The sequence below is a fragment of the Macaca thibetana genome, chromosome 16 (genome assembly GCF_024542745.1).
Source record: "Macaca thibetana thibetana isolate TM-01 chromosome 16, ASM2454274v1, whole genome shotgun sequence".
NCBI lineage: Eukaryota > Metazoa > Chordata > Mammalia > Primates > Cercopithecidae > Macaca > Macaca thibetana.
The window spans coordinates 21711634-21783722 of record NC_065593.1 but is presented as its reverse complement, the minus strand read 5'-3'; the positions used below and the strand labels follow the sequence as shown (position 1 = coordinate 21783722).

The window sequence follows — 72089 nt, the reverse complement described above, 5'->3', positions numbered from 1 at the left end:
AACTATTTGTCGAGCTTGTTCTCTGGTAAGTTTAAACATAAGTCTTAAGGTTTGGGCGTTTAAATGATGTAAGGCATGTGCTTTTTGCGCTTGTTGCAAATTGTCTGTAGTGACTGTGGCTATGGTTTTTGTTGCCGTGTCAGCTGTTGCGTTACCTTGTGTTAAAGGTCCCGGTAATCCTGAATGTGCTCTAATATGCCCAAGAAAAAAAGGGAGTAGTCCTTTTTCGGATAAGTTCGGATAAGTTGTTGACATTGTAAAAATAGGTTAGCTGTGTCTGAAATATGTTTAATTTGAGACACGGTCTCTAAGAGGGGTATTGAATGAGCCATGTAGGCGCTGTCTGTATAAATGTTAAGTGGCTGACAAGGAAAAGCTGATAGTGCTGCAATTATAGCTTGCAATTCGACCAGCTGAGCTGATATATAAGTGGTCTGGAATTTAACGACTACATTATTGTAAGCATAAGCGGCAAGTCCTGTGGAAGATCCATCAGTGAAAATTAGTAATGCGTCATTGAGAGGTTCTTTACTGGTAATATGGGGAAATACAAACGCATGAAGTTTGCAAAATTGAATAAGTTTGTTAGGTGGGTAATGGTTGTCAATCGCGCCAGTATAAGAAGCACAAGCAATTGGCCAAGCTTCCGTATTTTGTAACAGCCAATGGATGCGTGATTGAGTGTAGGGCTGTATAATGGTAGAGGGTTCTATTCCAAAGTATTTTCTACTGTTTTCTCTTCCCAAGATAATTAGATCAGCTATGGCATCATAATAAGGCAACAAAACCTTTTTAGGGGAGGAGGGTAGGTGTACCCACATAATGGGATTGTTCTGCCAAAATAGGCCAGTAGGGATTATTGTTGTGTTAAAAATAAGGAATATTAATGGCTGAGAATAATCAATACCGGTAACAAATTGTGTTGCAATGGCATGTTCTACCTGTTGGAGTGTTATTAATGCTTCTTTAGTAATGGACCTAGGGGATTTTGGATTAGAGTCTCCTTTTAATATATCGAAAAGAGGTTTTAACTCTCCTGTGGTGAGCTTTAAGTACGGTCGAAGCCAATTTATGTCTCCCAGTAATTTTTGGAAATCATTTAAAGTTTTTAAATGATCACGACGTATAACGGCCTTTTGATTAATGATTTTGGGTCCATTAATCTGGAAACCAAGATAAGTGTATGGGTCTTGTAATTGTACTTTTTCTGGGGCTATTTGTAGTCCAGCTGCTGTTAACTCTTGTTTGAGTTGGGCGAAGCACTGTAAGACTTGTTCGCCAATTTCTCCTGCTATTAAAATATCATCCATATAATGTATAATATACATTTGTGCCCATGTTTTTCTGACTGGCTCTATAGCGGCAGCTACATATTTTTGACACAAGGTAGGACTATTGGCCATACCCTGAGGTAAGACTTTCCATTGATAGCGCTTCATTGGTTGTTTAAAATCTGTAGATGGAAGACTAAAGGCAAATCTTTTCTGGTCAGCAGGGTGAAGGGGAATTGTAAAAAAGCAATCTTTAAGGTCAATAATGATTTTAAAATATTTTTGAGGAATTGCAACCGGTGAAGGCAATCCTGGTTGTAAGGCACCCATAAGGATCATAGTGATATTTACTGCTCTTAAATCTTGTAAGAGTCTCCATTTACCAGACTTCTTTTTAATAACAAAAATAGGTGTATTCCAAGGGGAATTACTTTCTTCAATATGTCCTGCTGCTAGTTGTTCCTGCACTAACTGTTGGGCAGCATTTAGTTTATCATTGAGTAAAGGCCACTGATCAACCCAAACGGGCTCATCTGACTTCCAAGTAATGGGGTCAGCGCACCTTTGGGGTGCAGGTATGTCAGTGGCCTGAGCTAAAAATTTCCAAACCCCTTTTTATCAAGTTGTCCTGAAACCAGTATAGGCTGTGGGATACCATTTTCTCCTTTTCCAAGACCTTTACCAGGGGTGTATCCTTGAGTTAACATTTGTGCAGTAACTATATCATTTGGACTACACATTATAATTTTCATTTGAGAGAGCAGATCTCGCCCCCAAAGGTTAACAGGTAGGTAAGGGATGACAAATGGCTTAATGAGGCCTGAATTGTTTTCTTTATCTGTCCATGTTAGGTATTTAGAACTTTGTTTAGGATTACTGCTTTGTCCAATTCCTCTCAAGTGAGTTAAAGTTTCTGTAGATGGCCCCCAATGAGAGGGCCAATCTTCCTGTTTAATGATAGTTACATCAGCCCCTGTGTCTATTAGTCCAGTGAATGCCTTCCCGTCTAACCATAAGGTTAGAGAGGGTTTTTGATTTGTAATTGGTTGCACCCAATATATATCTGATGATCCGAAACCTTTTATATTTCTATTAGAGTATTGGATATTATTATCTGTTTTAACCAAAGGTAGCAGGAGTAACTGAGCTATTCTAACTCCTTGAGGGACAGTAACAATACTATCAATAGCTCTGGCCATAATTTTAATTTCTCCTTCATAATCATTATCGATAATTCCAGGGAGGACTTGTAAGCCTCTCATGGTGACACTACTTCTTCCTAAAAGTAGCCCAAAAGTGTTAGGTGGTAAGGGTCCATATATTCCGGTATTTAAGGTTTGCGGTCCCATTTCAGGTGTTAGTACTGTGTGGGAGGTGGAACTGAGGTCCAATCCTGTGCTTCCTGGGGTTGCTCTACTAAGTTTTGAAATGGATTGCTGTTGCTGGCTGGAACAAAGCTGACTGCCCCATATGCTTGTTTCGGGGCCTGAGGCTGGCCCCTCATCCCGTTTCCCTGCCTGGGGGGTAAAGGAATCCTTGACTGTCAGTTTTAGATTTACATTCGTTTGCCCAGTGCCTTCCTCTTTTACACCTTGGGCAAAGGCCTGGGATTTTTGCTTCTGGACTCTTATTTTGGTTTTCACAGCAATCTTTTGCAAAGTGTCCCCTTTTACCGCATCTAAAACATCCCCCTTTATCTTTACCTTTGTTAATGAGGAAGTCTCTTACTGTTTGGCCGCTAAAAGCGGCGGCCATTGCTAGGCCTTGTTGATATGAGGGCCCAATATCTGAACAAAGGCGAATGTATCCTGTTAAATCTGTTTTCTTTCGATAAGGTCTGATTGCCGCTTGGCAGGCGGGGTTAGCATTTTCATAAGCTAACTGTTTAACATAATCTACACCCATTTCTGCATTTCCAAAGATTCTACCTGCCGTGGTCATAAGTCTATGCACAAAGTCTGAAAATGGCTCATTGGGTCCTTGTTTAACCGCTGTGAGCGAGGCCCCTGGATCTCCTTTAACGGGAAGTTTTCTCCAGGCCTTTGTAGCAGCATCCTGGATTTGTGAGAACGGTCCAGGGTCATATTGCATTTGGGCCTGAGTGTCTGCATAATTACCTGAACCAGTTAACATATCAAAATCCCAACCGTTTCCTGCCTGTTGATTTCTTTTAGCTGTATCTCTACAATTTTCAAAGAACTCTGACTTCCAAATTAAGTGGTCTCCCCCAGAAAGAACTGCCCTGACTAAGGTATTCCAGTCTGTAGGAGTGAGCCAATTCTCAGCTACAGATTCCACTATAGCAAGAGTATATGGAGCAGTAGCCCCATACTGAGAGGCAGCAGTCTTTAACTCTTTTATAATAGTAAAATCAAATCCAGTATGATGCCTCCAAGCCTGTCCCTGTTCATCTATGGTTTCAGTGACCGGAAAAAACGTCTTTGGGGGAGGAGTCTTCTCTATGTCGGCTAGCAACTAACCCCCCTCTTGGAACATGTTGTCCAGGCCGCTGAAGTGGGCGCAAGGAACCCTCCATAGCGTCTGAGTTAGGTATTTTTTCATTTCCTGTTTTTAGCTTTTGGAGCCTAATTATCAATGATTGATGTAACTCTTCAAGTTTAATCTGTTCTTCTAGTTGAGCAATTTTTTGCTTTAATTCTTCTTTGGGATCTATTGCTGCCATAACAATGGGCGCAGAAGCCTCATTATGTGTCTTATTATATGGGGGTGGGTATGAAGTAAAGGGAGGCAAATCAGGGTTGCGATATTTAGCCACCTCTTCCTCTAAATCATCCCAACTTATATCCGATTGATTAGGCTTATTAATTTCCTCCTCCTTTTGAAGCATCTGTAAAATTGGGTATTTTTTTTGGTTTGCTTTCGCGTGGTATTTCTTTATCTGTTACAGAAGGAGACTTGATTTCCTCATGATCACTTTCGAGGGAAATGAGATCCTCCTCCGTATCTTGCGGAGGCTTTGTGAGGTTAGAGCGGGAGCTAACCTTTAAAATATGCTCTGTCTGAGCGACCGCAGCCATGACTTGCGGATCGGCCTCCTTCCTATCTATTAAATCTCTAATGAGGTTCCAATAAGAGAAGGCGGTTACAGGAATTTTTTCTGGCCCAAAAGCATTATAATAGTCCTGCAAACAATCCCCTACTCTACGCCATCTTTTAATATCAATAGTTCCTTCCTGTGGGAACCAAGGGCAAGTGTCTTTTACAAAATCAAAAAATTTAAACAAATCATTACCTTTAACCTTTACTCCTCGTATCTTTAAAGCCTCTTTTAATTGTCCTACATATATTTGATGTTGGCTTAATTCTTGTCCCATTTCGGACGCGCCACTTACCTTCGATTCTGACGCGGCAGGTTCCCGCGGTGATCGGCAGAGTTTGACTCCTTTTGTCTTCGTTAGCGGTCGACCGTCCTTTGGCGTCCTCTTCCTCACGGAGTCCCTTGTTTCCAGGTCCCTGTTCAGGCGCCACATATCCCGGCCCGCGGGATAGTCAGAACAGGCCCTGGAGGAGGGGGTGGGAATTTGGGGAACAAGAGACACGAGAAATGGAGACAAGACAGTGCTCTGATCAAGTCTCGTTTAATGGCGGTAATGCACTGCCTTATATACACTTGGAAGGGAAGGGGTTGGGCTAAGGCGGAAATGATCTCATTGCCGAGGGCGCGGCCAGGTTAGTTTCATTTTCTCCGGTCGGACGTCATGTTGCGCTTGCTTGCGCTATTAAGTAACAATTTTCCTGGGTGCGGGAAAAGTGAGTGAAGAAGAAGCAGGAAGAGCGCCATCTTTAATGAGGTATTAGTACAGGAGAAAAAAGGCAAATCTAGGGAGAAGGTGTGGGGTGGAAATGAATATAGCTCAGGCGTTTAATCCTTAATTATTATTCGCTATGGCCGGGGCGTGCAGCTCCGGACAGTCCATTTACATTTAAGGTTAATATTGTTATGTGTGAACTTGATCCTGTCATTATGATATTAGCTGATTATTTTGCTCGTTAGTTAATGCAGTTTCTTCCTAGCCTTGATAGTCTTTACATTTTGGCATGTTTTTGCAATGGCTGGTACTGGTTGTTCCTTTCCATGTTTAGTGCTTCCTTGAGGATCTCTTGTAAGGCAGGCCTGGTGCTGACATAATTAAGGCTGTTGAAAATTGGCCCCCACTCTCTTCTGGCTTTTAGAGTTTCTGCCAAGAGATCTGCTGTTAGTCTGATGGGCTTCCCTTTGTGGGTAACCTGACCTTTCTCTCTGACTGCCCTTAACATTTTTTCCTTCATTTCAACTTTGGTGAATCTGACAAGTATGTGTCTTGGAGTTGCTCTTCTCGAGGAGTACCTTTGTGGCATTCTCTGTATTTCCTGAATTTGAATGTTGGCCTGCCTTACTAGGTTGGGGAAGTTCTCCTGGATGATATCCTGCAGTGTTTTCCAACTTGGTTCCATTTTCCCTGTCACTTTCAGGCACACCAATCAGATGTAGATTTGGTTTTTACACATAATCTCATATTTCTTGGAGGCTTTGTTCATTTCTTTTTGCTCTTTTTTCTCGAAACTTCTCTTCTCACATCATTTCATTCATTTGATCTTCAATCACTGATACTCTTTCTTTCAGTTGATCGAGTTGGTTACTGAAGCTTGTGCATTTTTCACATAGTTCTCGTGTCATGGTTTTCATCTCTATCAGTTTTTTATGGTCTTCTCTGCATTGATTATTCTAGTTATCCATTCATCCATTCTTTTTTCAAGGTTTTTAGTTTCTTTGCGCTGGGTACATAGTTCCTCCTTTAGCTCTGAGAAGTTTGATCAATTGAAGTCTTCTTCTCTCAACTTGTCAATGTCATTCTCCATCCAGCTTAGTTCTGTTGCTGGCAATGAGCTACATTCCTTTGGAGGGGGAGATGTGCTCTAATTTTTTGAATTTCCAGCTTTTCTGCACTGCTTTTTCCCCATCTTTCTGGTTTTATCTGTCTTCGGTCTTTGATGATGGTGACATACTGATGTGGTTTTGGTGTGGGTATCCTTTCTGCTTGTTAGTTTTCCTTCTAACAGTCAGGACCCTCAGTTGCAGGTCTGTTGGAGATTGCTTGAGGTCCACTCCAGACCCTGTTTGCCTGGGTATCAGCAGTGGAGGCTGCAGAAGACAGAATATTGCTGAACAGTGAGTGTTGCTGTCTGATTCTTCCTCTGGAAGCTTCGTCTCAGAGGTGTACCCAGCCATGTGAGGTGTGAGGTGTGAGGTCTTGGTCTGCACCTAGTAGGGGATGTCTCCCAGTTAGGCTACTCAGGGATCATTGACCCACTTGGGCAGACAGTCTGTCCATTCTCAGATCTCAGCCTCCATGCTGGGAGAACCACTGCGCTCTTCAAAGCTGTCAGACAGGGACCTTCACATCTGCAGAGGTTTCTGCTGCTTTTTGTTTAGCTATGCCCTGTCCCCAGAGGTGGAGTCTACAGAGGCAGGCAGGCCTCCTTGAGCTGTGGTGGGCTCCACCCAATTTGAGCTTCCCAGTGGCTTTGTTTACCTACTTAAGCCTCAGCAATGGTGGGCGCCCCTCCCCCAGCCTGGCTGCCACCTTGCAGTTAGATCTCAGACTGCTGTGCTAGCAACGAGGGAGGCTCCGTGGGTGTGGGACCCTCATGGCAGGTGTGGGATATAATCTCCTAGTGTGCTGTTTGCTGAGACCCTTGGTAAAGCACAGTATTAGGGTGGGAGTTACCTGATTTTCCAGGTGTTTTGTGTCTCAGTTTCCCTTGGCTAGGAAAAGGAATTCCCTTCCCCCTTGCACTTCCAAGTGAGGCGATGCCTTGCCCTGCTACAGCTCTCACTGGTCAGGCTGCACCCACTGACCAGCACCAACTGTCCGACATGCCCCAGTGAGATGAACCTGGTACCTCAGTTGAAAATGCAGAAATCACCCATCTTCTGTGTCACTCATGCTGGGACCTGGAGGCTGGAGCTGTTCCTATTTGGCCATCTTGGGTGCTCCCCCATAATTTTTTGTAGTTTTAGTAGAGACAGGGTTTCACTGTGTTAGTCAGGATGGTCTCAATCTCCTGACCTTGTGATCTGCCCATGTTGGCCTCAGTTGCATTTCTATACATTAATAGTGAACAATCTGAAAAAGATATTAAGAAAATATCGTCATCCCATGGTATCTGCATGGCATTGGTTCCAAGACCACCTCATATACCAAAAGCATGGCATACTCAAGTTCCACAGTCAACCCTGCAGAACTTGCAACCTGTGAATGCAAAAAGTGTAAGCTACATATATGTGGGGTTTGTATCCCAACACTCAATCTGCATTTGGTCATAGATTTAGAACCCACTGATACAGAAGGTTGACTCTATTTATTTAAAAACAATCACATAGAAATGGACCTGCATAGTTCAAACCTATGTTGATCAAAAGTCAACTGTAATTCAATTTATAATAATATCAAAAAAATACTTAGGAATTAACTGAGGTGGTGAAAGATTTGTACAATGAAAAGTGAAACATTGCTGAAAGAAATTAAAGAACAAGTAATGAAATGGAAACACATGCCATGTTTATGAATTGGAAAATTTAATATTGTTAAGATGCAAACACTATCCAAAGACATCTACAGATTCATGCAATCCCTGTCAAAATCTCAGTAAAGTTAAAGCTCATGCTAAAATTCATATGAAATCATAAGGGACTCTGAGTAGCCTGAACAATTCTGAAATAGAACAAATCTAGATGACTTGTGCTTCCTTATTGCAATGTTTATTACACAGCTGAGCTGCAGTGATGGAAACAGTGTGATACTGGCATAAAGCAGGCATACATTGCAATGGAATACAATAGAGAAGACTGAAGTAAGCTATTGCAAATACGGTCAAGTGATTTGATCAAGACTATCCAATGGGAAGTAGATAGTCTTTTCAAAAATGTTGCTGGGAAAAAATGGGTGCATTTTCTTTTCCTTTTCCTTTTTCTCTTTGACATAGAGTTTTGCTCTGGTTGCCCAGGATGAAGTGCAATTGTGCTATCTTGACTCACTGCAACCTCCACCTCCTGGGTTCAAGCGATTCTCTTGCCTCAGCCTCCCATGTAGCTGGGATTACAGGTGCCCACCACCATGCCCAGCTAATTTTGTGTTTTTTTTTTTCTACTAGAGACGGGGTTTCACCATGTTGGTCTGGCTGGTCTCGAACTTCTGACCTCAAGTGGTCCACCCACCTCGGCCTCCCAAAGTGCTGGGATTACAGGCATGAGTCACCATGCTGGGTCATTGGGTGCATTTCCTGATACCATATACAAAAATTAGTTTACAATGGATCAAAGACCTAAATGTAAGATCTAAAAATATAAAACTCATAGAAGAAAACATGGCAAGTAAGCTTCACAACTTTAGATTTGGCAGTAATTCCTGGGATATGACACCAAAGTCATAGGCAACAAAAGAAAACAAAATAGACAAGTTTGATTTATGAAATTAAAAAAATGTATCAAAGGACACAATTAACAGAAAAAAGAACCCACAGAATAGAATAAAATCACAATATTTGATAATCACATATTTGATAAGGAATTAATATCCAGAATCATAGAGAAGTCCTAAAACTCAACAATAAAACGAAGAACTCAATTCAAAAATTAGCAAAGACTTGAATAGATATTTCTCAAAAAAAGAGAGATATGAATGGACAATAAGCACACAAAAAGATGCTCATTATCACTGCGCATTAGGAAATGCAAATCAAAACTACCATCAGATATGCCTTACAGTGAAATCACCTTTGCAAAAATTATGGCATTGAAAGAAATCAGACCTAACCAACTTCATCTGGTTTCTAACCTCCAAGCTGCCCTTGTTCTTTCCTGGGTTAGGCTAACCTAACTGTGGAAGCAATTTAGTTTATAGTTTAACTTGAAAACTAAGTTGATTATACGCTTTCTTTACACAAATCCCCTCCTTACTTGGGGAGAAGACCTACTTTGTAAAACTAACCAATTATTCACACAACTAGAAATTATGGCTCAGAAGTCGTGCAACCACAGGCCGCAAGATTCCTAACCTCCCCAATTGCTCCCACAAATAGCATTGCTATTGTTAAACTCAAGAATGGTGTTTGAAGTTATTCTTCAGACCTTGCATCCTGATGCACCAGCTGGTGCCACCCAAACTAATAAACTGGCTCATCTGGCCTTGCTATCCCACCCAGGAACTGACCCAGCACAAGAAAATAAGTGCTAACTCCCCAGAATTTTTATCCCAGACCCAACCAATCAGCATTCCCCATTCTCTAGCCTCCTGTCCACCAAATTATCCTTAAAAACCCCCTATGCTCTCAATTTTTGGGGGAGACTGATATGAATGATAATCCTGTCTCCTGCATGGCTGGCCTCATGTTAATTAAACTCTTTTTTTACTGCAATACTGCAGTTTTGGTGAACTGGTTCCATCTACACAGCAGGCAGAAAAAACCTGTCCAGTGATTACAACTGGATTACACTCATTAGGATGGCTACTACATAATTAAAAACAATAAAATGAAAGAAAAAATGTTGGTAATGATGTAGAGAAATTGGAATCCTTGTACACTGTTGGTAGAAATATTAAATGCTGCAACAACTATGAAAAAGAGTATGACAGTTTTCCAAAAGATTAAAGATAGAACTACCGTAGGATCCAGCAATTCCACTTCTGTGTACACTCCTAAAGGAATTGAAAGCAGGGTTTTAACAATGTTTGTGTACCCATGTTTACAGCAGCATTGTTCTCAATAGCTTAAATGTGAGAGTAACCCTAATGTCCACTGATGGATGAATAGGTAAGCAAAACATGGACTATCCTTACAGTGGGAAGTTACTCAGTCTTAATTCAAAAGGAAGGAAATTCCAACACTTGCTACAATGTGGATGAACTTGAGGACATTATGGTAAATAAAGTAAGGTCAGCCATAGAAGGACAAATCCTGTATGATTCCAATTATATGAAGTCCTTAGAGACATAAATCATAGAGAAAAAAATTAGCATGGTGGGACAAAGGAGATAGGGAAGAGGGAATGGGGAGTTAGTGTTAAATAGGGACAGAGCTTTATGATGGGAACATGAACAAGGTCTCAAAATGGATGGTGGCAATACTTGCAAAGCATGAATGTATTTCATACCACTGAATTGCACAGGTAAAATAACTAAGACAGTAAATTTTATGTTATGCATGCTTAACCACAATTAAATTGGAAAATTGAGGGCAGATGCTGTCCACCTGTGGATCACAGCAGGAATCTTTGGGATGTGCCCAGATGTGCCTGGCTCCATCCCTTCCTGTCTTCTCCTCACAGTGCTCACATTAACCTCAGTCTGAATTCAGATGGGGTGAGAGAGGAGTTGTGGCTGAAGAGTGCTCCCTGCTTCCGGATAAACAGTATGGATAGAAGGACATATTAGCCTGAGCTGACTACTCATCAGAATGCAGGGCAGGAGTGGAAAGGGTCCACTCCTAGGCACAAGGCAGGTATCAGCAGAGTGGAGACTTGTCCAGAGGCAGACACAGCCACAGTGCTCTGTGCTTTCTCATTGGAAGGTGCCAGAGATGAGGCACTTATTAGCCAAAAACAATGTTGAAATTAGCTGGCCGTCTGGGTAAAAGCACAGCTCAGAGGCAATATGTCTGCCAGGGTTCCTGATTTTCTTAAAGGCTGAAGTCACAGAAGCAAGGAAAAACAACCTCAGGGGCTACTGAGACGAGTGCCTTTAGAGATAGTGCTTGCTTTTGCAGGGCAGGGTGTCTGTGTCCCCCAAGCCTGGTGGCATGCCTGACTTCCATGCCAGCCTGGACCTAGAGGAGAAAGATGAGCCTTTGTGACTGGGAGGCAGCTATATTCCCTTCCTTGTGCTGGACAAACATCTGGTTGGCAGGGACATGCCCATTATACAGCTCTGATGCAGCCATAAGGTATCCTTGGAAACCTGCCTGCAGGTGGTCCCCAGGTGCCAGCACTTCCTCCAAGGGATACCACAGGATCCTGCCACCCTCATCCAGCTCTGCCCAGAGCCACTGGACTAGTGGCAAAGAAAGTCAGCCTGGATGTCTGAAAGCCAGGATGTGAGAGCAAGGGTGGGAGAGGCCAATGAGGTGGATCTCCTCAAATGCCCAGCTGGAAGCAGGATGGGAGGCATACTGACTGCAGCCATGGGGAGCAGGGAGGAGCATGAAACTGGGTGGGGCAGATCCTCTAGGACCCGAAGGAGAGGATGAGAGACCTGACAACAGGAAATAGGAATGATGAGAGCCAGCTCTCCCAGCTCTGTCTCTCTGCTAGGTCTCTCCAGTTAGGATGACTGCACCAACCTTGCCTTTTCTCCTTGCAGGAGGCTATTTATAACATTGCCTCTGCTCTGAAGCTAGGCCCAGGGACTGTGGTCCCTGAGAGCTGACCTCTGAAGCCCAAAGCCTAAGCCCTTATCACACAGGGCCTCTACTCCTGCTACCTGGCCCTCCTGAGCCAGCTGCTGGACATTGGGATCCCCCTCAGGCACAAGGTCACTAAGTGCCTCCTTGCCACTGGGGAAATGTTGATCAAAATCAGTGCCGAGCAGTGGAGCTGACAAGTCCCCCTCACAGACATTTTTACTGCACTGGGTAAGCATCTGCCCAGGAGTGGGGAACACAGGGGCTGGACACAGGTCCTCCTTCCTCTGACCCCGTGTATTCCTTTATGTAAAATGGGAGAAAGATATTTAGACCACAACAGCTTCTAAGGTCCCTTCCACCCCAAACTCCCTGACCTACAACCCAGTTTCCTGCATGAGCCCTGGAGTGTAAAAGGCTCCCCTCTGCTGTACCCATGTGGGTCTTTGCTTGCATAGGGGAGAAACAAAGGAATGATTTTGGTTTCACAAAATAACTTCTATACTTGGCCTCCCTTAATTCGTCCATGTCATTGGCAGTATGTTGAGCACTGATGGGACGCCAGGACCTGTTCCAGGCAGGATTGTCTTAAGTCCCTGTATGCCAAAATCTACATTTTACAGATCTTGATTACAGATTTCTATACCCTTCCAGTGATGTGAAACCGTTTCACCACTAATTTGAAAGGGGGGCTCTCTCTGCAGTCTTCGTTTGCCTACCTAGGACTTCAGGGGGCCCAGGGCTGCTTTCCCCACGCTGCTCTGCTCCAGGAGGCCCAGCCTTCCTCTAGGTGATTGAAAGAGAAAAGATTCCCTTGTGGTGACCATGGTGAGGGGGCTTAGAGCCCTGCAGCCTGGTGCCGAACCTGGTGTTAGTTCAGAACTCAAAGCCTGTGCCATACCTCCTCTCAGGGTGGAGGAACAGAGGGCAGTGAGTAGTATGGCCTCAGCCCACATACAAGACATGGAAATTCACAGGCATGACAGGGCCCCTGCTCCTACCTTCACTCCCAGATCCTGACTGTCAGACATGCAGGCTGACTTTCCCTGTCACTAGTCACATGGCTCTGGACAGAGCGGGAGGAAGGTGGCAAGAGCCAGTGTCACTGCTAGTAGGAAGTGTTGGCACCTGGGGAGCACCTGCAGGAAGGTTTCCAAGGATCCCTATGGCTGCCTCAGGGCAGTTTAATGGGTACGTCCCTGGTAACCACAGATGCTTGTCCAGCACAAGAGAAAACAGGCAGAGAGCTGGCTCTCAGCCACAAATGCACATCTTTCTCCTCGAGGATCAGCCTGGAACAGAAGTCAGGCCTGCCACCAGGCTTGGGGGACCCAGGCAGCCTTCTTGCAAAAGCAATCACTGCCTCTAGAGGTGCTCATCTCACTGGCCTTACTTGGTGTCATGGAGTATGGTTAGAAGTGAGTCTGTGTGAGCTGCCTGGAATCACAGTGGCCTCTGTTCCCAGCTTCTTCCTCCTGGGCTGAGCCTGTTCATCTGCTCCCTGTAAACCAGCACAGGGCATGGAAGGAAAGGCCAGTGATTTTCACCTCTTTTGCAAGCCCTGTGCCAGCTCTATCCACTGTTGGTCCTCCCTGAACTCTTGACAGGCAGCTGTAAGGTTGTTGGCACCTGCCTGCAGAAGACCCTGCACCCTGCCCCACCTTAAGAGGCAGCCTCCCTCCCTCCCCTGCTCCACCCTTTTCCTGCTCAAGTTCAAGAAGAAAAATGGGCCACTGCTCAGAACCCGCTGTGCCTGGCCAAGACGGACGCCCAGGACCTCAGCTTTTCCTGTTGGGTCTCATGGAGGCATTGAAGCCGCAGGGCCTCGCCCAGGTGCACACATCACCCCATGGAATCTCCAATCCCAGCCCTGCCCCAGCTCTACAGGCATGAGACCCCTGGGCCCACTGCCTGGGCAGCTCTCCACTCTCAGCGGTGAGTTGATTTCAGTTGGGTTCAGGGTAGCGCAGGGTGGGAGTAAAAGACACCCAGGTATGGCGCAGGAAGATGGTCTCTGGCAGGCTTAGCGCCAACAGCACGACCTACCCGTCAGCTTATTTGTGTGAGATGTAAAAGTCTCAGGTGACTCGGACACAGGAGAGGGAACAGCCCCACTTAGAGACGGGTAGAGACTGCCCAGGGTACCTTTTCCTCGCAGGAGGCCCACCCCATGTGAGGCGAGGAGAGGCATGGGCAGGCGGAGCCCAAGAACACAGTTGACTTTGGGGTCCAAGGGACTCAAAAGCACTCCCTGATGGGACCTGGGGCAGGATTTCACCTACCTCTGCTTCGGTGACTCCAGTGGTTTCTATCACTTGGGGCCACTTAGGAAAACAAACTGCATGAGGTAAATCAGAGGGATTTAATGCCGGGGTTGAGGCTGGACAAGTAGGAGCATAAGTTTTGTGATGCAGAGGAAGTAGCTGTGCCCAGGAGGAGGAGCAAGGGCTGAGAGGTCGTGGGGATGTGGAGCTCTGGGGAGGGGGCCCAACTGGGATCTCAGAGCTCTGAGGAAGTACTGGTGGCCGCTGAGCCACGAGGAGGGCCCAGATGCGGTCTCAGAGCTGGGAGAAGGGACCTGGCAGGGTGCACAGCCGACTGGGGCGGTTTTTTCTTAGTCCAGAGGAGGCGGCCAGATGGGGTCTCTGAGCTCAGAGGTGGGGGCTGGGCAGCGCTGTCTGGAGCCCGGTTTTGAAAGTGACAGGAAACCACGCTGGATACAAGGTAGTCACTATGCCATGCCAGCTGACCTGTAAGATAACCAGAAGTTACTGTGCCCACCTTTCTCCTTTGCACCCTGCCCACAGGCTGCCCCTCTGGGTGACAGTGTGACTGTCCTGCTGGTGGCTCCTCCCCGCGAGCAACAGGAGGGTCATCCTGAGGTTACAGGGACAGCCCTTCCCTGCGGGGCTGATAGCTGTCCAAGGCTGTGCCCTCCTGCTGCTGTGGACCTGGCCCAGATGTGCCAGGCCTGTGCTGGTCGAGACTTCACCACCACCCTGAGCTGTTATCTGTACATCAGGTGTCAGCTTGGCACAGAGAGGTTAAGCTCACACAGGGTCACACAGCAAGTTGGGGGACTGGGGTTCACTCCCCAGTCCTGCCTCTCTGCCGCTCACAGGCTGGTGGGAAGAGACAATCACTGTTCCCCGCGGGAGCCCAGCAGTAAAGCGCCAGGACCGAGGACCAAGGTGGGGTCCTGGGAACACCCCCCCCTCCCAGCAAGGACAGCGGGCCTCAGTGGTGTGGGATTTGCTCCCTGCAGCAGCACCCCTGTAGAATCCTGGGGTGCACTGTGCTTTCCTTGAGGGGAGGAGTGTTGAGGATTGCCTGGCTGCCTGGAGAAGAGGGTGAGAGGGTCAGTGAGAAAGGCAGGGTCTCCAGTGGATGTTGTTCCTCAGGCACCGGGAGGCTTTGTAGTTTTTTGAGAAGAGGAAGAACTGTGTGAGGCAAGTGGACTTACCTGTGGGGTTGTCTGGGTGATTACTGCTCATAGTCAACTCTGAAGAAATGGTCAGAGATGAAGAAATAGGGTGTTTGGACAGCTGCCTGAACCCTGATGCAAAGAGTAGGCTGCAAATGTGACTCTGAAAAGGGAAGTGCCTGTGGGACAGAGGGCAGGTGGGTAGGCATGGCTAGCAACAGCCTTTGGAGCTGGGACACCTGGACCCTCAGTCCAGCAGTTCCCAGGGAGAGAAAGGCTGGGGTGGATGGCGCTTACTAACTGCCTCCTTTGATCCCACCCCATGGGACAAACAGAGGCTGCGGGCCGAGTCCAGCACAGCCCTTCAGAAAGCACCCACTCTGCCAGTCCAACTAAGGCAAATGCCCTGACCCCTGACACCCACGACTGGTGCTGGCTACTCTGGACACAGTGCAGTGGGAGAAGGAGAAGGAAAAGGAGGTCCCCATCAGTTCATTGGTAAGCAACTGACCTTGGGGTAAGAAGGGGTGCTCAGAGACTGGGATGGGCAAAGGCCATGTTTACCACTGTCCTAAAGACTGGGGCAGCCTGTGGTATGCGGGTGGGGTGAGCTGACTACCTGCCTCTATCATAGGGCCTGTTGGAGAGAGTCCTTTGCTGAGGAGCAGAGGAAGGAGGCCATGGCAGTCACCCAGGCAAGGGAAGCTGGATCAAGTGGGTAGAGCAGTAGGGCAGCCAGGGGAGTAGCATGAGGAGGTAAATCTAGGTGCCTGATATGAGGGCCAGGCAGAGTAGCAGTGGACAAGGATGTCAGGCCCTGAGATGGACACTTACCCTCCAAGGCTATAAGTTGGGCTTTACAGCTTCCAGGGGAGTGGGAATTGCAGAGAGGGGGTCTTCTACCCTGGGCCCTCACCCGTAGCCAGGCCCTATGGAAGAAGTGGGCATCCCCTCTGCAGCCCAGGAGTTCACACTCCCCAGGGAGCCAGCAGAGTCTGGCTATAGAGAGGAGCTCTGCAAGTCGGGGATGATAGGCTTTCTGGGCAGACCCTGTGTTCCCTCCCTCCTTCTGTGTCCTCTGTGCAGGCCACTGCCCAGGAAGCCAGCACCCTCCTGGATGCAGGACATCCTGGGCAGGGTAGTGGGCTACTGACAGTTGGCCATCTTGGCTGGTGGCTACAGTGCCTGTCACCTGCATCTGCTGGCTGCCTACCCCAACCATAAAAAATGTCCTGCTTCCTGGAATTAAAAGAAAATAATTACTGAGATGATAAAGATACCTCATGACCAAGCCTCCTGGGTATAATACTCCCAGTTATAAGCTTTGCAGATATATGTATATACATATATATATATAATATTTTGCTCTTAAAGTAGTTATGTTTACCATTTATTGTAATAAAGCTCAATGAGCTGATACTAACCTACAATATGGAACAATTTCTTTGCATTATACCCTATGGTTTAATAGTTACTTGGTTTTGCCCTTACCTCACATTGCCTATCTTCTTGGTAACCACAGGACTCAGGTGTGCCCTGGTACTTAATTTTTTTCTCTTTTATCCATTTGGTGTTATATGTGTATATATATGTGTATATATATTACATATAAATAATATACATGATTTTAAAATGACAAATAGTTTTCTAACTAGGAGAAAGTTGCATTTTCTTTAGCAAAATCCACATCTTTGTGTTTTATAAACTTCACTAAAAACACATTTTACACTCCTGCTATTATAATTTTCAGTAATGAAAATTCCCAGTGTAAAAAACTGAGATTTTAATTTAACATTGACTTTAAGATTTTAAACTATTGAAGATAATTTTAAGATTAAATTTACCAGATTAACCTTACCAAAGATTACTAAAGTCATGTGAATTAAAAAGCATCTGAGCTAGTTTCTATCAGTCTGATTGGCCCTTTTCTTTAGGTCAATTTATTTACACTCTTTGATGCAGTTTAATAGTGAAATACCACTTCATGATGACACATATAACAGACAAGCAGACAAAAGAAGACAAAAAGATTTTTTATTGGCTTGTTTTCAAATATTTTCTCATTGACTTTAGACTATTAATTAAAAAGCTACAACAAATGCTAAAGGGGAGAGTTACCGTCCAAGGTCTTCTTAAAAGAGGGAAGATGAAGCAGCAGGATACAGCTTCTGAGATAACAATTTGAATGATTTCAAAAAAAAATAGATTATAGAATTTAAATTAAAAACTTCTTGTATTAACAATATTTTTAATGAAATTGTGTTTTATCCAATTATTCAGTTTTGTATGAGTGTTTTTGTAATATCAAAGTTCAATTTCTAGAAAAACTTTATTGTATATTTTCTTAGTTATAGCCAACTAATCACACAACATTTTAAAAAATTCTTTTTTTCTTGCTTTTACTAATCTTGATATAATTTAGGTCATTCAGAAAATGCTTGGATTGTCTGGCTTGTCATAAATATTTATCTTCCTTGCAAAACCAAGTCATTTTATTTTAGGGAAAAATTTATCATACGAGACTCTCACATAAATTTACTTTTGTTTATGCTTTCTTACGAAAAAAATCCTCAGTTTTTAAACTATTTTTTAACATTGACCTTGTTTCCTGGTTCCTTTTTTACCTTGTTTTATACAAAACATTTAAATAAGTTTTGAATTGGACCAAAATTTATTATTAAAAACACATTAGTAATAAGAATGTTACTTTACGTTAGTAAAACAAGAGTGTTTTACTGATACATATACATTTAAGTTAGAAAATACCTAGAAATTTCAGACATTTAATAAAACATTTAATTTAACTTTAGGTCCTAAATTAAGACAAATTTGTTTCTAAATATTTATTCCATTACATTTACCTAGTGTATTAGTCCGTTTTCACACTGCTGATAAAGACACACCCAAGGCTAGGCAATTTACAAAAGAAAGAGGGTTATTGGACTCATAATTCCACATGGCTTGGGAGGCTTCACAATCATGACAGAAGGCAAGAGCAGCAAGTCACATCTTACATTGATGGCAACAGGCAAAAAGGGCTTGTGTAAGAAAATTGTCCCTTATAATAATCATCAGATCTCATGAGACTTACTCACTATCACGAGAACAGCAGGGGAGAGACCTGCCCACATGATTCAATCATCTTTCACTGGGTCCCTCCCACAACACGTGGAAACTCAGGGTAAGATTTGGGTAGGGAGACAACCAAACCATATCACCTAGTTATTTTAATAGTCTACCTAGATTATTTATAAAACCTGTGATAGTCAACATTTAAAGTTATTTTTCTCTCAACCATTTTTATAGCCTATGAATTTCAGGTAATTACCTAAGTAAGAACCTTAAGATTAAATATAGGTCAGGTGTGGTGGCTCACACCTGTAATCCCAGCACTTTGGGAGGCTGAGGCAGATGAATCACTTGAGGCATGAGTTTGAGACCAGTCTGGCCAACATGGTGAAACCCTGTCTCTACTAAACATACAGAAATTAGCCAGGTGTGGTGGCACACACCTGTAATTTCAGCTACTTGCGAGACTGAAGAATGAGAATCACTTTAACCTGTTAGGCAGAGGTTGCAGTGAGTTGAATTCATGCTACTGCACTCCAGCCTGGACAACAGAGTGAGACTCCGTCTGAAAAAAAAAAAAGATTAATTATATGTTTACTTTACAAATTATTCAAGATTTAACTTGAATCTTTCAGTAATCTTTCAGTTTTCTGAAACTGATATCCTTCAGTTTTCAGTAATAATGATATTAATATCTTATTTATTTAAAAATTATACAAGCAAAGATCATTCTAGTTTTGGCTGGGTTTGCAGTTTTATGCCATGCCAAATTTTGATGATTTATATAGTATTTGGCAGGGATAAGTATGAAATGGTTTAATCAATAAATACAAACAAAAATGTATGCTGCCAATTCTTGACATTTCTAATCTTGATTTGCCAATAATTTTAAAGCTAGTTTATTTATTAAAGGTTGTGCATAAGTCTTGTGAACTTGAAAAGCATTTGGGCTTATTATTAAATTCATGAGTACTCTTTAAGTTTAAACCAAATTTGGTACTTTGTGGCCAGAAATACATAAACAAGTGCACATACACATAAACACACACATACACACTCATACAAACAGAGATTTGTAGCCTATAGTTTTTACTTCAGAACTCTAAAATGAGATATTAATACAAACACTTTGGTTAGCAAAAACAATAACACAAAAAGTTGGATGAAAACAGTAGATTTTATCTCAATAGTTTCCTTTCATAGTAAAGTCTAGTTTACTTCAGACTATTAGCAATCTAAAGCAAAGTCTTAAAGCAGACTATTAATATTCTAAAGTCAGTTTTAAGCAGACTTAAAGCAGGCAGAACAAAAAGCAGAGAAATAGAGAACTTAATAGTTGCAGGTCGACCTTTGAGCTCTGAATTTGTATGTAATTTGCCTGTCAGTTTAAAATGTGCATAAGATCATACCTAATGTGTAGTAAAGGCACCATAAATCCAAACGGAGTGCCCAAGAGAGGTTGTTCTGTGGCCTAGGATTTAGTGGAGTTGATCAAAATGTACTGATTGTGGATGGGACTCCACAGTATCACCACTAAGTGATTTCTGGCCTCTTATGTGCCTTAACTTCTCTCTCTGAAGGTCTATCACCTGCAAAAGAGCTCACAATGTGGAGTGACCAACTCCTATATGTGTTTCCTGGATGAAGCTTTTTAAAACTAAATTGTTGGGAGTTCCCTGTAGAGCCATGGCAACATTGCAGGGTATCAACACCCTAGACATTCCCACTCAGCTCTTCGTCACCCAAAGGTACCTTTCAGCCAGGATAATAAAAATGCCTTTTCTCTTTGGACCTCAGGAAACTCCAGTCTCTCATTTATTTATAAAAATTACACTTCAGTTTCTCACCCAAATGGACAGACAAGCCAATAAAGATTAATTAGAACAGAAAGGGCAATGGAGAAGACTCTTTAGAATTCACCTCTGAACTAGAATTAGGATCCTAAACAATTTTGTTTGTTGTTGATCCTAAACAATTTCCAATTTCCATATATATGTATATATATGGAGTTTTGCTTGCTTCTGACAGTGAAGGCAAGTTTTACTGCTTCCATCCTGATAAAATGCAGGTAACTCCTTTCTGGAGTTTCAGCTCACTTCCAATAGAAAAGGTGAGTTTTAGTTTCTTCTTGCTTCTAAAATGGCAGAGAGCAGTCTGCAGCCAGTGCCCCTTTCCTAGGTAAGTACCTAAATTGGGTTTTATTTTATATATATATATAAAATAATGTATATATATATATACACCTAAGACCACTGGGTTTCATTTGTTATATATCTATATCTATCTATATCTATATTTATATCTATATCTATATATATGAGTTACCTGCCTTTTATCAGTATGGAAGCAGTAAAACTTGCCTTCACCGTCAGAAACAAGTGAAACTCCATAAAAGAAGTTGTACAGCAAAATAAACTTTAGATGTCAACCAAATTTGGGATATTAAGGATTCTCTGGGGGGAGGGGCAGGCCTCAGCACATTTTCTCATTGGTTTGAGCCATAAGGATAGATTAAGCTGGTATCAAGCACTGACAGGAGATTTGTCAAAGATCGGGGCAGCTCCACTGAGAATCTCTCTGTGGTTACTAGTTGTGAACCCAAAATATCTAAGAGAGGTCTCAGTCCATTTAAATAGTTTATTTTGCCAAGGTTAAAGACATGCCTGTCACACAGCCTCAGGGGGTCCTGATGATATGTGCCCAAGGTGGTCGGGGCACAGCTTGTTTTTATACATTTTTATACATTTTATACATTTATACATTTGTTTTATACATGAGGTACTATACGTAGTACATCAATCAATACATGAAAGATTTACATTGGTTTGATCTGAGCGGGCAAGACAACTCTAAGTGAGGGCTTCCAAATCATAGGTAGATTTGAACATATTCTTTTTATTTTTTTGATATGAGGTCTCACTGTGTCACCCAGGCTGGAGTGCAGTGGTGTGATCTCGGCTCACTGCAACCTCTGCCCACTGAGCTCAAGTGATCCTACCTCTTCAGTGTTCCAAGTAGCTAGGACTACAGATGCATGCCACCATGCCTGGCTAAGTTTTTTGTATTTTTTTCAGTGGAGGCTGAGTTTCACCATGTTGCTCAGACTGCTCTGCAACTCCTGAGCTCAAGTGATCCACCCTCCTTGGCCTCCTAAAGTGCTGGAATTATACAGGCGTGAGTAACCACACTTGGCTAGATTTAAACATACTACGAATGGTAGTTAGTTAGAAGAGTTATTAGCAGTAGAAAGGAATGTCAGAGTCAAGATAAAGAGTTCTGGAGACCAAGGTTTTATTGTGCAGAAGAAGCCTCCAGGTAGAAGGCTTCAGAGAAAATAGATTGTAAATGTTTCTTATGACACTTAATGTTTGTGTTAATGTTAATGCTGGAGGGATATAATGAGGCATGTCTGACCCCCTCCTCCACAATGCCTGAACTAGATTTTCTGATTAACTCTGAAATGTTTTCTTGGCCAAGAGGAGGAGTTCATTCAGATGGTTTTGGGAGGGTATCTTAGAATTTCATATTTGGTTTATATTTACCAAGTTTTTTACTGAAACTGAAAGTTGCCAATAGTTAGCATTGTTCCGTGTGATTGAGACTGCTGAAGAAACAGTTTTACATCCAAGGTGTTTAGGTAAAAGATTATAGGAAGGCAAATTTGGGGGTGGGGGCAGGCTTGTTTAGAGGGTTACAGGATTGTTTTAAGTTAGAATAAAGCTGAAGGTTTGAGCAAGTTGTGGAAGGTTTGTAAAACATTTAATATTGTAAAGGAAATTCTGTGTGTTTGCATATTGGCTAAAGTTAAAAAAGTATCATTCAGATTTTTCATAAATTGAACATTAAAATAAAAGCACAACATGCTTTTCTTGGAGCATTGATCTGCTCTTTAACAGAAAATTGTAAAGAGTTATAAGAAAGTTTAATGAGACTCTTACCTCATGGTCAAACATTAAAATTGGATAGATTTGTCTATAAACTTATATTAAGAATTGAGTTTGACATTAATAGTACCATGATGCAAAGGTGAAATCTGGCTCTCTCTCTAGAACAAGATTTTCATGTGATACTAAATAATGATGAAAAGCTTCTTTTTGCCTTTTGAATAAGGTATAAGAAAAATAATAAAAAGAAAGAATTGTTTAGAAAGCTAAGTTTTCCCTCTATTAATGAGTATAGGTTTTTGCCTTTAAAAAGTTTTGAGTTATCATTTTGGCCGAATGGATGACTTATGGTAACCTAGAATTCTATTTTATAATATAAAATGATTTAAACCTTTGATATTTGACAAATGTTCCATAATCATATTAATAAATTGTGTCTTTTTCTGACCTAATTGAACTTTTAGCTATTAGGTCTCCTAAAGTACAAAAATGACATATTTGATTTATATAATATAAAAATCATATAGTAAGCATGGTCAAATATGAAATGGTGTTAGAATTTCTTTGTGCTGTATTTGTAAAAATATATTATTGTTATATATTCCAAAGTTATGGGAAACTCTTATAATTGTAATATTTTAATGTACATTTTGCATAATTATAATTGTTATGTCAAATTCTTGTGTGGAACATAATATAAATTTATATTTAATTTTGGCTTCAATAGTGGCTGTCCTAAAACTTTTTGCCATCCACAGAAAATTGTGACTTGGTAATTATGCTTTTAGCTGACTCCTAACTCTTGCCATGGAACTTTGGCTGCCAGGGAGGGATTTCAGGGAACCAAAGGGACTTCGGGGAGGCTGGCTGCACTCCAGGTTGTGGGTAGTGATCTAGTTGTGGGGACTAGGGTTGTTTTCACTTTGCAGGGTGGTCTTCAGTCTTCTGGCAAAAATCTTTGAACGTGGCTTGGACTCCAGTCCAGGCCCTCTGGTTCTCTTAGGCGAGCACTGATTCTTCTTAGCTGCTATCAGAGTTCCACGGCGACCCTCACCAGTACTCCTGGACACCCTCTTCAGCCTTGCAATCACCCAAGACTCTGAGACATTCTCTCAACTTCCTTTGCCCTTGTGGGTTGCCAGTCCAAGTTCAAAGATCATTGTTTCTGTCATAGTTCCTTCCATTCCCAGACCAGCAGGAGCATCTGGGAGGCCCAGGATGAAGGGAGGCAGTAAGCTCAACGGCCCAGCCATCTTTCACTGACATCCGCCTCAGGGGTATCAGGAGTGATTCCATTACCAAGAGACCCCTCATCAACTCAATAGACTGTATTCCCATTCCATTGGGACCGAATTCCTGCACACAGCCTCTTTTGGAAATGGAATCAGAAGAGCAGTTTCCAGAGCTCACCTCACATTCTTGAAACTCCTCCTCCTCCAGCGGGAAGCAACCACGGAGACGGCCCGAGGAGGCCCTATGGTCGAGACTTTTAGGGTCCCGAAGTGGTTGTGGCAGGCAGCTTTTTAGCGAACCAGGCTGACTCTGCCTGTCCCATTTTCCTCTGCTTAGGCAGGCTGACAGCCCTGACAGTTCAATCCCAAGGCTGCCTCGCAAATGCGCATGCGCCAGTCTCAGCGCCTCACAGTGAATGCACCCGTTGACTGGCGACAAGTATCTGTGGCTTGGCAGAGAAGGAGACCTCTGTGGACCTGCGTCCACATTAGACTCTAGCCTGTCTTCTTTGAAGGATCCACGTGATATTCCCACAATCCTAGGAGATGGCAGTGGAGAGTCAGCCTGAAGAAATTTCAAGCAGACCTTCAGAAATACAGCGCGATATCCCCAAGGGGCCAAAAGGACCTGCAGGATGTGTCAGGCCTGCTTAAATGGTATTGATGTGAGTATCCTTGAAAGTTGCCCCCTGTGATTTCTAGGAACAGCCCGCTTGTGTTTCCTAGGGCTGCTCTCTCCCCAGTGCGTCTTCGTGGTAGAGCAGCACCGCACAGTCTCAGAAGCTACCCTGCTGTGTGTTGATAAGGGAATGTTGCGAGTGATGTATGTTTCCGCGCGCGCGTGTGTGTGTGCGTAAGTGGTTGGTGTCTGCTGAAAGCAATGTGGCTCACACGCTGCAGCACTGTCGTTTTGGACTCACCCCACCTTCTGGTGCGCCTGTCTGAGTGGCTCTGCTTGGGCTGCCTTTCGTGTCCTTTGTTTTTCTGTGTTTCCTAAATGCGCGGTGAACTGGGGGGCTGACTGGACACGCCTGGGTCCAAATCACATTCCCCCGCAAAGAATCCACTCTTGCAGAAAGAAGAGGAGCACACCATACCTAAGGACAGACATCTCCCAAGACCAGGCTAGCTCTGCCTGAACCATTTTCCTCTGCTTATGCAGGCTGACAGCCCTGACTGTTCAGCTCCCAAGGCTACCTCGCGAATGCCCATGCGCCAGAATCCGAGCGCCTTGCGCAAGCGGTGAGGGAAGACTCCCGTCAGTGACTGTCACTGTTGCCGGGCGACAAGTATCTGTGGCTTGGCGGAGAAAGAGACCTCTGTGGGGTACGTCGGCGTTGGACTCTTGCCTGTCTTCTTTGAAGGATCCACGTGATAGTCCCACAATCCTAGGAGATGGCAGTGGTGAATCAGCCTGAAGAAATCTTAAGCGGAGCTTCAGAAATACAATGCGAAATCCCTAAGGATCCAAAAGGACTCGCAGGATGTGGCAGGCCTGCCTAGACCGTTTGAGGGTGAGTCTCCTTGAAAGTTGATCCCCCTTAATTTCTAGGTACAGCTCGCCTGTGTTTTCTGGGGCTGCTCTCACCTGTAGGGTTTCGGGGCAGAGCAGTACCGGGCAGTCTCAGAAGCTGCCGGGCTGTGTGTGTTGTTATGGGAGTGTTGCGAGTGATGCATGTTTCCGTGTGTGTGTGTCTAAGTGGTGTCTGCTGAAAGCAATGTGGCTCTCACACTGCTGCACTTTCCTTTTCATGTTGCCCCACCTTCTGGTGCGCCCGTCTCTGTGGCTCTGCTCGGGCTGAGTTGCTTCATGTACTTTGTTTTTCTGTGTTTCCTTAATCCGCGTTGGATTGGGGGACTGGCTGAGACACGCCGGGGTCCAAGTCACCTTCCCCTGCACAAAAGCCACTCTTGAAGAAAGAAGAGGAGCACACCACACCCAAGGGCAGACACCTCCCACGACTTCTTTGTCCTGGGACCGACCTAGGACCAGATCCTCGCAATCCTGTCTCAGAGCCGCTTGAATCCAACTCGAGTTCGGTTTTGAGCCGAACAGGTGCTTCACCACATGAAGTGGGCACTCCTCCATCGTCTTCGGATTTCATTCCGGGAGGGAGTGGTGAGCAGCCATAAGTTCCGATTGGGGAGAGTATATAATTTGATGAAGTGTGGATGGGGTCCGCACCTTTACCTGCAAAAATGTGCAGAGAGATGACACAGAAGGTGCTTCCAAATCTATCCTTGCAGTCTCTTCATTGCACAAGCTGTTTACACCATGGCCCTGTGCTCAGGTGGGAGGACTCCAATGTGCAGGCAACAGCTGGATCACACACTGGGGCCATTTGGCCGGCTCCCAATTTTGGCTTTCATTCATGGAACCACCTGAGAGTGGGATGGATTGATGCTGGGTGGTCTGTGGCCTCCACACTGGCCTCTATTCCTCACTTCCATGTTCCTCCTGGGCCTAGGGTTTCCTGGATCTGGCTCCAAGTCTTCCATAGTAAAAGTTTCCCAGTTGCCAGAAAACCACACTCATGGAGATCCATTTCATGAGTGTTTCCTTCTAAACACTGTCACGTTTTAATGACTGGGCAGCTGTGATATTTTTGGAATAGTAAATTCCCACTATATCCACCATCAAAGAGCCTATTTTTCTCTGACTTCTATCAGAGGGCAGCATGATTCCTGTAGCATGAGAGTAGGCAGCATGAGAGCAGGCAGCCAGTCTGGCGTTTGCCTGGTAATCTAGGCTCTGCTTCATTTCATCTGCACGTCCTTTCTCATTGTGGAGGCGGTTTATCACTGGGCTGTTGCTGGGTGGACCTGACTCTTGCCATGCATATTTTGGCTGCCAGGGGTTTCAGGGAGAAAAAGGGACTTCGGTTAGGCTTGTCGCACTCCAGGTTGTGGGTAGTGGCCTAGTGGTAGGGGCTGGGGTTGTTTTCACTATGCAGGAGGCTCTTGGGTCTTCTAGCAAAAAACCTTTCAACGTGGCTTGGACTTTATCACAGGTCCTCTGGTTTTTTTAGGCGAGCATTTATTTTTCTTAGCTTCCATGTGGTGTCAACAGTGACCCTAACCAGCACTCCTGGACATGCTCATCAGGATTGTGATCACCCCAGAAGGCCTCTGAGACAATCCCTCAATTACATTTGCTCTAGTGTGTTGCCAGTTCTACTTCAAAGACCTCGTATCACATTGGACTTGTTTCCGTCATGTTTCTTTCCATTTCCAGACTGCTGTGCTGAGAAGCAGGAGCATCTGTGAGGCCCAGAATGAAGTGTGGCAGTGAGCTCAAGGACCCGGCCATCTTTCAATGACATGCACCTCCGGTATATCAGGGATGATTTCATCACCCCAAGACCCCTCAACATTTCACCAATTCCGTCACACAGCCTCTTTTGGCAATGGAATCAGAAGAACCATTCCCAGTGCCCACCTTAAATTCTAGAAACTTCTCCCCCTCCACTGGAGCCTAACCACGGAGACAGCCCGAGGAGGCCCTATGGTGGAGACTTATAGGGTCTCCCTGTGGTTATCTCAGACAGCCTTATTCCCGAGGCCAGGCTGGCTCTGCCTGTACTATTTTTCTCTGGTTAGGCAGACTGACAGCCCTGACGGTTCAGCTCCCAAGGCTGCCTTGCGAATGCGCATGCGCCAGTCTCTGGGCACCTTGAGCAAGCTGTGAGCGAAGGCTCGCGCCACAGTGAATTCCACTGTTGCCTGGCTGCAAGTGTCTGTGGCTTGGCAGAGAAGAAGACCTCTGTGGACGTGGGTACGCGTTGGAGTTTCACCTGTCTTCGTTGAAAGATCCACGTGATAGTCTCACAATCCCAGCAGATGGCAGTGGCGAGTCAGCCTGAGGAAACCTGAAGTGGAGCTTCAGAAATACACTGCAAAATCCCTAAGGTTCAAGAAGATCTGCAGGATGCGTCAGGCCTGCCTACTTGGTGTGGGGGTATCTCCTTGAAAGTTGCCTCACTGTGATTTCTAGGTACCGTCCTCCTGTGTTTTTCAGGACTGCACTCTTGCCAGATAGACTTCCTGGAGAAGCAGAACTGCGCAGCTTCAGAAGCTGCTGGGCTGTGTGTTTCTTTGGGAGTGCTGCGAGTTTTGGATGTCTGTCTGTGTGTGTGTGTGTGTGCGTGTGTGTGTGGCTGTGTGTATGTGTGTGTGTCTGCATGTGTGTATAAGTGTTGTTTGCTAAAAAATATTTGACTCATGCACTACTGCCCTTTTTTCCCGAGTTGCGCCACCTTCCGGTGCACCTGTCTGTGTGGCTCTGCTTGGGCTATGGGGCTGCGTGTTTTTTGATTTTTCGTAGTTCCTGAATCTGCGGTGAATTGGGATCTGACTAAGACCAACAGGGATCCAAATCACCTTCCCATGCAAAACAACTAATCTTCAATAAAAAACAGGAGCATATCACACCCAAGAGCAGACACCTCCCAGTGCCTCATTGTGCTGCAGCCAACTCAGTGCTAGACCCTAGCAGTCCTGTCCATAGGGCTTCTTAAATCCACCTCGAATTCGATTTTTAGCCAAGCAGTTGCTTTACTTTGTGAGGCGGGCACTCTTCCATCATTTTGGGATTTCATTCTGGGACAAAGAGTGTGAGCAACAGTTAAGTTAGATACGGATGAGGGTACAATCTGTTGAGGTGTGGATGGGGCCCCACAACTTCAGCTGCAAAAAATTGCAGACAGGTGACACAGAAACTGCTGCCAACTCCATCCCCGCATTCCCTTCATTGCACAAGCTATCCATAATGTGGCCCGGTGCCCAAGTTGGAGGACTCCAACTTGAGGGGAACCAAAAAAAAAAGTTTAACTGAAAATAAAAAAGAGTTTAACTCTGTGAGATGAAACCATACATCACTGAATATAAAAAAAGGTTTAACTCTGTGAGACGAATCCATACATCACAAATTATTTTAACTGATAGATTGTTTCTGGTTTTTATCCTGGGATATTAGATTTTTCACTATAGTTCACTGTGGGCTCCCAAATGTACCTTCATAGAGTCTACAAAAAAGGTGTTTCCAACCTGTTGAATCAAAACAATGGCTTAACTCTGAGATGAATCCACACATCACAAACCATTTTTACAGATACATAGCTTTTAGTTGTTATCCTGAAGTGCTCATTTTTATACATTAGGCCTCACTGCTCACCAAAATGTCTTTTTGTATATTCTACAAAAAGAGTGTTCCCAACATACTGAATGAAAATAAAGGTTTAACTCTATGAGATGAATCCACACATGGCAAAGCATTTTCACTAATAAATTATTGCTAGTTTGCATCGCAGGATATTCAGTTTTTCAATATACTAGTCCATGGGCCCGGAAATGTCTTTCTGTAGATTCTTTAAAAAGAGTGTTACCAATGTGTTCAATAAAAAAAGAAATGGTTTAGCTCTGTGTGAGGGATCCACTAATCACAGAGCTTTTTCACAGATAGCTTATTTCTAGTTTTTATCACAGGACATTCAGATTTTTAATATAGTCCTCAGTGGGCTCCACAGTGTCACTTCATAGATTCTACAAAAAGAGTGTTTCTACCTTGCCCTTCGTAGATTTTCCATAAACAATGTTTTCAACCTGCTGAATCAAAACAGTGGTTTAAGTCTTTGAGCTGATTCTACTCATCTGAAAGCATTTTCACAGATAGCTTGTTTCTAGTTTATATTGAGAGATAATTGGTTTTTCACTACAGGCTTCAATAAGCTTCTAAATGTCCCTTTGTAGATTATTTAAAAAATTTCCAACCTTCTGAATCAAAACAATAATGTCTTACCTATGTAAGACAAATGCACATATCACAAAGCATTTTCACAGATATCTTGTTTCTACTTTTTATCATGGGATATTCCATTTTCCACTGTAGGCCTCACCAGGCTTCATAATGTTCCTTTGTAGATTCTACAAAATGAGTGTTTTCAACCTGCTGAGTCAAAACAAAGGTTTAAATCTGTGAGATGAATCCAGACATCACAAAGGATTTTCACAGATACCTTGTATGTAGTTTTTATTGCGGGAAATTTGATTTTTCCCAACAGGCCTCAGTGGACTCTAAATGATCCCCTTATAGATTCTACAAAAAGAGTGTTTCCAACCTTCTGAATCAAAACAAAGTTTATCTCTGTGAAATGAATCCATACATCACAAAGCATTTTCACAGATTGCTAGTTTAATGGCAGGATATTTGGTTTTTCACAATATGCCTCAATGGGCTTCAAAATGTCCCTTCGTAGATTTTACAAAAAGAATGTTTTCTAACTGCTGAACCAAAACAAAGGTTTAGCTCTGTGAAATGAAATTGCACATCTAAAAGCATTTCTACAGATTGCTGTTTCTAGTTTTTATCATGGCATATTCGGATTTTCACTATAGGCCTCAAGGGGCTTTGATATATCCCTTCGTAGATTTTACTGAAAGAGTGTTTTCTAACTACTGAATTAAAAGAAAGGTTAAACGCTGTGAGATGAATCCACACATTGCAAAGAATTTCCACAGGTAGCATCTTTCTAACTTTTATCACAAAATATTCACTTTTTCACAATAGGCCTCAATGGGCTCTGAAGTGTCCCTTCATAGATACCACTAGAAGTGTGTTTCCAATCTGCTGAATCAAAACAAATGTTTAAATCTGTGAGGTAAATGCATGCATCAAAAAATATTTTTCAAATGTAACTAGTTTTTAGTTTTTGTCATGGGATATTCTGTTTCTCACTACAGGCCACAATGGGCTAAGAAATGTCTCTTTGTAGATACTACAAAAAAGTGTTACCACCCTGCTGAATCAAAACAAGGATTTAACTCTGTGAAATAAATGAACACATCACAAAGTATTTTTACATATAGCTTGTTTCTAATTTTTTTTTTAATTATACTTTAAGTTCTAGGGTACATGTGCATAACGTGCAGGTTTGTTACATATGTATACTTGTGCCATGTTGCTCTGCTGCACTCATCAACTCGTCAGCACCCATCAACTCGTCATTTACATCAGGTATAACTCCCAATGCAATCCCTCCACCCTCCCCCCTCCCCGTGATAGGCCCCGGTGTGTGATGTTTCCCTTCCCGAGTCCAAGTGATCTCATTGTTCAGTTCCCACCTATGAGTGAGAACATGTGTTGTTTGGTTTTCTGTTCTTGCGATAGTTTGCTCAGAATGATGGTTTCCAGCTGCATCCATGTCCCTATAAAGGACACAAACTCATCCTTTTTTAAGGCTGCATAGTATTCCATGGTGTATATGTGCCACATTTTCTTAATCCAGTCTGTCACTGATGGACATTTGGGTTGATTCCAAGTCTTTGCTATTGTGAATAGTGCCGCAATAAACATACGTGTGCATGTGTCTTTATAGCAGCATGATTTATAATCCTTTGGGTATACACCCAGTAATGGGATGGCTGGGTCATATGGTACATCTAGTTCTAGATCCTTGAGGAATCGCCATACTGTTTTCCATAATGGTTGAACTAGTTTACAATCCCACCAACAGTGTAAAAGTGTTCCTATTTCTCCACATCCTCTCCAGCACCTGTTATTTCCTGACTTTTTGATGATTGCCATTCTAACTGGTGTGAGATGGTATCTCATTGTGGTTTTGATTTGCATTTCTCTGATGGCCAGTGATGATGAGCATTTTTTCATGTGTCTGTTGGCTGGCTGAATGTCCTCTTTTGAGAAATGTCTGTTCATATCCTTTGCCCACTTTTTGATGGGGTTGTTTGTTTTTTTCTTGTAAATGTGTTTGAGTTCTTTGTAGGTTCTGGATATTAGCCCTTTGTCTGATGAGTAGATTGCAAAAATTTTCTCCCATTCTATAGGTTGCCTGTTCACTCTGATGGTAGTTTCTTTTGCTGTGCAGAAGCTCTTTAGTTTAATGAGATCCCATTTGTCAATTTTGGCTTTTGTTGCCATTGCTTTTGGTGTTTTAGACGTGAAGTCCTTGCCCATGCCTATGTCCTGAATGGTATTACCTAGGTTTTCTTCTAGGGTTTTTATGGTATTAGGTCTAACATTTAAGTCTCTAATCCATCTTGAATTAATTCTTGTATAAGGAGTAAGGAAAGGATCCAGTTTCAGCTTTCTACTTATGGCTAGCCAATTATCCCAGCACCATTTATTAAATAGGGAATCTTTCCCCCCATTTCTTGTTTTTCTCAGGTTTATCAAAGATCAGATGGCTGTAGATGTGTGTTATTATTTCTGAGGACTCTGTTCTCTTCCATTGGTCTATATCTCTGTTTTGGTACCAGTACCATACTGTTTTGGTTACTGTAGCCTTGTAGTATAGTTTGAAGTCAGGTAGCGTGATGCCTCCAGCTTTGTTCTTTTGACTTAGGATTGTCTTGGAGATGCGGGCTCTTTTTTGGTTCCATATGAACTTTAAAGCAGTTTTTTCCAATTCTGTGAAGAAACTCATTGGTAGCTTGATGGGGATGGCATTGAATCTATAAATAACCTTGGGCAGCATGGCCATTTTCACGATATTGATTCTTCCTATCCATGAGTATGGTATGTTCTTCCATTTGTTTGTGTCCTCTTTTATTTCACTGAGCAGTGGTTTGTAGTTCTCCTTGAAGAGGTCCTTTACATCCCTTGTAAGTTGGATTCCTAGGTATTTTATTCTCTTTGAAGCAGTTGTGAATGGAAGTTCATTCATGATTTGGCTGTTTGTCTGTTACTGGTGTATAAGAATGCTTGTGATTTTTGCACATTAATTTTGTACCCTGAGACTTTGCTGAAGTTTCTTATCAGCTTAAGGAGATTTTGGGCTGAGACAATGGGGTTTTCTAAATATACAATCATGTCATCTGCAAACAGGGACAATTTGACTTCTTGTTTTCCTAACTGAATACCCTTGATTTCTTTCTCTTGCCTGATTTCCCTAGCCAGAACTTCCAACACTATGTTGAATAGGAGTGGTGAGAGAGGGCATCCCTGCTTAAAGTGCAGTATTGGGGTGAGAGTTACCTGATTTTCCAGGTGTTGTGTGTCTCAGTTCCCCTGGCTAGGAAAAGGGATTCCCTTCCCCCTTGCACTTCCCAGGTGAGGTGATGCCTCGCCCTGCTTAAGCTCTCGCTGGTTGGGCTGCAACAGCTGACCAGCACTGATTGTCCAGCACTCCCCAGTGAGATGAACCCAGTACCTCAGTTGATAATGCAGAAATCACCTGTCTTCTGTGTCGCTTGCGCTGGGAGCTGGAGACTGGAGCTGTTCCTATTTGGCCATCTTGCTCCGCCCACCAATCTGTTTCTAATTTTTATCGTGGGATACTTTTTTTCACTATAGGGCCTCAATGTGCTTTGAAATGTCCCTTTCTATATTCTACAAAAAAAAAAAAAAAAGTGCTTAAAACCTCCTGAATCAAAACAAAAGTTAAACATGGGGAGATGAATGCACATGTTGCAAGGTATTTTTACAGATAGCTTGTTTCTAGTTTTTATTATGGGATATTCAGTTTTTAACTATAGGTCTCTTTTGGCTCTGAAAAGTTCCTTTGTAGTTTCTAAAAACAAAGTGTTTCCATCCTGTACTTAGTAGATTTTACTAAAAGAGTATTTTCAACCTTTTTAATAGAAACAAAGGTTTATTAATTCTGTGAGGTGAATCCACACATCACAAAGTACTTTTACAGATAGCTTGTTTCTAGTTTTTATCACAGGATATTTGGGTTTTCACGGTAGGCCTCAATGACTTTGAAATTTCCCTTTGTAGTTTCTACAAAAAGAGTGTTTCCATCCTGCTGAATCAAAGCAAAGATTTAGCTCTGTGAAATAAATCCACACATCTTAAAGTATTTTCACAGATAACTTTTTACTAGTTTTCATTGCAGCATATTCGGTATTTTGACTATAGGCCTAAATAGGCTCCAAACTGTTCCTTTGTAGATTCTACTGAAAGAGTATTTCCAGCCTGCTGAATCAAAACAAAGGTATAACTCTTTGAGATGAATGCACACATTGCACAGCATTTGGACAGATATCTTGTTTCCAGTTTTTATCACGGAATATGCTGTTTTTCACTATAGGCCTAAATCGGCTCCGAAGTGTCCCTTCTTAGATTCTAGAAGAATAGTGTTTCCTACCTGCTGAATCAACACAATGGCTTACTCCTGTGAGATGAACCCATAGATCTCAAAGCAAGTTCACAGATCGCTTGTTTCTAGTTTTTATTGCAGAATGATTGGTTTCTCACTGTAGGCTTCATTGGACTCTGAAATGTCAATTTGTAGATTCTCCAAAAAGAGTGTTTCCAACCTACTTAATCCAAATAAATGCTTCACTCTGTAAAATAAATCCAAACATCACAAAGCATTTCAACGGATAGCTTGTTTCTAGTTTTAATCAAGGGATATTCGATCTTTCTCCGTAGACCTCAATGGTCTCTGAAATGTTTTGTTGTAGATTTTACAAAAAGAGTGTTGCCAGCCAGCTGAATCAATACAAAGGTTTAACTGTGTGAGATAAATCTTCACATCACAAAACATTTTTACAGATACTTTGTTTCTAATTTTCGTGGCGAAGTATTCTGTTTTTCACTATAGGCCTCAATGGACTCCAAAATATTTCTTTGTAGATTTTACAAAAGAGTGTTTCCGACTTACTGAAACAAAACAAAGATTAAACTCTGTGAGATGAATCCACACATTGCGAAGCATTTTCACACATTACTTGTTTCTAGTTTTTATCAAGGAATATTCAGTTTTCCACTGTAGGCCTCAATGGGTTCCAAAATGTCCCTTCACAGATTCTACAAAAAGAGTGTTTCAAACCTGCTGAATAAAAACTGCGATTTAACTCTGTAAAATGAATCCATGCATTGCCAAGAATTTTCACCAATAGTTTGTTTCTAGTTTTAATTGCAGGATATTTGGTTTTACACTAGAGGCCTCAGTGGCCTCCAAAATGTCCCTTTGTAGATTGCACAAAAAGGGTGTTTCCAATCTCCCATTCGTAGATTTTGTGAAGACTATTTCCATCCTGCTGAATCAGAAAAAGTTTAACTCTGTGAGATGAATTCATGCATCACAAAACCTTTTCACAGAGAGCATGTTTCAAGTTTTTCTATTTTATTTATTTTATTATTTTATTATTTTTTTATTTTATTTTATTTTTTTTTTATTATTATACTTTAAGTTCTAGGGTACATGTGTATAACGTGCAGGTTTGTTACATATGTATACTTGTGCCATGTTGCTGTGCTGCACCCATCAACTCGTCAGCACCCATCAACTCGTCATTTACGTCAGGTATAACTCCCAATGTAATACCTCCGCCCTCCCCCCTCCCCCCTCCCCAGGATAGGCCCCGGTGTGTGATGTTTCCCTTCCCGAGTCCAAGTGATCTCATTGTTCAGTTCCCACCTATGAGTGAGAACATGCGGTGTTTGGTTTTCTGTTCTTGTGATAGTTTGCTAAGAATGATGGTTTCCAGTTGCATTCATGTCCCTACAAAGGATACAAACTCATCCTTTTTGATGGCTGCATAGTATTCCATGGTGTATATGTGCCACATTTTCTTAATCCAGTCTGTCACTGATGGACATTTGGGTTGATTCCAAATCTTTGCTATTGTGAATAGTGCTGCAATAAACATACGTGTGCATGTGTCTTTATAGCAGCATGATTTATAATCCATTGGGCATATACCCTGTAATGGGATGGCTGGGTCATATGATACATCTAGTTCTAGATCCTTGAGGAATCGCCATACTGTTTTCCATAATGGTTGAACTAGTTTACAATTCCACCAACAGTGTAAAAGTGTTCCTATTTCTCCACATCCTCTCCAGCACCTGTTGTTTCCTGACTTTTTAATGATTGCCATTCTAACTGGTGTGAGATGGTATCTCATTGTGGTTTTGATTTGCATTTCTCTGATGGCCAGTGATGATGAGCATTTTTTCATGTGTCTGTTGGCTGGCTGAATGTCCTCTTTTGAGAAATGTCTGTTCATATCCTTTGCCCACTTTTTGATGGGGTTGTTTGTTTTTTTTTGTAAATGTGTTTGAGTTCTTTGTAGGTTCTGGATATTAGCCCTTTGTCTGATGAGTAGATTGCAAAAATTTTCTCCCATTCTGTAGGTTGCCTGTTCACTCTGATGGTAGTTTCTTTTGCAGTGCAGAAGCTCTTTAGTTTAATGAGATCCCATTTGTCAATTTTGGCTTTTGCTGCCGTTGCTTTTGGTGTCTTAGACATGAAGTCTTTGCCCATGCCTATGTCCTGAATGGTACTACCTAGGTTTTCCTCTAGGATTTTTATGGTATTAGGTCTAACATTTAAGTCTCTAATCCATCTTGAATTAATTTTTGTATAAGGTGTAAGGAAAGGATCCAGTTTCAGCTTTCTACTTATGGCTAGCCAATTTTCCCAGCACCATTTATTAAATGGGGAATCCTTTCCCCATTTCTTGTTTCTCTCAGGTTTATCAAAGATCAGATGGCTGTAGATGTGTGGTATTATTTCTGAGGACTCTGTTCTGTTCCATTGGTCTATATCTCTTTTTTGGTACCAGTACCATACTGTTTTGGTTACTGTAGCCTTGTAGTATAGTTTGAAGTCAGGTAGCGTGATGCCTCCAGCTTTGTTCTTTTGACTTAGGATTGTCTTGGAGATGCGGGCTCTTTTTTGGTTCCATATGAACTTTAAAGCAGTTTTTTCCAATTCTGTGAAGAAACTCATTGGTAGCTTGATGGGGATGGCATTGAATCTATAAATTACCTTGGGCAGTATGGCCATTTTCACAATATTGATTCTTCCTATCCATGAGCATGGTATGTTCTTCCATTTGTTTGTGTCCTCTTTTATTTCACTGAGCAGTGGTTTGTAGTTCTCTTTGAAGAGGTCCTTTACATCTCTTGTAAGTTGGATTCCTAGGTATTTTATTCTCTTTGAAGCAGTTGTGAATGGAAGTTCATTCATGATTTGGCTGTTTGTCTGTTACTGGTGTATAAGAATGCTTGTGATTTTTGCACATTAATTTTGTATCCTGAGACTTTGCTGAAGTTGCTTATCAGCTTAAGGAGATTTTGGGCTGAGACAATGGGATTTTCTAAATATACAATCATGTTATCTGCAAAGAGGGACAATTTGACTTCTTCTTTTCCTAACTGAATACCCTTTATTTCTTTGTCTTGCCTGATTGCCTTAGCCAGAACTTCCAATACTATGTTGAATAGGAGTGGTGAGAGAGGGCATCCCTGTCTTGTGCCAGTTTTCAAAGGGAATTTTTCCAGTTTTTGGCCATTCAGTATGATATTGGCTGTGGGTTTGTCATAAATAGCTCTTATTATTTTGAGGTACGTTCCATCAATACCGAATTTATTGAGCGTTTTTAGCATGAAGGGCTGTTGAATTTTGTCAAAAGCCTTTTCTGCATCAATTGAGATAATCATGTGGTTCTTGTCTTTGGTTCTGTTTATATGCTGGATTATTATGTTTATTGATTTGCGAATGTTGAACCAGCCTTGCATCCCAGGGATGAAGCCCACTTGATCATGGTGGATAAGCTTTTTGATGTGCTGCTGAATCCGGTTTGCCAGTATTTTATTGAGGATTTTTGCATCGATGTTCATCAGGGATATTGGTCTAAAATTCTCTTTTTTTGTTGTGTCTCTGCCAGGCTTTGGTATCAGGATGATGTTGGCCTCATAGAATGAGTTAGGGAGGATTCCCTCTTTTTCTATTGATTGGAATAGTTTCAGAAGGAATGGTACCAGCTCCTCCTTGTACCTCTGGTAGAATTCAGCTGTGAATCCATCTGGTCCTGGACTTTTTTTGGTTGGTAGGCTATAAATTATTGCCTCAATTTCAGAGCCTGCTATTGGTCTATTCAGGGATTCAACTTCTTCCTGGTTTAGTCTTGGAAGAGTGTAAGTGTCCAGGAAATTATCCATTTCTTCTAGATTTTCTAGTTTATTTGCGTAGAGGTGTTTATAGTATTCTCTGATGGTAGTTTGTATTTCTGTGGGGTCGGTGGTGATATCCCCTTTATCATTTTTTATTGCATCTATTTGATTCTTCTCTCTTTTCTTCTTTATTAGTGTTGCTAGCGGTCTGTCAATTTTGTTGATCTTTTCAAAAAACCAACTCCTGGATCCATTGATTTTTTTGGAGGGTTTTTTGTGTCTCTATCTCCTTCAGGTCTGCATTGATCTTAGTTATTTCTTGTCTTCTGCTAGCTTTTGAATGTGTTTGCTCTTGGTTCTCTAGTTCTTTTAATTGTGATGTTAGAGTGTCAATTTTAGATCTTTCCTGCTTTCTCTTGTGGGCATTTAGTGCTATAAATTTCCCTGTACACACTGCTTTAAATGTGTCCCAGAGATTCTGGTATGTTGTATCTTTGTTCTCATTGGTTTCAAAGAACATCTTTATTTCTGCCTTCATTTCGTTCTGTACCCAGTAGTCATTCAGGAGCAAGTTGTTCAGTTTCCATGTAGTTGAGCGGTTTTGATTGAGTTTCTTAGTCCTGAGTTCTAGTTTGATTGCACTGTGGTCTGAGAGACAGTTTGTTATAATTTCTGTTCTTGTACATTTGCTGAGGAGTGCTTTACTTCCAATTATGTGGTCAATTTTGGAATAAGTGCTATGTGGTGCTGAGAAGAATGTATATTGTGTTGATTTGGGGTGGAGAGTTCTGTAGATGTCTATTTGGTCTGCTTGCTGCCGAGATGAGTTCAATTCCTGGATATCCTTGTTAACTTTCTGTCTCGTTGATCTGTCTAATGTTCACAGTGGAGTGTTGAAGTCTCCAATTATTATTGCATGGGAGTCTAAGTCTCTTTATAAGTCTCTAAGGACTTGCTTTATGAATCTGGGTGCTCCTGTATTGGGTGCCTATATATTAAGGATAGTTAGCTCTTCCTGTTGTATTGATCCTTTTACCATTATGTAATGGCCTTCTTTGTCTCTTTTGATATTTGATGGTTTAAAGTCTGCTTTATCAGAGACTAGTATTGCAACCCCTGCTTTTTTTTGTTCTCCATTTGCTTGGTAAATCTTCCTCCATCCCTTTATTTTGAGCCTATGTATGTCTCTGCGTGTGAGATGGGTCTCCTGAATACAGCAGACTGATGGGTCTTGGCTCTTTATCCAGTTTGCCAGTCTGTGTCTTTTAATTGGAACATTTAGTCCATTTACATTTAGGGTTAATATTGTTATTTGTGAACTTGATCCTGCCATTATGATATTAACTGGTTATTTTGCTCGTTAGTTGATGCAATTTCTTCCTAGCCTAAATGGTCTTTACATTTTGGCATGTTTTTGCACTGGCTGGTACCGGTTGTTCCTTTCCATGTTTAGTGCTTCCTTCAGGGTCTCTTGTAAGGCAGGCCTGGTGGTGACAAAATCTCTAAGCATTTGCTTATCTGTAAAGGATTTTATTTCTCCTTCACTTATGAAACTTAGTTTGGTTGGAGATGAAATTCTGGTTTGAAAATTCTTTTCTTTAAGAATATTGAATATTGGCCCCCACTCTCTTTTGGCTTGTAGAGTTTCTGCCAAGAGATCTGCTGTTATTCTGATGGGCTTCCCTTTGTGGGTAACCCGACCTTTTTCTCTGTCTGCCCTTAAGATTTTTTCCTTCATTTCAACTTTGGTGAATCTGGCAATTATGTGTCTTGGAGTTGCTCTTCTCGAGGAGTATCTTTTGGCGTTCTCTGTATTTCCTGGATTTGAATGTTGGCCTGCCCTACTAGGTTGGGGAAGTTCTCCTGGATGATATCCTGAAGAATGTTTTCCAACTTGGTTCCATTTTCCCCCTCACTTTCAGGCACCCCAATCGGATGTAGATTTGGTCTTTTTACATAATCCCATACTTCTTGCAGGCTTTGTTCATTTCTTTTTCTTCTTTTTTCTTTTGGTTTCTCTTCTCGCTTCATTTTGTTCCTTTGATCCTCAATCGCTGATACTCTTTCTTCCAGTTGATCGAGTCGGTTACTGAAGCTTGTGCATTTGTCACATATTTCTCGTGTCATGGTTTTCATGTCTTTCATTTCGTTTATGACTTTGTCTGCATTAATTACTCTAGCCATCAATTCTTCCACTTTTTTTTTCAAGATTTTTAGTTTCTTTGCACTGGGTACATAATTCCTCCTTTAGCTCTGAGAAGTTTGATGGACTGCAGCCTTCTTCTCTCATCTCGTCAAAGTCATTCTCCGTCAAGCTTTGATCCGTTGTTGGCAATGAGCTGCGCTCCTTTGCCGGGGGAGATGTGCTCTTATTTTTTGAATTTCCAGCTTCTCTGCCCTGCTTTTTCCCCATCTTTGTGGTTTTATGTGCCGCTGGTCTTTGATGATGATGGTGACGTACTGATGGGGTTTTGGTTTGGGTGTCCTTCCTGTTTGATAGTTTTCCTTCTAACAGTCAGGACCCTCCGCTGTAAGTCTGTTGGAGATTGCTTGAGGTCCACTCTAAACCCTGTTCACCTGGGTGTCAGCAGCAGAGGCTGCAGAAGATAGAATATTGCTGAACAGTGAATGTACCTGTCCGATTCTTGCTTTGGAAGCTTCCTCTCAGGGGTGTACTCCACCCTATGAGATGTGGGGTGTCAGACTGCCCCTAGTGTGGGATGTCTCCCAGTTAGGCTACTCAGGGGTCAGGGACCCACTTGAGTAAGCGGTCTGTCCCTTCTGAGATCTCAACCTCAGTGTTGGGAGATCCACTGCACTCTTCAAAGCTGTCAGACAGAGTCGTTTGCGTCTGCAGAGGTTTCTGCTGCTTTTGTTGTTTACTCTGCCCTGTCCCCAGAGGTGGAGTCTACAGAGACAGGCAGGTTTCCTTGAGCTGCTGTGAGCTCCACCCAGTTCAAGCTTCCCAGGGCTTTGTTTACCTACTTAAGCCTCAGCAATGGCGGGCACCCCTCCCCCAGCCTTGCTGCTGCCTTGCCGCGATATCGCAGACTGCTGTGCTAGCAATGAGGGAGGCTCCGTCGGCGTGGGACCCTCCCGGCCAGGTGTGGGATATAATCTCCTGGTGTGCCTGTTTGCTTAAAGCGCAGTATTGGGGTGGGAGTTACCCGATTTTCCAGGTGTTGTGTGTCTCAGTTCCCTTGGCTAGGAAAAGGGATTCCCTTTCCCCTTGGGCTTCCCAGGTGAGGTGATGCCTCGCCGTGCTTCAGCTCTCGCTGGTCGGGCTGCAGCAGCTGACCAGCACGGATCGTCCGTCACTCCCCAGTGAGATGAACCCAGTACCTCAGTTGAAAATGCAGAAATCACCGTTCTTCTGTGTCGCTCGCGCTGGGAGTTGGCGACTGGAGCTGTTCCTATTCGGCCACCTTACTCCACCCCCCTATTATTATTATTATACTTTAAGTTCTAGGGTACATGTGCATTACATGGAAGTTTGTTACATATGTATACTTGTGCCATGTTGGTGTGCTGGACCTATCAACTCGTCAGCACCCATCTACTCAGCATTTACATCAGGTATAAGTCCCAATGCAATCCTTCCTCCCCTCCCCCCACCTCGTGATAGGCCCCGGTGTGTGATGTTCCCCTTCCCGAGTCCAGGTGATCTCGTTATTCAGTTCCCACCTATGAGTGAGAACATGTGGTGTTTAGTTTTCTGTTCTTGCAATAGTTTGCTGAGAAACATGGTTTCCAGCTGCATCCATGTCCCTACAAAGGACTCAAACTCATCCTTTTTATGGTTGCATAGTATTCCATGGTGTATATGTGCCACATTTTCTTAATCCAGTCTGTCACTGATGGACATTTGGGTTGATTCCAAGTCTTTGATATTGTGAATAGTGCCGCAATAAATATGCATGTGCATGTGTCCTTATAGCAGCATGATTTATAATCCTTTGAGTATATCCTCAGTAATGGGATGGTTGGGTCATATGGTACTTCTAGGTCTAGATCCTTGAGGAATCGCCATGCTGTTTTCCATAATGGTTGAACTAGTTTACAGTCCCACCAACAGTGTTAAAATTTTCCTGTTTCTCCACATCCTCTCCAGCACCTGTTGTTTTCTGACTTTTTAATGATTGCTATTCTAACTGGTGTGAGATGGTATCTCATTGTGGTTTTGATTTGTATTTCTCTGATGGCCAGTGATGATGAGCATTTTTTCATGTGTCTGTTGGCTGTATGCATGTCTTCTTTTGAGAAATGTCTGTTCATATCCTTTGCCCACTTTTTGATGGGGTTGTTTGTTTTTTTCTTGTAAATGTGTTTGAGTTCTTTGTAGGTTCTGGATATTAGCCCTTTGTCAGATGAGTAGATTGCAAAAATTTTCTCCCATTCTGTAGGTTGCCTGTTCACTCTGATGGTAGTTTCTTTTGCTGTGCAGAAGCTCTTTAGTTTAATTAGATCCCATTTGTCAATTTTGGCTTTTGTTGCCATTTCTTTTGGTGTTTTAGACATGAAGTCCTTGCCCATGCCTATGTCCTGAATGGTATTACCTAGGTTTTCTTCTAGCGTTTTTATGGTTTTAGGTCTAACATTTAAGTCTCTAATCCATCTTGAATTAATTTTCGTAAAAGGAGTAAGGAAAGGATCCAGTTTCAGCTTTCTACTTATGGCTAGCCAATTTTCCCAGCACCATTTATTAAATAGGGAATCCTTTCACCATTTCTTGGTTTTGTCAGGTTTGTCAAAGATCAGATGGCTGTAGATGTGTGTTAGTATTTCTGAGGACTCTGTTCTGTTCCATTGGTCTATATCTCTGTTTTGGTACCAATTCCATGCTGTTTTGGTTACTGTAAGCTTGTAGTATAGTTTGAAGTCAGGTAGTGTGATGCCTCCAGCTGTCTTCTTTTGACTTAGGACTCTCTTGGCAATGTGGGCTCTTTTTTGACTCCATATGAACTTCAAAGCTGTTTTTTCCAATTCTGTGAAGAAACTCATTGGTAGCTTGATGGGGATGGCATTGAATCTATAAATTACCTTGGGCAGTGGAGCCATTTTCACGATGTTGATTCTTCCAATCCATGAGCATAGTATGTTCTTCCATTTGTTTGTGTCCTCTTTTATTTCACTGAGCAGTGGTTTGTAGTTCTCCTTGAAGAGGTCCTTTACATCAATAGTAAGTTGGATTCCTAGGTATTTCATTCTCTTTGAAGCAATTGTGAATAGAAGTTCATTCATGATTTTGCTCTGTGTTTGTCTGTTACTGGTGTATAAGAATGCTTGTGATTTTTGCACATTAATTTTGTAACCTGAGACTTTGCTGAAGTTTCTTATCAGCTTAAAGAGATTTTGGGCTGAGACAATGGGGTTTTCTAAATATACAATCATGTCATCTGCAAACAGGGACAATTTGACTTCTTCTTTTCCTAACTGAATACCCTTTATTTCTTTCTCTTGCCTGTTTGCCGTAGCCAGAACTTCCAACACTATGTTGAATAGAAGTGATGAGAGAAGGCATCCCTTTCTTGTGCCAGTTTTCAAAGGGAATTTTTCCAGTTTTTGCCCATTCAGTATGATATTGACTGTGGGTTTGTCGTAAATAGCTCTTAGTATTTTGAGATACATTCCATCAATACGGAATTTATTGAGCGTTTTTAGCATGAAGGGCTGTTGAATTTTGTGAAAGGTCTTTTCTGCATCTATTGAGATAATCATGTGGTTTTTGTCTTTGGTTCTGTTTATATGCTGGATTATGTTTATTGATTTGTGTATGTTGAACCAGCCTTGCATCCCAGGGATGAAGCCCACTTGATCATGGTGGATAAGCTTTTGGATGTGCTGCTGGATCCGGGTTGCCAGTATTTTATTGAGGATTTTTGCATCAATGTTCATCAGGGATATTGGTCTAAAATTCTCTCTTTTTTTGGTGTATCTCTGCCAGGCTTTGGTATTAGGATGATTTTGGCCTCATAAAATGAGTTAGGGAGGATTTCCCCTTTTTGTATTGATTGGAATAGTTTCAGAAGTAATGGTACCAGCTCCTCCTTGTACCTCTAGTAGAATTTGGCTGTGAATCCATCTGGTTCTGGACTTTTTTTGTTTGGTAGGCTATTAATTGTTGCCTCAATTTCAGATCCTGCTATTGATCTATTCAGGGATTCAGCTTCTTCCTGGTTTAGTCTTGGGAGGGTATAAGTGTCCAGGAAAGTATCCATTTCTTCTAGATTTTCTAGTTTATTTGCATATAGGTGTTTATAGTATTCTCTGATGGTAGTTTGTATTTCTGTGGGGTTGGTGGTGATATCCCCTTTATCATTTTTTATTGCGTCTATTTGATTCTTCTCTCTTTTCTTCTGTATTGGTCTTGCTAGCGGTCTATCAATTTTGTTGATCTTTTCAAAAAACCAACTCCTGGATTCATTGACTTTTTGTAGGATTTTTTTGTGTCTCTATCTCCTTCAGTTCTGCTCTGATCTTAGTTATTTCTTGCCTTCTGCTGGCTTTCGAATGTGTTTGCTCTTGCTTCTCTAGTTATTTTAATTGTGATGTTAGAGTGTCAATTTTAGATCTTTCCTGCTTTCTCTTGTGGGCATTTAGTGCTATAAATTTCTCTCTACACATTGCTTTAAGTGTGTCCCAGAGATTCTGGTATGTTGTGTCTTTGTTCTCATTGGTTTCAAAGAACACCTTTCTTTCTGCCTTCATTTCGTTGTGTACCCAGTAGTCATTCAGGAGCAGGTTATTCAGTTTCCATGTAGTTGAGCGGTTTTGATTGAGTTTCTTAGTCCTGAGTTCTAGTTTGATTGCACTGTGGTCTGAGAGACAGTTTGTTATAATTTCTGTTCTTGTACATTTGCTGAGGAGTGCTTTACTTCCAATTATGTGGTCAATTTTGGAATAAGTGTGATGTGGTGCTGAGAAGAATGTATGTTCTGTTGATTTGGGGTGGAGAGTTCTGTAGAAGCCTATTAGGTCTGCTTGCTGCAGAGATGAGTTCAATTCCTGGATATCCCTGTTAACTTTCTGTCTTGTTGATCTGTCTAATGTTGACAGTGGGGTGTTGAAGTCTCCCATTATTATTGTATGGAAGTCTAAGTCTCTTTGTAAGTCTCTAAGGACTTGCTTTATCTTCCTGTTGAATTGATCCCTTTACTATTATGTAATGGCCTGCTTTGTCTCTTTTGATCTTTTATGGTTTAAAGTTTGTTTAATCAGAGACTAGGGTTGCAACCCATGCTTTTTTTTTGTTCTCCATTTGCTTGGTAGATCTTCCTCCATCCCTTTATTTTGAGCCTATGTATGTCTCTGCATGTGAGACGGGTCTCCTGAATACAGGAAATGGATGGTTCTTGACTGTTTATCCAGTTTGCCAGTCTGTGTCTTTTAATTGGAGCATTTAGTCCATTTACATTTAAGGTTAATGTTGTTATGTGTGAACCTGATCCTGCCATTATGAGATTTACTGGTTATTTTGCTTGTAAGTTGATGCAGTTTCTTCCTAGCCTCGATGGTCTTTACATTTTGGCATGTTTTTGCACTGGCTTGTACCGGTTGTTCCTTTCCATGTTTAGTGCTTCCTTCTGGGTCTCTTGTAAGGCAGGCCTGGTGGTTACAAAATCTGTAAACATTTGCTTATCTGTAAAGGATTTTATTTCTCCTTCACTTATGAAACTTAGTTTGGCTGGATATGAAATTCTGGGTTTAAAATTGTTTTCTTGAAGAATGTTGAATATTGGCCCCCACTCTCTTCTGGCTTGTAGAGTTTCTGCCGAGAGATCTGCTGTTAGTCTGATGGGCTTCCCTTTGTGGGTAACCCGACCTTTTTCTCTGGCTTCCCTTAAGGTTTTTTCCTTCATTTCAACTTTGGTGAATCTGGCAATTATGTGTCTTGGAGTTGCTCTTCTCGAGGAGTATCTTTGCGGTGTTCTCTGTATTTCTTGAATTTGAATGTTGGCCTGCCCTACTAGGTGGGGAAGTTCTCTTGGATGATATCCTGAAGAGTGGTTTCCAACTTGGTTCCATTTTCCCTCTCACTTTCAGGCACCCCAATCAGATGTAGATTTTGTCTTTTTACATAATCCCATACTTCTTGCAGGCTTTGTTCATTTCTTTTTCTTCTTTTTTCTTTAGATTTCTCTTCTCGCTTCATTTCATTCATTTGATCCTCAATCGCTGATACTCTTTCTTCCAGTTGATCGAGTTGGTTACTGAAGCTTGTGCATTTGTCATGTATTTCTCGTGTCATGGTTTTCATCTCTGTCAGTTCGTTTATGGCCTTCTCTGCATTAATTATTCTGGTTATCAATTCTTCCAGTCTATTTTCAAGATTTTTAGTTTCTGTGCACTGGGTACATAATCCCTCCTTTAGCTCTGAGAAGTATGATGGACTGAAGCCTTCTTCTCTCATCTCGTTAAAGTCATTCTCCATCCAGCTTTGATCCGTTGCTGGCGATGAGCTCTGTTCCTTTGCAGGGGGAGATGTGCCCTTATTTTTTGAATTTCCAGCTTTTCTGCCCTGCTTTTTCCCCATCTTTGTGGTTTTATCTGCCTCTGGTCTTTGATGATGGTGACGTACTGATGGGGTTTTGGTGTGGGTGTCCTTCCTGTTTGTTAGTTTTCCTTCTAAGAGTCAGACCCTCAGCTGTACGTCTGTTGGAGATTACCTGAGTTCCACTCTAGACCCTGTTTGCCTGGATGTTAGCAGCAGAGGCTGCAGAAGATAGAATATTCCTGAACAGCGAGTGTACCTGTCTGATTCTTGCTTTGGAAGCTTCCTCTCATGGGTGTACTCCACCTTGTGAGGTGTGGGGTGTCGGTCTGCCCCTAGTGGAGGATGTCTCCCAGTTAGGCTACTCAGGGGTCAGGGACCCACTTGAGCAGGCAGTCTGTCCATTCTCAGATCTGAACCTCTGTGTTGGTAGATCTACTGCTCTCTTTAAAGCTGTCAGACAGAGTCGTTTGCATCTGCAGAGGTTTCTGCTGCTTTTTGTTGTTGTTGTTGTTGTTGTTTAGCTGTGCCCTGTCCCCCGAGGTAGAGTCTACAGCGACAGGCAGGCCTCCTTGAGCTGCTGTGAGTTCCACCGAATTCAAGCTTCCCAGCAGCTTTGTTTACCTACTTAAGCCTTAGCATGGCAGGTGCCCCTCCCCCAACCTCGCTGCTGCCTTGCCGTTAGATTGCATACTGCTGTGCTAGCAATGAGGGAGGCTCCGTGGGTGTGGGACCTTCCCAGCCAGGTGTGGGATATAATCTCCTGGTGTGCCTGTTTGCTAAGACCTTTGGTAAAGTGTAGTATTGGGGTGGGAGTTACCCGATTTTCCAGGTGTGTGTCTCAGTTCCCCTGGCTAAGAAAAGGGATTTCCTTCCCCCTTGTGCTTCCCAGGTGAAGTGATGCCTCGCTCTGCTTCAGCTCTCTCTGGTCGGGCTGCAGCAGCTGACCAGCACCGATTATCCTGCACTCCCTAGTGAGACGAACCCAGTACCTCAGTTGAAAATGCAGAAATCACGTGTCTTCTGTGTCGCTCATGCTGGGAGCTGGAGACTGGAGCTCTTCCTATTCGGCCATCTTGCTCCGGCCTGACGTAATGTTACTTTGAAAACACTTCAGGATATGTGCATTCATTTCACAGAATTAAACCCTTCTTTTTATTGGGCAGTTTGGAAACACTTTTTTTGTAGTATCTGCGAAAGGATATTTGGGAGCACATAGAGGCCTAAGGGAAAAAAGGAAACATCTTCAGATAAAAACAAGAAAGAAGTTTTCTGAGAAACAGATTTGTGACATATGCATTCATCTCACAGAGTTAAAATTTTCTTCGGATTGAACAGTTTAGAAACTCAGTTTTTGTCCATTCTTTGAATGGACATTTTGGAGCTCATTATGGCTAATGGTGAAAAAGAGGATATCCCAGGATAAAAACTACAAGGAAGCTATTTGTGAAACAGCTTTGAAATGTGTACATTTATCTCACAGTTAAACCTTTCTTTTCATTCAGCAGTTTGGAAACACTGTTATTGTAGAGCCTATGAAGGGATATTTTGGAGCAAATTGAGTCCTATGGTAAAAATGGAAACATCTTCAGATAAAAACAAGAAAGAAATGTTCTGAGAAATTGATTTGTTATGTATGCATTCATCTCACAGAGTTAAACATTTCTTTGGGATCAGTACTTTGTAAACATTCTTGTCCATCCATTTGGGAGATCATTGAACCCAAAGGCAAAAAAGCAAATATCACAGGATAAAAACTAGAAGGAAGCAATATAAGAAACCACTTTGTGATACGTGAATTCATCTCTCAGAGTTAAAACTTTCCTTTCATTCAGCAACTTCAAAACACTGCTTTTGTAGAATCTGTGAAGGGATATTTGGGAGGGTATTGAGGCTTATGGTGAAAAAGGAAACATCTTTAGATGAAAACAAGAAAGAAGATTTCTGAGAAACTGCTTTGTGATATGTCCCCTCATCTCACAGAATTATTCCATTCTTTGGATTCAGCAGTTTGGAAACAGTGTTTTGTCCATTCTGTGAGTGGACATTAGGAAACTCACTGAGGCCAATGGCAAAAAAGTGAATATACCAGGATAAAAACTGCAAGGCAGTTAACTGAGAAACCACTTTGTGATGTTTTCATTCATCTCACAGAGTTGAACCTTTCTTTTCATTCAGCAGTTTTGAAACACTGTTTTTGTAGACTCTTCGAAGGGATATTTGGGAGCACATGAGGGCTTTTTTGAAAACAAAACATCTTCATATAAAAGCAAGAACAGAGCTTTCTGAGAGACTGCTTTGTTATGTGTGCATTCATCTCACAGAGCTGAACCATTCTTTGTATTTGACAATTTGGAAACACTATTTTTGTCCATTCCGTAAGTGGACATTTGAGAGCTTGTTGAGACTAAAAGCGAAAAAATGAATTTCCCAAGATAAAACCTAGAAGGAATCTATCTGAGAAACAGCTTTGTGATGTATGCCTGCATCTCACAGAGTTAAAACATCATTTTGATTGAGCAGCATGGAAACACTGTTTTGTAGAATTTGTGAAGGGATATTTGGGAGCGCATTGAGGCCTATGGTGAAAAAGGATACATCTTCAGATAAAAACTACATAGAAGCTTTCTGAGAAACTGTTTAGTGATACAGGCATTCATCTCACAGAGTTAAAGCGTTCTTTGCATTCAGCAGTTTGGAAACACTCTATTTGTCCATTTTGTGAGTGGACATTTGGGAACTCATTGAGGTCAATGGTGCAAAAGAGAATAACCAAGGATAAAAACTAGAAGGAAACTATCTGAGAAACCACTTTGAGATGTGTGCTTTCATCTTGCACAGTTAAACCTTTCTTTTCTTTCAGTGTTTTGGAAACACTGTTTTGGTAGAACCTGAGAAGGGATATTTTCGTGCGCATTGAGGCCTATGGTGAAAAAGGAAATATCTTCAGATAAAGGATAGAAAGAAGCTTTCTGAGAAGCTACTTTTCGATGTGTGCATTCATCCTACAGAATTAAAGCTTTCTTTGGATTCAGCTGCTTTGAAACACTGTTTGTGTCCTTTCCACTTAGGGACATTTGTCCATTCAACTTAGGGACATTTGGGAGCTCATTGAAGCCAATGGCTAAAAAGTGAATACCCAAGCATAAAAACTAGAAGGAAACTATCTGAGAAACCTCTTTTTGAGGTGTGCATTCATCTCACAGAGTTTAACATTTCTTTTCATTCAGCAATTTTTATAGAATCTATGAAGGGAAAATTGGGAGTGCATTGAGTTCTGTGGTGAAAAAGAAAATATCTTCAGATGAAAACCAGAACAAAGCTTTCAGACAAACTGCTTTGTGATGTTTGCATTCATCTGACAGAGGTAAAGCCTTTTTTGGTTCAGCAGTTTGGAAATACAGTTTTCGTCCATTCTGTTAATGGACATTTGGGATCTCATTGAAGCCAATAGTAAAAAAGCAAATATTCCAAAGTAAAACGTAGAAGGAAGCTGTATGAGCAACTGCTTTGTAACGTGTGCATTCATCTCACAGAGTTAAACCTTAGTTTTCATTCAGCAGTTTGGAAACGATTTTTTTGTACAGAATCTGTGAAGGGATATTTTGGAGCGTATTGAGGCCTATGTTGAAAAAGGAAATATCTTCAAATAAAAACTATAAAAAAGCTTTCTGAGAAACTGCTTTGTGACGTGTGCATTCATCTCACAGAGTTAAACATTTCTTTGGATTCAGCAGGTTGCAAAAACTCTTTTTGTCCATTTTGCAAATGGATATTTTGGAGCTCATTGAGTCCACAAGTGAAAAAGTGAATATCCCATGTTAAAAGCAACAAGGAAGCAATCTGATAAACCGCTTTGTGATGTAAGCATTTATCTTGTGGAGTAAGTTCTTTCTTTTTGTTCAACGTTTTGGAAACATTGTTTTTGTAGAATCTGTGGAGGGATATTTGGGAGTGCATTGAGTACTATGGTGAAAAAGGATATATCTTCAGATAAAAACGAGAAAGAGGGTTTCTGAGAAACCACATTGTGATGTGTACATTCATCTCATAGAGTTAAAGCTTCCTATGCATTCATCCGTTTGGAAACACTGTTTTTGTCCATTTTGTGATTTGACGTATGGAAACTCATTTGGGCCAATGGCGAAAAAGCAAATATACCAGGATAAAAACTAGAAGGAAGCTATCTGATCAATTGCTTTGTGATGTTTACATTCATCTCACAGAGTTAAACCATTCTTTTGATGCAGCAGTTTTGAAACAGTGTTTTTTAAAAGCTGCGGAAGGATATTTTGGAGTGCATTGAGGCCTATGCTGAGAAAGCAAATATCTTCACATAAAAACTAGAAAGAAGCTTTCTGAGAAACTGCTTTGTGATATACACATTCATCTCAGAGTTAGGTATTTCTTTGGATTCAGCAGTTTGGAAACCCTGTTTTTGTCCATTGTGCGAATGGACATTTGGGAGCACATTGAGATCAAATGAGACAAAGGGAATATTGCAGGATAAAAACTTTAAGGAAGCTATCTGAGAAACCGCTTTGTGATATGTGCATTCATTTCACAGAGTTAAACATTTCTTTTCATTCAGGAGTTTGGAATCACCGTTTTTGTAGTATCTATGTTGTGATATTTGGGAGTGCTTTGAGGCCAATGATGAAAAAGGAGACATCTTCAGATAAAAACTAGAAAGAAGCTTTTTGAGAAACTGATTCATGATGTGGTTTTTCATCCCACAGAGTTAAAGCTTTCTTTGGATTCAGCAGTTTGGAAACACTATTTATCTCCATTCTGCAAATAGACATTTTGGAGCCCATGAGGCCAAAGGTGAAAAAGCAAATAGTCCAGGATAAAAACTAGAAGCAAAGTATCTGCAAAACTGCTTTTTGATTGGGCATTCATCTCACAGAGTAAAGTCTTTATTTTCATTCAGCAGTTTAAAAAAATGTTTTTGTAGAATATGTGAAAGGATAATTGGGAGTGCACTGAGGCCTATGGTGAGAAAGGAATCATCTTCAGATAAAAACTAGAAAGAGACTTTCTGAGAAACTGCTTTGTGATATGTGCATTTATCTCACAGAGTTAAACTTTTCTTTGGATTCAGCAGTTTGGATACACTATTTTTTTCCATTCTGTGAATGCACATTTTGGAGCACATTGAGGCTGATGGTGAAAAGTGAATATTCCAGGATAAATACTGGATGGGAGGTCTCTGAGAAACTGCTTTGTGATGCATGCAATCATGTCACATATTTAAAATTTTCTTTTCATTCAGCAGTTTGGATAAACTATTTTTGTAGGATATGCGAAAAGATATTTGGGAGTGCATTGAGGCCTATGGTAAAAAAGGAATCACCTTCACATAAAAAGTAGAAAGAAGCCTTCTCAGAAACTGTTTTGTGATATGTGCATTCATTTCACAGATTTAAACCTCTGGATACAGCAGTTCAGAGACAGTGTTTATGCCCATTCTGTGAATTGTTGTTTGAGAGCTCATTGAGGTCAATGGCGAAAAAGTGAATATCCAAGGATAAAAGCTAGAAGGAAGCTATCTGAGACAACCATTTGTAATGTGTGCATTCATCTCACAGATTTAAACCTTTCTTTTCATTCAGTGCTTTGGAAACACGGTTTTTGTAGAATTTGTGAACAGATATTTGGGAGTGCTTTGAGGCCTATAGTGGTAAATAAAATATCTTCAAATAAAATCCAGAAAGAAGCTTCCTTAGAAACTGGTTTCTTGGCTGGGCGCAGTGGCTCAAGCCTGTAATCCCAGCACTTTGGGAGGCCGAGACGGGTGGATCACGAGGTCAGGAGATCGAGACCATCCTGGCTAACACGGTGAAATCCCGTCTCTACTAAAAAAATACAAAAAACTAGCCGGGTGAGGTGGCGGGCCCCTCTAGTCCCAGCTACTTGGGAGGTTGAGGCAGAAGAATGGCGTGAACCTGGGAGGCGGAGCTTGCAGTGAGCTGAGATCCGGCCACTGCACTCCAGCCTGGGTGACAGAGCAAGACTCCCTCTCAAAAAAAAAAAAAAAAAAAAGACACTGGTTTCTGATGTTCACATTCATCTCATGAAGGTAATCCTTTCTTTTCATTCAGCAGTTTGGAAACACTGTATATGTCCATTGTGTGAATGGACATTTGGGAGCTCATTGAGGCCAATGGTGAAAAAGTGAATATCCCACTATAAAGAAAAGAAGTAAGGTATCTGAGAAGCAGCTTTGTGATGTGTGCATTCATCTCACAGGGTTAAACCTTTGTGTTCATTCAGACGTTTGGTAACACTGTTTTTGTAGAATCTATGAAATTATATTTGGGAGTGCATTGAGGATTAATGTGAAAAAGGAAACCTCTTCAGATAAAAACTGGAAAGAAACTTTCTGAGAAACTGTTTTGTGATGTGTGCATTCATCTCATACAGTTAAACCTTTCTTTTCATTCAGCAGTTTGGAAACATTGTTTTTGTAGAATCTGCGATGGGATGTTTGGGAGCACAATGAGGTCTACAGTGAAAAAGGAATCACCTTCAGATAAAAACGAGAAAGAAGCCTTCTGAGAAACTGCTTTTCGACGTCTTCATTCATCTCACAGAGTTAAACCTTACTTTTCATTCAGCAGTTTGGAAACACTGTTTTTGTCCATTCTGCAAATGGACAATTGGGAACTCCTTGAGGCCAAAGGTGAAAAAGTGAATATTCCAGGATAAAAACTAGAAGGAAGCTATCTGAGAAAATGCTTCATGATGTGTGCATTCATCTCGTGGAGTTAAATCTTTCTTTTAATTCAGTATTTTGGAAACACTATTTTTGTAGAATGTGTGAAGGGATATTTGGGAGCGCATTGAGACCTATGGTGAAAAAGGAATCATGTTCAGATAAAAACAAGAAGGAAGCTTTCTGAGAAACTGTTTTGTGATGAATGCATTCATCTTACAGAGTTAAAACTTTCTTTTGAATTAGCACTTTGGAAACACTGTCATTGTCCATTCTGTGAGTAGACATTGGGGTACTCATTGAGGCCAGCTGAAAAAAGTGAATACCAAAGGAAAAAACTAGAAGGAATCTATCTGAGAAACTGCTTTGTGTTGCATGCATTCATCTGGTAGAGTTAAGACTTTATTTTCATTCATCAGTTTGGAAACACTGTTTTTGTAGAATCTGCAAAGGGAAATTTGGGAGCACATTGATTCTTATGGTGAAAAAGGAAACATCTTCAGATAAAAACTAGAAAGAAGAGGCCCCACGTGGGATTCGACCCGGGTGCTCTTGTGAGCTGCTGCTTCTGCGGTCAGTGAGATTACCTGGGTCTAGAGTATGGAGCTGCTCCGTGGCCATGAGGACGTCACCATGCCTAAAGCACCAAAGGGAAAAAGTGCAGAACGGGAAAAAAAGGTCATCCATCCATATAGTAGAAAAGCAGCTCAAATTACGAGAAAGGCCTACAAACAAGAAAAAAAGGAAAAATTGAAGAATGAAAAGGCCTTGCGTCTCAACCTTATTGGTGAAAAACTGCAATGGTTTCAAAACCATCTTGATCCCCAAAAGAAGAGATATTCAAAGAAAGATGCTTGTCAACTAATTGACAGGTACTTGAATCGATTCAGCAGTGAGCTGGAGCAGATTGAGTTACATAACAGTATCAGGGACAGGCAGGGGAGGCGGCACTGTTCCCGGGAGACCGTCATCAAGCAGACCATGGAGCGGGAGCGACAGCAGTATGAAGGATATGGCCTTGAGATTCCTGACATCCTAAATGCAAGTAATCTGAAAACGTTCAGGGAATGGGACTTTGATCTGAAGAAATTACCGAACATTAAAATGAGAAAAATTGGCACTAATGATGCAATTCCCAAGAAGTGCAAGAGGAAAACTATTATAACTGTAGACCAAGATTTAGGGGAATTGGAACTAAACGATGAATCAAGTGATTCAGATGAGGAAATGACTGCAGTGGCCTAACTGTCTTCACTTGAATTGAAAATAAATAATTTGAGAGCTTCAAATTATATTCATTGATTATGGTACCTAATTGTCGAGATACTCTAGAGGAAAACCTAGGTAGTACCATTCAGGACATAGGCATGGGCAAAGACTTCATGTCTAAAACACCAAAAGCAACAGCAACAAAAGCCAAAATTGACAAATGGGATCTAATTAAACTAAAGAGCTTCTGCACCGCAAAAGAAACTACCATCAGAGTGAACAGGCAACCTACAGAATGGGAGAAAATTTTTGCAATCTACTCATCTGACAAAGGGCTAATATCCAGAACCTACAAAGAACTCAAACACATTTACAAGAAAAAAACAAACAACCCCATCAAAAAGTGGGCAAAGGATATGAACAGACATTTCTCAAAAGAAGGCATGCATACAGACAACAGACACATGAAAAAATGCTCATCATCACTGGCCATCAGAGAAATGCAAATCAAAACCACAATGAGATACCATCTCACACCAGTTAGAATGGCGATCATTAAAAAGTCAGAAAACAACAGGTGCTGGAGAGGATGTGGAGAAACAGGAACACTTTTACACTGTTGGTGGGATTGTAAACTAGTTCAACCATTATGGAAAACAGCATGGCGATTCCTCAAGGATCTAGAACTAGATGTACCATGTGACCCAGCCATCCCATTACTGGGTATATACCCAAAGGATTATAAATTATGCTGCTATAAAGACACATGCACACGTATGTTTATTGCAGCACTATTCACAATAGCAAAGACTTGGAATCAACCCAAATGTCCATCAGTGACAGACTGGATTAAGAAAATGTGGCACATATACACCATGGAATACTATGCAGCCATAAAAAAGGGTGAGTTTGTGTCCTTTGTAGGGACATGGATGCAGCTGGAAACCATCATTCTCAGCAAATTATCACAAGAACAGAAAACCAAACACCGCATGTTCTCACTCATAGATGGGAACTGAACAATGAGATCACTTGGACTCGGGAAGGGGAACATCACACACCGGGCCTATCATGGGGAGGGGGGAGGGGGGAGGGATTACATTGGGAGTTATATCTGATGTAAATGACGAGTTGATGGGTGCTGACGAGTTGATGGGTGCAGCACAGCAACATGGCACAAGTATACATATGTAACAAACCTGCACGTTATACACTTGTACCCTAGAACTTAAAGTATAATAATAATAATAATAATAAAACTAGAAAGAAGATTTTGGACAAAATGTTTTGTGATGTGTGCATTCATCCGGAGAGTTAAAGCTTTCTTTGGATTCACCAGTATGGAAACACTGTTTTTGTCCATTCTGTGAAAGGACACTTGGGAGCTCATTGAGGCCAAAGGTGAAAAAGTAAATATTCCAAGGTAAAAACTCGAAGGAAGCTATCTGAGCAACCGCTTCGTGATGTGTGCATTCATCTCACAGAGTTAAACTTTTTTTCATTCAGCAGTTTGGAGTCACTGTTTTTTCAGTACTTGTGAGGGGATATTTGGGAGTGCATTGAGGCCTATAGTCAAAAAGGAAATATCCTCAGATAAAAAGTAGAAAGAAGCTTTTTGAGAAACTGATGTGTGATGTGTGCATTCATCTCACAGAGTTAAACATTTCTTTGCATTCAGCAGTTTAAAAGCACTATTTGTCTCCATTCTGCAAATGAACCTTTTGCAGCTTATAAGGCCAAAGGTGAAAAACTGAATATTAAAGGATAAAAACTAGAAGGAAACTATGTGAAAATCCACTTTGTGATGTGTCCATTCACCTCCCAGAGGTAAACTTTTCTTTTCATTCACCAGTTTGGAAAAACTGTTTTGAAGAATGTGTGAAAGGATATTTGGGGGTGCATTGAGGTCTATGGTGAAAAAGGAAACATATTCAAATAAAAACAAAAAGAATGTTTCTGAGAAACTGATTTGTGATGTGTACATTCATCTCACAGAATCAAACCACTCTTTGGATTCAGCAGCTTGGAAACACTGCTTTTGTCCATTGTGTATAAGGACATTTGGGAACTCATTGAGGCCAATGGCAAAAAAAGCAAATATCCCAGGACACAAACTAGAAGGAAGCTATCTGAGAAACTGCTTTGTGATGTGTGCATTCATCTCACAGAGTTAAACCTTTCTTTTCATTCAGCAGTTTAGAAACACTGTTTTTGTAGAATCTGCGAAGAGATTTGCCATAGGCAAAAAAGCGAATATCCCAGTATAAAATCTAGAAGGAAGCTGTCTGAGAAACTCACAGAATTAAACCTTTTTTTTCTCATTCAGGAGTTTGGTAACACTGTTTTGTGGAATCTGCAAAGGCATATTTGGGAGTGCATTGAGTCCTATGGTAAAAAGGAAACATCTTCAGATGAATGCTAGAAAGAAGCTTTGTGGAAAACTACTTTGTGATGTGTGAATTCATCTCACATAGCCAAACATTTCTTTGAATCAAGAGTTTTGAAACACGGTTTTTGTCCATTCTGCGAGTGACCATATGGGAGCTCATTGAGGCCAATGGTGAAAAAGTGAATTCCCAAAGATATAAACTAGAAGGAAGCTGAGAACCTGCTTTGTGATGTGTGCATTCATCTCACAGACTTAAACCTATCTTTTCATCCAGCAGTTTGGAAAAACTGTTTCTCTAGAATGTATGAAGGGATATTTGGGAGTGCATAGAGGCCTATGGTGAAAAAGGAAACATCTTCAGATAAATACAAGAAAGAAGCTTTCTGAGAAACTGCTTTGTGATGTGTGCATTCATCTCACATAGTTAAACCTTTCTTTGGATTCAGCAACTTGGATACATTGTTTTTGTCCATTGTGTGAATGGGCATTTGGGAGCTGATTCAGGACATTGCAAGAAACTGAATATCCCATGATAAAACAAGAAGGAAGCTATCTGAGAAACCGTTTTGTGATGTGAGCATTCATCTTGTGTAGTTATACTTTTGTTTTCATTCAGCAGTTTGGAAATACTATATTTTTAGAATCTGCGAATGGATATTTGGGAGCTTATAGAGGCCTATGGTGAAGAAGGAAACATCTTCAGATGAAAACTAGATAGAAGCTTTCTGAGAAAATGCTTAGTGATGTGTGCATTCATCTTGCATGTTTAAAGCTTTCTGTGCATTTGGCCGTTTGGAAAAACTGTTTTTCTCCATTCTGTGAGTGGACTTTTTGGAACGCATTGAGATCAATGGCAAAAAGGGAATACCCAAGGATAAAAACTAGAAGGAAGCTATCTGAGAAAATGCTTTGTGATGCATATTCATGTCACAGAATTAAAACTTTCTTTTCATTCAGCAGTTTGGAAATACTGTTTTTGTAGACTCTATGAAGGGATATTTTGTGGCACATTGAGTCCTACGGTCCAAAATGAAACATCTTCAGATAAACACTAGAAAGAAGCTTTCTGAGAAACTACTTCATGATGTGTGCATTCATTTCACAGAGTTAAACTGTTCTTTGGATTCAGCGGTTTGGAAAGACTGTTTTTGTCCATTCTACAAGTGGACATTTGGGAGTTCATTGAGGCCAATGGCAAAAAAGTGAATATTCCAAAACAAAAACTGGAAGGAAGCTATCCAAGAAACCGCTTTGTGATGTGTGTATTCATCTCGCAGAGCTAAACCTTTCTTTTCATTCAGCAGTTTGGAAACACTGCTTTTGTAGAATCTAATAAGAGATATTTTGGAGCACATTGAGTCCTGTGGTCAAAAATGAAACATCCTTAGATCAAGGTCAGAAAGAAGCTTTCTGAGAAACTGCTTTGTGATGTGTGCATTGATCTCACACAGTTAAACTGTTCTTTGGATTCAGCAGTTTCGATAGACTGTTTTTGTCCATTCTGCAAGTGGATATTTAGGAGTTCATTGAAGCCAAAGGCCAAAAAGAGAATATTCCAATATAAAACTAGAAGGAAGCTGTCCGATATACTACTTTGGAGGTGTGCATTCTTCACACAGAGTTAAACTTTTTTTTTCATTCAGAAGTTTGGAAAAACTGTTTTTGTAGAATGTGCGAAAGGACATTTTTGAGTGCAATGAGGCCTATGATGAAAAACAAAACATATTCAGATAAAAAGGATAAAGTAGCTTTCTGAGAAACTGATTTGTGATGTGTGCATTCCTCTCACAGAGTTAAACATTTCTTTGGATTCAGCAGTTTGGAAACATTGTTATTGTCCATTGTGCAGATAGACATTTTGGAGCTAATTGAGTCCAAAGCCAAAAAAGAGAACATCCCATGGTAAAAACTAGAAGGAAGCTATATGAGAAACCGCATTGTGATGTGTACATTCGTCTTGCAGTGTTAAACCATTCTTTTCAGTCAGCAGCTTGGGAACACTGTTTTTGTAGAATGTGTGATGGGATATTTGGGAGCTCATTGAGGTCTACAGTGAAAAAGGAAACATCTTCAGATAGAAACAACAAAGAACCTGTGGGGAAAAGAAAGAGATCAACCTGTTACTGTGTCTATATAGAAAGAAGTAGACATAAGAGACTCCATTTTGTTCTGTATTTGAGATGCTGTTAACCTGTGACCCTACCCCCAACCTTGTCCTTGCAAGAGACATGGGCTGTGGTAACTCAAGGTTTAATGGATTTTGGGCATGCAGGGTGTGTCTTTGTTCCTAGGAAAGCTAGGTATTGTCCAAGGTTTATCCCCATGTGATAGGATGAAACAATGCTGCTAAAAGGTTTATCTCTAGGCACAGGATTTTCCTTTAAACTTATTCATGTCACAGAGATCCTTGTTCTTATGTCTTACTGCTGATTTCCTCCCTAAAAACTATCGTATTGTCCTGCCACTCCCTTATCTTTAAGATGGTAAAGATAATTATCTATAAATACTAAGGGAACTCAGAGACCGGTGCCGGCGTGGGTCCTCTGTAAGCTGAGCGCCGGTCCCCTGGGTCCCTGCTTTTCTTTCTCTATACTTTGTCTCTGTGTCTTATTTCTTTTCTCAAGTCTCTCATTCCACCTAACGAGAAACACCCGCAGATGTGGAGGGGCAGGCCACCCCTTCATCTGGTGCCCAACGTGGAAGCTTTTCTCTAAGGTGAAGGTACACTGGAGCGTGGTCATTGAGGACAAGTCGACGAGAGACTCCCGAGTACGTCTACAGTCAGCCTTGCGGTAAGCTTGTGTACTCGGAAGATCCTAGGGTAATAATGGGGCAAACTAAAAGTAAATATGCCTCTTATCGCAGCTTTATTAAAATTCTCTTAAAAAGAGGGAGAGTTAAAGTCTCTACAAAAAATCTAATTATGCTATTTCAAACAATAGAGCAGTTTTGTCCATGGTTTCCGGAACAGGGAACCTTAGATCTAAAAGATTGGGAAAAAATTGGCAAAGAATTAAAACAAGCAAGTAGGGAAGGTAAAATCATTCCGCTCACAGTATGGAATGATTGGGTCATTATTAAAGTAGCTTTAGAACCATTTCGAACAGAAGAAGATAGAGTTCCAATTTCTGATGTCCCCAAAAACTGTGCAGTAGATTGTGAAAAAGAGGCAGGGATAGAATCCCGGAAAGAAAAAGAAAGTTCACACTGTGAATGTGTATCAGAGCCGGTAATGGCTCAGTCAACGCAAAATGTTGATGATAATCAATTACAGGAGGTAATATATCCTGAAACGTTAAAATTAGAAGAAAAAATCCAGAATTAGCAGAGCCATCAGAGTCTAAACCACGATGGCCAAACTGCTCTTCCAGCAGCTGAGATGCCTGTAACTTTACAACCTCAAATGCAGGTTAAACAAGTACTAACTCCGAAAGAAGATCAAATAGGAAAAGATAGAGTCTCTGTCATGGCAATGCCAATCCAAATACAGTGTCCACAATATCAGGCGGTAGAAAATAAGACCCAGCCACCAGTAGTCTATCAATACTGGCCGCCAGCCAAACTGCAGTATCAGCAGCCCCCAGAAAATCCGTATGGACAGCCAGGAACATTTCCAGTGCCACAGGGCAGGGTGCCATATCAGCCGCCCACCATGAGACTTAATCCTACAGCACCGCCTAGTACACAGGGTAGTGCGTTACATAAAATTATTGATGAGGCAAGAAAACAAGCAGATATTGAGGCATGGCAATTCCCAGCAATATTAGAATCAAGACCACCTGGAGAAGGGGCCCAAGAGGGAGAGCTTCCCGTAGCTGAAGCCAGGTATAAGTCCTTTTCTATAAAAATACTAAAAGAAATGAAAGAAGGAGTAAAACAGTATGGACCCAACTCTCCTTACATGAGAACATTATTAGATTCCATTGCTCATGGACATAGACTCATTCCTTATGATTGGGAGATTCTGGCAAAATCCTCACTCTCACCCTCTCAATTTTTACAATTTAAGACTTGGTGGATTGATGGGGCACAAGTACAGGTCCGAAAAAATAGGACTGCCAATCCTCCAATTAACATAGATGCAGATCAACTATTAGGAATAGGTCAAAATTGGAGCACTGTTGACCAACAAGTAATAATGCCAAATGAGGCCATTGAGCAAATCAGGACTATCTGCCTTAGGACCTGGGAGAAAATCCAAGACCCAGGAACCGCCTGCCCCTCCTTTAATATAATAAGACAAGGCTCTAAAGAGCCCTACCCTGATTTTGTAGCAAGACTTCAAGATGCTGCTCAAAAGTCAATTACCAATGAAAATGCCCGTAAGGTCATAGTGGAGTTGATGGCATATGAAAACGCCAATCCTGATTGTCAATCAGCCATTAAGCCATTAAAATGAAGGGTTCCCACAGGATCAGATGTAATCTCAGAGTACATTAAAGCCTGCGATGGAATTGGAGGAGCTATGCATAAAGCTACGCTTATGGCTCAAGCAATCACAGGAGTAGCTTTAGGAGGACAAGTTAGAACATTTGGGGGAAAATGTTATAATTGTGGTCAAATTGGTCATCTAAAAAAGAATTACCTAGTCTCAAATAGACCTTTAGAAAATGCTCTGACAGTATTTACTGATGGTTCCAGCAATGGAAAAGCAGCTTACACAGGGCCAAAAGAGTGAGTAATCAAAACTCAGTATCAATCAGCTCAAAGGGCAGAGATTGGTTGCAGTCATTACAGTGTTACAAGATTTTAATCAACCTGTTAATATTATATCAGATTCTGCATATGTAGTACAGGCTACAAGGGATGTTGAGACAGCTCTAATTAAATATAGCATGGATGATCAGTTAAACTAGTTGTTCAATTTATTACAACAAACTGTAAGAAAAAGGAATTTCCCATTTTATATTACTCATATTCGAGCACACACTAATTTACCAGGACCTTTAACTATAGCAAATGAACAAGCTGACTCACTGGTATCCTCTGCATTCTTAAAAGCACAAGAACTTCATGCTTTGACTCACGTAAATGCAGCAGGGTTAAAAAATAAATTTGATGTCACATGGAAACAGGCAAAATATATTGTACAACATTGCACCCAGTGTCAAGTACTACACCTGCCCACTCAAGAGGCAGGAGTTAATCCCAGAGGTCTGTGTCCTAATGCATTATGGCAAATGGATGTTACCCATGTACTTTCATTTGGAAAATTATCATATGTTCATGTAACAGTTGATACTTATTCACATTTCATATGGGCAACATGCCAGACAGGAGAAAGTACTTCCCATGTTAAAAAACATTTATTATCTTGTTTTACTGTAATGGGAGTTCCAGAAAAATTTAAAACTGACAATAGACCAGGTTATTGTAGTAAAGCTTTCCAAAAATTCTTAAATCAGTGGAATATTACACATACAACAGGAATTCCTTATAATTCCCAAGGACAGGCCATAGTTGAAAGAACTAATAGAACGCTCAAAACTCAGTTAGTTAAACAAAAAAAGGGGGAGACAGTAAGGAGTGTGCCACTCCTCAGATGCAGCTTAATCTAGCACTCTATAGTTTAAATTTTTAAAACATTTATAGAAATCAGACTACTACTTCTGCAGAACAACATCTTACTGGTAAAAAGAACAGTCCACATGAAGGAAAACTGATTTGGTGGAAAGACAACAAAAATAAGATATGGGAAATAGGGAAGGTGATAACCTGGGGAAGAGGTTTTGCTTGTGTTTCACCAGGAGAAAATCAGCTTCCTATTTGGATACCCACTAAACATTTGAAGTTCTACAATGAACCCATCAGAGATGCAAAGGAAAGCGCCTCCACAGAGACGGAAACACCGCTATCGAGCACCATTGACTAACGAACAAGACTTCATCGCCATGGCACATTTATATAGAGGAAAAGGGAGGGACAATGTTGTGGGAAGTCAGGGACCTTGAGTGCAGGGACTGGCTGAAGCCACGGCAGAAAAACATAAAATGTGAAGATTTCATGGACATTTATTAGTTCTCCCAAGTTAATACTTTTATAATTTCTTATGTCTGTCTTGACTTTAATCTCTTAAATTCCATCATCTTCTTTGTAAACTGAGGAGGGTATATGTCACCTCAGGACCCTGTGATGATTGCCTTAAACTGCACAAATTGTTTGTGGAGCAAATGTGTTTGAACAATATGAAATCTGGGCATCTTGAAAAAAGAACAGGATAATAGCGGTGTTCAGGGAACAAGGGAGGCAACCTTGAACTGGCCGCCGGTGAGCCGGACGGAACAGAGCCATATTTCTTCTCTTTTTAAATGCAAATAGGAGAAATATCGCTGAATTCTTTTTCTCAGCAAGGAACATCCCTGAGAAAGAGAATGCGCTCTGAGGGTAGGCCTATAAACGACCCCCTTGGAGGCATGCCACTTTTTACGGTTGAAGCTAAAGGGATGAAATAAGCCCTGGCCTCCTGTAGCGCTCCCAGGCTTATTAGGATGAGGAAATTCCCACCTAATAAATTTTGGTCAGACATGTTGTCTACTCTCAAACCCTGTTTTCTGATAAGATGTTATCAATGACTATGCATGCCCGAAATTTCATTTTTAATTTTAATTTTAACACCATCCTGTGATCTCATCCTGCCTCCACTTGCTTTGTGATATTCTATTACTTTGTGAAGTATGTAATCTCGGTGTCATGATGACAATGGTAGTTTTGTTAAAAAGAAAAGGGGGAAATGTGGGGAAAAGAAAAAGATCAGCCTGTTACTGTGTCTATATAGAAAGAAGTAGACATAAGAGACTCCATTTTGTTCTGTATTTGAGATGCTGTTAATCTGTGACCCTACCCCCAACCTTGTCCTTGCAAGAGACATGGGCTGTGGTAACTCAAGGTTTAATGGATTTTGGGCGTGCAGGGTGTGTCTTTGTTCCTAGGAAAGCTAGGTATTGTCCAAGGTTTATCCCCATGTGATAGGATGAAACAATGCTGCTAAAAGGTTTATCTCTAGGCACAGGATTTTCCTTTAAACTTATTCATGTCACAGAGATCCTTGTTCTTATGTCTTACTGCTGATTTCCTCCCTAAAAACTATCCTATTGTCCTGCCACTCCCTTATCTTTAAGATGGTAAAGATAATTATCTATAAATACTAAGGGAACTCAGAGACCGGTGCCGGCGTGGGTCCTCTGTAAGCTGAGCGCCGGTCCCCTGGGCCCCCGCTTTTCTTTCTCTATACTTTGTCTCTGTGTCTTATTTCTTTTCTCAAGTCTCTCGTTCCACCTAATGAGAAACACCCACAGGTGTGGAGGGGCAGGCCACCCCTTCAGAACCTTTCTTAGAACCAGCTTTGGAATGTGCGCATTCATCCAACAGAGTTCAACCTTTATTTAAATTCTGCCATTTGGAAACTCTGTTTTTGTTCATTCTATGAGTGGACGTTTGGGAGCTCATTGAGGTTAATGGTGAAAAAGTGAATACCGAAGGATAAAAACTAGAAGGAAACCATCTGAGAAATGGCTTTATGATTTGTACCTTTCTTATTTGTTCAGCAGTTTGGAAACAATGTTTCTGTAGAATCTGTGAAGAGATATTTTGAATCTCATTGAGTCCTGTGGTTCAAAAAGGAAACACTTTCTGATAAACGCCAGAATGAAACTTTCAGAGAAACTGCTTTCCCATGTTTGCTTTCATCTCACAGAGTTATACTGTTCTTTGGATTCAGCAGTTTGGAAAAACTTTTTTTGTCCATTGTGCAAATAGACATTTGAAACCTCATGAGACCAAAGATGAAAAAGCGAATATCCCATGGTGAAAACTAGAAAGAACCTAAACAAGAAACTGCTTTGTTATGTGTACATTCATCTTGAAGAATTAAACCTTTATTTTCATTCAGCATTTTGGAAACACTGCTTTTGTAGATTGTGCAAAAGGATATTTTGGAGTGCACTGAGGCCAATCATGGAAAAGGAAACATTTTCAGATAAAAACAAGAAAGAAGCTTTCAGAGAAATGACTGTGGGCTGTGTGCATTCATGTCACAGAGTTCAACCTTTCTTTGTATTCAGCAGTTTTGAAACACTGTTTATCTCCATTATATGAATGGGCATTTGGGAGCTCATTGAGGTCAATGGCAAAAAAGTGAATATCCCTCTATAAAAACAAAAAGGAAGCTATCTGAGAAACTGCTTTGTGATGTGTCCATTCATCTCACAGAGTTAAACCTTTCTTTTTCATTCAGCAGTTTAGAAACACTGTTTTTGAATCTACAAAGGGATATTTTGGAGCGCATTGAGTCCTATGGTCCAAAAGGAAACATCTTCAGACGAACCCTAGAAAGAAGCTTTCTGGAAAACTGCTTTGTGATGTGTGCATTCATCTCCCAAAGCCAAACGTTTCTTTGGATTCAGAAGTTTGGAACACACTGTTTTTGTCCCTTCTCTAGGTGACCATTTGGGAGCTCATTGAGGTCAGTGGTGAAAAAGTAAATGCCCAAGGATAAAAACTACAAGGAAGCTGTGGGAACCTGCCTTGTGATGTGTACATTCATCTTGCAGACTTAAACCTTACTTTTCATTCAGCAGCTTGGAAAAAACTGTTTCTGTAGAATGTGTGAAAAGATATTTGGGAGCCCATTGAAGCCTATGGTGAAAAATGAAACAACTTCACATAAAAACAAGAAATAAGCTTTCTGAGAAACTGCTTTGTGAAGTGTGCATTCATCTCACAGAGTTAAACCTTTCTTTGGATTCAGCAGTTTGGAAACAGTTTTTGTCCATTGTGCGAATGGACATTTGGGAGCTCATTGAGGACATGGCGAAAAACCAATAACCTAGAATAAAAACAAGAAGGAAGCTATCTGAGAAACCACTTTGGGATGCGAGCATTCATCTTGTGGAGTTAAACCTTTATTTTCCTTCAGCAGTTTGGAAACACTATTTTTCTAGAATCTGCAAATGGATATTTGGGATAACTTTGAGGCCTATGATGAAAATGGAAACATCTTCAGATAAAAACTAGATAGAAACTCTGAGAAACTGCTTAGTGATGCATGCATTCGCCTCACAGAGTTAAACCTTTCTTTGCATCCAGCAGTTTGGAGACACTGTTTTCGTCCCTTCTGTGAGTGGACACTTGGGAGCTCATTGAGGCCAATGGCCAGAAAGTGAATACTGCAGGATAAAAACTAGGTGAAAGCTATCCGAGAAACTGCTTGTGGTGTGTGCCTTAATCCTGCAGAGTTAAAGCTTTCTTTTCCTTCAGCAGTTAGAAACTCTGTTTTTGTAGAATGTGTGAAGGGATATTTGGGAGCACATGAGGTCTACCTTTAAAAAAAGCAATAAAGAAAGAAGCTTTCTGAGAACTTGCTTTGTGAAGCGTGCATTCACCTCACAGAGTTCAACTTTTCTTTGGATTCTGCAGTTTGGAAACTCTGCTTTTGTCCATTCTACCAATGGTCATTTGGGAGCCCATTGAGGCCGATGTTGAAAAAGCAAATACTTAAGGATAAAAACTAGAATGAAGCTATCTTAGAAACCACTTTCTGATGTGTACTTTCATCTCACAGAGTTAAATCCTTCTTTTCATTCAGCAGTTTGGAAACACTGTTTTTGTGGAATCTACAAAGGGATATTTTGTAATGCATTGAGTCCTGTGGTGAAAAAGGAATCATCTCCAGAAAAACACTAGAAAGAAGGTTTCTGAGAAACTCCTTTGGATTAGTGCATTCATCTCACAAAGTTAAACAGTTTTTTGGATTCAGCAGTTTGGAAACAATGTTTTTGTCCATTCTGCAATGGATATTTGGGAGCTCATTGAGGCCAAAGGTGAAAAAGCTAATATCACAGGGAAAAAACCAGAAGGATGCTATCTGAGAAAACGATTTGTGATGTGTGCATTCATCTCACAGAGATTAAAGTTTCCTTTCATTCAGCAATTTCAACACACTGTTTTTGCAGAATCTGTGAAGGGATATTTTAGAGTGCATTGAGGCCTGTGAAAGAGGAAACATCTTTAGATAAAAACAAGGAAGAAACTTTCTGTGAGAGTGCTTTGTGATGTGTGTATTCATCTCACAAAGTTAAACCACTCTTTGGATTCACCAGTTTGGAAATACTGTTTTGTCCATTCTGTGATTGGACATTTTGAAACTCATGGAATCCAATGGCAAAGAAAAAAAGGTATCACAATAAAATCTAGAAGGAAGGTATCTGAGAAATTGCTTTGTGATATTTGCATTCATCTCGTGGAGTTGAACATTTCTTTTCACTTACTTTTTTTGAAAGACTGTTTTGTAGAATCTGTGAACGGATATATTGGAGTGTCTTGAGTCCTATGGTGAAACAGGAAATATCATCACATAAAAGCTAGAAAGAAGCATTCTGAGAAACTGCTTTGTGAAGTGTGCATTCATCTCACAGAGGTAAACATTTCTTTGAATTCAGCAGTTTCAAAACACTGTTTTTGTCCATTCTGTGAATGGACATTTGAGAGCTTATGGAGGCCAAAGTCATAAAAGTGAATATCCCAGGATAAAAACTAGAAGGAAACTCTCTGAGAAATCACTTTGTGATGTGTGCATTCATCTCAAAAAATTCAACCTTTCCTTTGATTCAGTAGTTTGGAAACACTATTTTGTAGTATCTGTGAAGGGGTATTGGGAGCGCATTGAGGCCTACTGTGAAAAAGGAAACATCTTCAGATAAAAAATGGACAGAATCTTTCTGAGAAACTGTTGAGATGTGTGAATTCATCTCACAGAGTTAAACCTTTCTTTGGATTCAGCACTTTGGAAAAACTGTTTTCCTCCATTCTGCGAGTGGACATTTGGGAACTTATTGAGTCCAATGGTGAAAAAGAGAACACCCAAAGATAAAAACTAGAAGGAAGCTGTCTGAGAAACTGTTTTGTGATGTGTGCGCTCATCTAGCAGAGTTAAAACTTTCCTTTCTTTCAGCAGTTTGGAAACACTGTTTTTGTTGAATCTATGAAGGGATGTTTTGGAGCGCATTGATTCCTATGGTGAAAAAGGAATTGTCTTCAGATAAACACTAGAATGAAGTTTTCTGAGAAACTGATTTGTGATGTGTGCATTCATCTCAGAGAGTTAAACCTTTCTTAGGATTCAGCAGTTTGGAAACACTGTTTTTGTCCATTCTGCAAGTGGACATTTTTGAGCTCATTGAGGCCAATGATGAAAGAGTGTATATTCCAGGATAAAACTAGAAGGAAGCTGTCTGAGAAACCACTTTGTGATATGTGCATTCATCTTGCAGAGTTAAATTTTCTTTTACATTCAGCAATTTGGAAAAACTCTTTTTGTAGAATGTGTGAAATGGTATTTGGAACTGCAATGAGGCCTGTGGTGAAAAAGGAAATATCTTCAGATAAAAACAAGAAAGAAGCTTTCTGAGAAACTGCTTTAGGATGTGCTCATTGGTCTCACAAAGTTAAAAAATTCTTTGGAGTCAGCCATTTGGAAACACTGTTTTTTTTAATTCTTCCAATGGACATTGGGGATCTCAATGAGACCAGTGGAGAAAAAGTGAATATCCCATGATAAAAGCAAGAATGAAGCTTTCTGAGAAACTGCTTGGTGATGTGAGTATTCATCTCGTGCAGTGAAACACATCTTTTTGCAGAGTTAAACCTTTCTTTTCATTTTGCAGTTTGGAAACACTGTTTTTGTAGAATCTGTGAAGGGATATTTGGGAGCGCATTGAGGTCTACATGAAAACGGAAAAACATTCAGATAAAAACACTAAGAAGCTTTCTGAGAAACTGCTTTGTGTTGTGTGCATTCATCTCACAGAGTCAAACATTTCTTTGGATTCAGTAGTTTGGAAACACTGTTTTTGTCCTTTCAGCAAATGGACATTTGGGAGCTCATTGAGGTCAAAGATGAAAAAGTGATTATCCCAGGATAGAAAATAGAAGGAACCTATCTGAGAAACCTCTTTGTGATGTGTACATTCATATCCCAGAGTTAAACCTTTCTTTTCATTCACTAGTTTGGAAACACTGTTTTTGTAGAATGTGCAAGAAGATATTTGGGAGTGCACTGAGGCCTATGGTGAAAAAGGAAACATCTTCAGATAAAAATAAGAAAAAAGTATTGTGATAAACTTCTTTGTGATCTGTGCATGCATTTCACAGAGTTAAACATTTCTTCGGATTCAGCAGTTTGGTAACACTATTTTTGTGCATTGTGCAAATGGACATTTGGGAGCTCATTGCGGATAATTGCCGAAAACGTGAATATCCTACGATCAAAACAAGAAGGAAGCTATCAGAGAAACTACTTTGTGACATGAGCATTCACCTCTCAGAGGTAAATGTTAATTTTCATTCAGCAGTTTGGAAACACTATTTTTGTAGAATCTGTGAAGGGATATTTGTGAGTGTACCGAGGCCTATGTTGAAAAAGGAAACATTTTCAGTTTAAAAACTGGAAAGAAGCTTTCTGAGAAACTGCTTTGTGTTGTGTGCATTCATCTCACAGAGCTAAACGTTTCTTTTGATTCAGCAGTTTGAAGACACAGTTTTTCCCCATTATACGAATAGATATTTTGGAACTCCTTGGGGCCAATTGCGAAAACCTGAATATTTCTGGATAAAAAACTAGAAGGAAGCTATCTGAGAAACTGCTTTGTGATGTGTGAATTCATCTTTCAGAATTAAAACTTTTTTTTATTCAGCAGTTTGGAAACACTGTTTTTGTAGAATGTGCGAAGGGATATCTTTGAGCATACTGAGGCATAACATGAAAAAGGAAACAGGTTCAGATAAGAACAAGAAAGAAGCTTTCTGAGTAACTGCTGTGTGATGTGTGTGTTCATCTCACAGAATTAAACTTTCTTAGGATTCAGCAATTTGGAAACACTGTTTTTGTCCATTCTGTGATTAAATATTTGGGAGTTCAGTGAGGCCAGTTGTGAAAAAGAGAATACACATGGATAAAAGCTAGAAGGAAGCCATCTGAGAAAGTGCTTTGTTATATGTACATTCATCATGCAAACTTAAACATTTCTGTTCATTCAGCAGTTTGGAAACACTGTTTTTCTACAATGTGTGAAGGGATATTTGGGAACACATTAAGGCCTATTTTGAAAACAGAAGCATCTTCAGATAAAAGGAAGAAGGGAGCGTTCTGAGAAACTGCTTTGTGATGTGTGCATTCATCTCAGAGTTCATCCTTTCTTTCAGTTCAGCAGTTTGGAAACACCATTATTGTCCATTCTGTGAAAGGACATTTGGGTACTCATTGATGCCAATGGTAAAAAAGTGAATACCCAAGGACAAAAACTATAGGGAAGCTATCTGAGAAATTGCTTTGTGATGTGTACCTTCGTCTCACAGAGTTAAATCTCTCTTTTCATCTTGTAGTTTCTAAACACTGGTTTTATGGAATGTGTAAAGGGATATTTGGGAGAATATTGAGGTCTATGGTGAAAAAGGAAACGTCTTCACATTAAAACTAGAAAGAACCTTTCTGAGAAACTGCTCTGTGATGTGTGAATTCATCTCACAGAGGTAAATCTGTGTTTGGATTGAGCAGTTTGGAACATGTTTTTGTGCATTCTTCACATGGACATTTCGGGGTTCATTGAGGCCAATGGTGAAAAAGCCAATATGCCAGGATAAAATCTAGAAGGAAGGTACCTGAGAAATTACTTTCTGATGTCTGCATTCATCTCATGGAGATAAAACTTCCTTTTCACTCAGCAGTTTGAAAACAGTTTTTGTAGAATCTGAGAAGGAATATTTGGGAGTTCATTGAGGCCTATGGTGAAAAAGGAAGATCTTCAGATAAAAAGTAGTAAGAATTTCTCTGAGAAACTGCATTGTGATGTGTACATTTATCTCACAGAGTGAAACATTTCTTTTGTTCAGCAGGTTGGAAACACAGTGTTTGTCCATTCTGCAAATGGAGATTTCAGAGCTCATTGAGGCCAATGGCAGAAAAGCGAATATCCCAGGATAAAAACAAGAAAAATGCTAGCTGCGAATCCGTTTTGTGATGTGTGCATTCACTTCCCAGAGTTACACCAATCTATCATTCAGCAGTTTGGAATCACTTTTTTTTTTGGTAGTATGTGCGAAGGAATATTTGGGAGTACACTGGCTCCTATGGTGAAAAAGGAAACATCTTCAGATAAAAGCTAGTAAGAAGCTTTCTGAGAAACTGCAATGTAATGTGTGCATTCATTTCACAGAGTTAAACATTTCTTTTCTTCAGCTGGTAGAAATAAAGTTTTTGTCCATTCTGCAAAGGAGATTTTGGAGCTCATTGAGGCCAATGGCAGAAAAAAGGAATATCCCAGGATAAAAACAAGAAAAATGCTATCTGAGAAACTGTTTTGTGATGTGTGCATTTACCTTGCAGAGTTAAGCCAATCTTTCATTCAGCAGTTTGGAATCACTTTTTTTGTAGAATGTATGAAGGAATAATTGGGGGTGCATTGGGGCCTATGGTGAAAAAGGAAACATCTTCAGATAAAAACTAGTAAGAAGTTTTTTGAGAAACTGCATTGTGATGTGACCATTCATCTCACAGAGTTAAACATTTCTCTTTTTCAGCTGGTTGGAAGCATGGTATTTGTCCATTCTCCAAATGGAGATTTCAGAGCTCATTGAGGCCAATGGAAGACAAGCTAATATGCAAGGATAAAAACTGGAAGGAAGCTAAGAAATCGCTTTGTGATGTGTGCATTCACCTCACTGAGATAAACTTTTCATTTCACTCAGCAGGTTAAAAACACTATATTTGTAGAATCTAGGAAGGAATATTTGGGAGCGCATTGAGGCCTATGGTGAAAAAGGAAGTATCTTCAGGTAGAAACAAGAAAAATAGCTTTCTGACAAACTACTTTGTGATGTATGTTTTCATCCCACAGAAATAAACCGTTCTTTGGATTTAGCACTTTGGAAACACTGTTTTTGTCCATTCCGAAGTGGACATTTAGGAGCTCATTGAGGCCAGTGGTGAAAAAGCAAGTGTTCCAGGTTAGTAACTAGGTTGAAGTTACTGAGAAACCACTTTGTAATGTGAACATTCATCTTGCAGGGTTAAAACTTTCTTTTCATTCAGCAGTTTGGTAAAACTGTTTTTGGAGAATCTGCAAAGGGATATTTGGGAGCACTTTGAGGCCTATGTTGAAAAAGGAAACATCTTCAAATAAAAACTAAAGAAGCATTTGGAGAAACTGCTTTGTGATGTGTGCATTCATCTCACAGAGTTAAACCATTTTTTGGATTCAGCAGTTTGGATACACTGTTTTTGTCCATTCTGCAAATGACATTTGGGAGCTTATTGATGCCAAAGGTGAAACAATAAATATTCCAGGATAAAAACTAGAAAGAAGCTCTCTGAGAAACATCTTTGTGATGTGTGCATTCATCTCTCAGAGTTAAATATTTCTATTCATTCAGCAGTTTGGAAACATCATTTGTGTAGAATGTGCAAAAGGATATTTGTGAGGACATGGAGACGTAAAGTGAAAAGAAAAGGGTATCATTTTCAGATAAAAATAAGAAAGAATCTGATAAACTGCTTTGTGATCTGTGCATGCATCTCACAGAGTTAAACATTTCTTTGGATTCAGCAGTTTGGAAATAGTGGTTTTGTCCATTGTGTGAATGGACATTTGGGAGCTCATTGCAGATAATTGATGACAATGTGAATATCTCATGATAAAAACAAGAAGGAAGATATCAGAGAAACCATTTTGTGATGTGAGCATTCGCCTCTTAGAATTAAACGTTTCTCTTCATTCAGCAGTTGGGAAACACTATTTTTGTATAATCTGCAAAGGGATATTTTGGAGCACATTGGGTCCTAGAGTGAAAAAGGAAACATCTTCAGATAAATGCTAGAAAGAAGTTTTTTGAGAAACTGCTTTGTGATGTCTGCATTTGTGTCACAGACTTAAATAATTTTTTTTTTTGATTCAGTAGTTTGGAAGCACTGTGTTTCTCCATTCCTCAATTGGACATTTAGGGACTCCTTGAGGCCAAATGTGAAAAAGAGAATGCCACAGAAAAAAAAAACTAGAAGGAAGCTGTCTTAGAAAATGATTTGTGATGTGTGCATTCATCTTACAGAGTTAAAAATTTCTTTTCATTCAGCAGTTCAGAAACACTGTTTTT

General features: G+C 41.0%; 1 protein-coding gene across 1 annotated transcript; it reads left to right on the top strand.

Annotated features, from left to right (window-relative positions):
• Positions 1-15276: 15276 nt before the first annotated feature.
• LOC126939974 (translation machinery-associated protein 16-like) lies at positions 15277-53973 on the top strand. The gene is made up of 2 exons (XM_050765884.1): positions 15277-15591; positions 52082-53973. The coding sequence occupies exon 2, from the start codon at positions 52952-52954 to the stop codon at positions 53594-53596; it is 645 nt and encodes a 214-aa protein (XP_050621841.1). The 5' UTR covers positions 15277-15591; positions 52082-52951; the 3' UTR covers positions 53597-53973.
• The last annotated feature ends 18116 nt before the right edge of the window (positions 53974-72089 follow it).

What these genes read in the sequence shown, in the direction of transcription:
- LOC126939974 (XM_050765884.1), top strand. Translation starts at nt 52,952, where the DNA reads ATGGAGCTGCTCCGTGGCCATGAGGACGTCACCATGCCTAAAGCACCA.